This window comes from Phoenix dactylifera, chromosome 11, assembly GCF_009389715.1.
Source record: "Phoenix dactylifera cultivar Barhee BC4 chromosome 11, palm_55x_up_171113_PBpolish2nd_filt_p, whole genome shotgun sequence".
In the NCBI taxonomy this organism is placed as follows: Eukaryota; Viridiplantae; Streptophyta; class Magnoliopsida; order Arecales; family Arecaceae; genus Phoenix; species Phoenix dactylifera.
The window spans coordinates 6,498,494-6,570,008 of record NC_052402.1 but is presented as its reverse complement, the minus strand read 5'-3'; the positions used below and the strand labels follow the sequence as shown (position 1 = coordinate 6,570,008).

Here is a 71,515-nt window from a genome sequence, read left to right as displayed (position 1 = left end):
GTACCTCCACCACCTCCTCCGCCAGCCGCCGCCGCCGCCGCCGCCCTCAACTCACGTCCCGCCGGAGCAGTCCAGGCCCTCCCCGGAGAAGAACATGAAGTCCTCACCCGACGAGGGCGGCGGAGGCGGCGGCGAGCAGCCCTCCACCTCCGCGGCCGCCGAGGTGGGCGGCGGAGGAACGGTCGGCCCCGTCCGCCGCCCCCGCGGTCGGCCGCCGGGGTCGAAGAACAAGCCGAAGCCCCCTATCATCGTGACCCGCGACAACCCCAACGCCCTCCGCTCCCACGTCCTCGAGGTCTCCGGCGGCGCCGACGTCGTCGAGTGCGTCTCCGAGTACGCCCCGCCGCCGGGGGCGCGGGGTGTGCGTCCTCAGCGGCGGCGGCGCCGTCGCCAACGTCGTCCTCCGCCAGCCCGGGGCGTCGCCGCCCGGGAGCGTGGTGGCTACCCTCCGCGGCCGCTTCGAGATCCTCTCCCTCACCGGCACCGTCCTCCCGCCACCGGCGCCGCCGGGGGCCAGCGGACTGACCGTCTTCCTCGCTGGCGGGCAAGGGCAGGTGGTCGGGGGGAGCGTGGTGGGGCCGCTGGTGGCAGCCGGGCCGGTGGTGCTGATGGCGGCGTCCTTCGCCAACGCGGTCTATGAGCGGCTGCCGATCGAGGGGGAGGAGGAGGCAGCGCCCCCACCGGCGGTGCAGGGACAGCAGCCAGCGGCATCTCAGTCTTCCGGTGTTACGGGGGGCGGCGGTGGTGAGGGTGGTGGAAGCGGCGGCGGCGGCGGCGGCGGCGGCAGCGGCGTTTCTTTCTATAATTTGGGTGCAAACATGGGGAGTTATCCGTTTCCTGGTGATGCTTATGGATGGGGTGGTGGTGGAGTTAGACCACCCTTTTGATAATTCCAGGCTCAATTTCTACTAGTACTACTATTAGAATTACTACTTCTACTGCTACTACTACCAGCATACGTTTCTCTCATTGAAAGGAGGAAGCTCTTCTCTCTGGTTGTCTTAAACTCTCATCGAGAAGGAGAAGAAGGTGATGCATATGGGTGGATGGAATGATGTAATCTGGTTGGTGGATTCATACTTCCGTCGGTAATTCGAGCTTGTACTTACTGAAGGTTTCTAAGGCGGTGCCATTAGGCCGCCTTTGTGGTTGCATTGGTGGTTTTGGGAGTGGAAGAGTAACAAAGGGAGCATTTTGATATGGGGTTTGCTAATAAAAAGTGGGATCCTGAGTGGCTGAGCTTGGATCTTGCTTTGAAGGGGAGAAGAGAATTGTAGGTGGTAGAAGAATGGAAGAAGGAAATGGAGCGGTCAGCTTGGAGGAACCGCATATGTCACAGACTCACAGGCTACCAAAGGTCAGTAGATTCAGAATTCATGTACACAAGCATCATTTCGCATTCTTTCTCTCTTCTCCTTTCTTATCTCCTTTGTCCCTATCTCAGCTTTGTGATGTAATGGAGTATGCAGATCTGATGTAGAAAAATGTACTTATCCTCGTTCTCTGTCTTCTGTCTCTCAAATGCATGATTTTTCCTATCAAACACGTTATCTATGTATACAATCCATGCTCGTTTCTCGACCGGCCACTGACTGAAATTACGGTGTTTATTAGCAGAAGGCTCTTCACGAGATTTTATCATTTTCAGTCTTTTGAAGAGAGAGAGTGAGAGAGAGAGATTTCAACTTTCGTCGCATGTGAGTTGGTGGGTGGTCTTTTGCTTGTGTTCCGGTTTTGCTCCAATTTGAGCTCGGAGACAAGTACTAGTTTTGGCAGTGGGGTACCTAAAAAGGCCGCTGGTTTAGCCCCTGGCCGAACCCTAGTTTTTGGATGGGTGGTTGGGGAAAAAAGGTGGCAACTGCAGTGTTCGGACCAGTTCTGTCAAAGTTCCCATTTAGTGACCAGAGGTTCCAGCGGAGGCCAGAGGGGTAAATGAAAAGTAGGGTGCAGTAAACTTGTCATTTACTGAGGCATGGGAGGGGAACTGACCATAAGATATTAACAGCAGGGTGTAAGATTCTCAGCATCTGCTTCAATCTTTTCCAAGTACAATTCTAGAGAGAATGGATTTCTACCTCAGTTCCCAAGTGGCAGTATAGTCGAAACCCACGCTTTCTAAGTCATCATGGTTGTAACTTTGGTGCCTTTAGCCTTTCTCATCACACACACACACAAAAACCTATACTGCTGCTCTCTATCTCTCTCTCTCTCTCTCACACACACACACACACGAACGCACTTTAGTTTAGCTTTTAAACCAAATCATGTACCTAGCTGGGGATGTATTTGTGTTTTAGTACTCCATGACGTATTGCTTTCTGTGAAAATATAATGATTAGTTATAGCCAGAACTGATGTGGCTTATGCTTTTGTTATCGAGTGTTCCATCGGAACTTTTAAGAAAGCGATCATAATCGTAAATATGTCCACACATTGTTTTATGTTTGTGGTTTTCTCGACCTGTCTTCATCTATATTTTGTTCTGTTTTGAAACCCAGTGCTAATAAGCATATTTCATATGCGACAAGGGTTTTTCATTCTGGGAGATGTAGTGCATATACCGCATATGCCGAACTGAAATTTAAATAAAATTTAAGTTAGCAAATAAATCCCCATGCGTGCATTCCACTATTCATGCATGCACCTTGAGTTTATACCGTCTTTGTTGGAATATGTATCTTTACTTTTATGTAGTTATTATTCTTCCAGCACCTTTCAGCTTTTCCACCCAACCACTGAGTTTTCCATCTTCTGAATCTTCTAAGTTAATTTTTTAAACAAAAAATCTTCTCGAGTGTGGTATCTTTGTTTCCTTTTTTTTTAAAGGCAGTAAAAGAGTTGGTATCTTGATAAACAGTTTTTTTTTTAAAGAAGAAAAAAGCACAGTATGTCCTCCATGGCTACTTCCAACACTATGACACTGTTTCATAAGAATATTTCCCGAAGGGAAACACTATAACATTGTGGCAAAAATCTTGGGACAGCAAATCAATTCTCTGAATGCCTTGCCATATTAAAACAGTGTAATATGTTGTCAGATGATCTTCACATTCAAAATCTGGATATGTGGATTATGTGAGTGAAATTTATTTTGTGGCTTTTTGTAGTTTTATATAGAGACTAGAAAGACTTAGGCCTCTTCATAAATATATATTGTTGAGGAAAAGAAACGAAAAATTAAAAGAAGCATTGCTTGTCTTAGATCCAACATAAGCTGACTGTTTCTGTAATCATTTCATATGACTGTGGCCTTTGATGAGAATTTTCTTTTTGGGGAATCCTTTGATAGGAATATCAAGGAGTATGAAAACACACACCAACGTGGAGAAATTCTTAGTACAACAACTTAAATGACTAGATAGCATGACACTCCACCAATATAATGTCAGATAAATTTTCTTTTTGTTTCTATATTTTGTTGCTATTTTCTCTTTAGCAAGTAGACTTACGATTGCAGCTGCCTGAGTCATGGAACTTTATAGAGGATCGACATAGATATCTGATCACTTTGAGTTTTGAAATCGGCCTAACTCATAGTAGAGTTAGTCACTTGTGTAAATTTGTTGATAACTGAAACTTTAAAACCCTTCTCATAAGTTGATAAGAGTTCAATGCTGGGACTGCAATAGCCAGATTCATGCTATCCATGGTAGAATAAAGAGGAAAATTCTTGTAAGTTGTAACACGTCAAGGAAATTACAACTAGCTGTAGGAACAACATGATCATGCTTGAGTTTTGATTTTATAAAATTCATGGTTTATGAATTCTAGGGAATTTTTTGTTCATTTAAATTCTAGGAAATTACATGGATCGTCGAACTACTGAACATATTGAGATACTCTTTAACTTTAGTTTTCTTTGAAGCTAAACCTACATTTGTGGTATTTTTTATTACTTTTTTGAAAGGTCTAGGTGGTGTCAGGATTTGTTCATTTAAATTTTAGGAAATTACATGGATAGTCAAACTACTGAACATATTGAGATACTCTTTAACTTTAGTTTTCTTTGAAGCTAAACCTACATTTGTGGTATTTTTTATTACTTTTTTGAAAGGTCTAGTGGTGTCAGGAGATGTCATGCTTCCCTTCAATACATTGTGCATCCACTGACTGGTTTCTGATCCATAGTTTGCAAACTACGCTTTTCTAGTAATTGTATGAATGCTGTTACGACCTTGTCACTTCAGAAATGGGATAAGCATGGTAGCAGAAGCTTTAATCAGTATGTTAATTGTTTCTCTTTCATCCAGAAGTTCCTATCACTATATTTCATGTTGTTGAGAAGAAAGCCTCCAAACTCCTACTAGATGGTTGTGCTCTTGGGCTGTTTTTTTCAAGCTTGGACTCTGAACTGCACATACTAAAAGGATCATTCATTTGCTTGACATAAACCCATGCAGGATTAACATTTGTAATTTTGTATCATCAATATGCCTATGCTTTTCAAGCCAAGTATCTTAGACTTCCGGAAATCATTGTTGCTAATTCAACTGCAAAGAAGTTTTCTCTCGAAATTTATTTTTGTATGATTTTTTATTTAAGCCTCTGAAGGGATGATCACTTTTCATTTACTAACTACATCAGATGTTGAGAGTAGCTGCTGAGACTATCTGTTACCATACTACCTTTCACAACATATAAAATGCCGTGTAATAACTTGCTGTAGAGGTTACCAACTTAGCGTTCAAGTCAGCACTGGGTAAAAGGAACATTTCTATTACCTTAAGAGTGTACTGCTTCAATCTTTCTTTCCAGCAATGCAAGTAATTTTCTGCCAACCACAACTTGTCTCCTCAATGTTCACCATGGAGGTTGAAAATAATTTGATATGAAGGTTAAGAGGATAAAAGCCCTTCTTCAGAAGGGACGACAATGTTTCTCTACCAGTAAACTGTTACTATCATTCACATTGCATGGGTATGCCAAAATACATGCTCCATTAGAGTTTTTCATGATGCCAAAAGATATCGGTGTTGATTCAGGAAACTTTGCAACAGTTCACATCATATTCACAAAGCTTTGAAAGAAAATTTCATGTGGTGTAATGATAGTTTTCTTATTTTAGTTCTTGTGTTTTTCTTATTCCTTTCTATAATTCTATTGCATAGATCACATATTCAAGTAGATGCACCTTTATTCCAAATTGCTACTGTATAGCATTAAGTATTGATTTTTCTCCACCACATTTTTTTTACTTGTAGATTTGTAAATTTATATATACAGTAAATGCTCTTTCAAACTTTCTAGGAATATCCCGTGCAAGCGGAATGAGCATATAAACTGTGAGAGTGGTTGTTATGACTCATGGTAGATCTTGATTCAAATCCAGGGTTGTCCAAAAGTGAAAAATCACCCATAGTAGCATTCATCATACATGAGAATTATTTGTCGAGTAATTTTATGATATTCCTTTATTCACTTTTGCTTTAATATTATTTGTTATTACATATATGTACATACAAGTATATGTACATGCATGCATGTATACATTCATTTGAGGGAGGGGTGTGGTAAGGTTGTTTTGAATGGAGAAATTATTACGTACACCGTGTATGGCTATGCTGGTGCAGGCCACCAATCACCAAGATGCGCAAGCATAGGTTTCATTCATCGCACGCTCGTCTCTATAATAGCCCACCGCAATACACTGTGGCGATTGGGCCCGTGCACCCAGCGCATGCAATAATTTTTCATTCCGAATGTTCAGAATTTATGCCTCGAACAAGTTGATCCCTACATTTTCAAAGATTTAGAGACGATCAATTAGAAAAGGCAAAAAAAAAAAAAAAAGTATGTTAGAGTTTCCTGTATGCAATTTGTTTTATTCAGTAATGTTGAAACGTGCAAATGATTGTCTTGTGGCAGTTCCCACAAACTTCACTTTCTTTCCCCCTCGTTAAATTCTTTCAACTGCAGTGTCGTGTGGACTACTAATGTGTATGATAAACGATGCAATATGACGATAAATTAAAGAAAAATAAAGGCACGTACATCAATACAAATTAACACCTATACCGCGTCCTTCAGACTATTCCTAAATTATCTCACCCTCCAGTCATTCTTGTAGCTCTTGGTTGTTTTTAGTTTCATGACATTAAATCAATGAACCATGAATAAGCAGGATAAGAGATTTCCAAATGACAAAATGCCCCTGGACTAAGCTCTTCCGAGATGGACTTCTGAAGCCACTACAATGAAAGCATCCAGAGAGCTTGTCGAGCATGCAAGTGAACCAGTTGGAGTTGTGTGCATGCATGACTAAGCTACTTGTTAAGAGAGAGAGAGAGAGGTATGAGGACTAGTTAAGATATTGCAACTTGGTGTAACCACATTAGTTTTATGTTTCCTAAGCTGGAATAGATCTTCGAATTTGCTTCCATAAAGCTTCAGGTTTGAATCTCTTTATTTTACGATGCTCCCAGACTATATGTCAGAAATTAATTGATAATTTTTGAAGCTTACAATTAATATGAGTAAGTTTAAATGTCATGTAATTCTAGTATTTAATATTTTGGAAAGACAGATATCTCAAATAAACTAAGAATCATGTGGAGTTCAAAAAAGTTACTTTTGTATTCATAAGTCGTAGCCTAAGAATCACTTTTGTATTTATAAATAGGTGGAATAGAATCCTAGTATGAACAAGCCATCGAGAGCCTCTTGTACCACTCTAGCATGCACGAATGAAAATCTCCATTGCTTTCCACTAAAAAATTCTCTTTCTTACATTTTGTTTTCTATATTTCTTCTTGGACCCAGCACTATATACCTGTGCTTGATTTAGTTCCGGGGTGATGAGAGCTCTCAAATACCACCAGCGTAGAATCCTGGGAAATCAAATGGAGAGTGATCAGGTAGAAGCAACAAGCCGGTGCAAATCATCTCATTCCTATTGCGTGTGCTGCAGTGAGGGCATCAAATAACAGCACCGTGTCCATGGAGGTGGCGAATTCGGTCTGAGTCCTTCCTCATTTTTAGCATTTTTCATCCATTTACTCCTTATCTGACATTGGGTGCTGAACTCTGTCTGCGAGTCATCATTCATTTATCTCAGCTGACAGCAGACACCAGACCTAACAAAAGTGATGCAATTCACAGGACCGGCATATTTCAGCACCAACCTCCTTTTAGTATGTGGTCTTCAAGCTTTTTCTTGGTACCCATGGCGGCCACAAAATATTTTTGTTATAAAAAAAGGGCGAGCAGAGAACAGGCAAGATTCCATTGGTGTCGTGAGGCAAATCCAGTTGCTGATTTTCTATCAAATCTAGAAGATGGAGGCTGTGGTGCGGCCGGCGGAGGTGCCTTAATCCTCTGTAAATCACCTTGTAATGGCAGATGCAGGAGGGATTTTGCTCGACACGCTTCTAGTGGATCAGCCACTGATGTTATACAAAGGCAAAACCAAATTGGAAATAAGACAGCAACTAATGCAAACGTAGCTACCAGCATAAAGGATAAAAGAATCTTGTCGCCGAGCCTTCACATCGTTGAGAGGACGCATGGATTCTCTTCTGCATCATGGCCACAGCGCAAGTTCTCTCAATAGATTCTGCAGTTTAGTGAAACAACCCAACTTAGCCATGCAATCTTACCTGGCCAAGAAACTTGTTGCCTGAAAAACTAGAGGCCCTTGAGATGGTCTCGGTAAACCCTTCGGTTGATGTAGGCAGCCAACGGTCCTCCTGTCTGTAACACCCTATCAGGAGAACAATGTGCATGAACTTTGCAGCTTTCTCGTTGTTCGTATTAAGGTTTTTGCTCGGAAAGCATTAGCCGAAGCAGAGAGACAACTCGAATAATATTAGGAGAGTCAGAATGCTTAACACAAGGATCATCAACCCAGAAATAACCGGTGCTTGGAATTTAAGCATGCAATTCATGAAGTTTATGCAGTGTATCTATCATCATGAAAAATAGTTTTTGAAAGATACAAGGACCTGCGCTCACAGTAAAATAAATTTCCTAAATTTCTCGGCACCGAGGAAATAGAAAGATGCTTAATCAAATCATTTAAATAAAGATTGAAACAGATGCTCGGTTCATCTTCCATTACTAGGACCTAGTAACAACTGAAGCGATAAATCTGGAGGTAACTGCTGCGCAACTTAAAAAGACTAGCCTTCGTCGCTGCAGGTATCATCTCTGGATGGTTGGCAACATCATCTAAAGACAGTCAATCAGTCTTTCCCTCCTGAGCTCCGATCTCCTGCAGGTAGTGTTCAGCATCCAAAGCCGCCATGCATCCTGCAGCAGTTATCGCAGTTCTACATTAACTTAAAAGCAGAACTGGTTAATGGCAATAGCAGGAAATGATAAATGCAGATTGCAGAGTTTAGAGATTCTTGCAGGTGTTTCAATGAGAAATTTACCAATGACACTTAAATTAACTAAATCAGATTCCCTGAAGTGGGCATTAGCACATAACTTTTTAGTCTATAGATCTTCTCTTTTACATTAGTCTATTTTTGTCATCATACAATGGACAGCAGAACTTAGAAGAACAATGTATATAAAGAACATTAAATAGGGTTTGTAATCTATAAGTGTACACCACAAAAGAAATCCAGCTGTCATGTAAATGCATAGTGGCATATCGCACAAAAAAATTACCATAAGATCAGCCAAGAAGTAAGAGAAACAATACAGCTATCCTTTCATAAGAGAAAGTAAAGAGAATCATTGCTACGATACGCATAATGCAAAAGAGAGAGTGAAGGCTAGTAAAAGAAATCTATAATAAAATTCATAGGATTCTCTCGATAGATTTCTCTTACGAAAAACAATATGCATGGATTCTCTTTCACATCATTGAGAGGATGCATGGATTAGCCTTCACGTCACTGCTACTTTCTCTTTTCACATTATTGATAGGACGCATGGATTCTCTTTTTGTAAGAGAAAGTAAATGTTGGAAAAGAAAAAATGAAATTATTGATAATGTAGACTAGTTTCATGCAATACATGAAGCAATACAGCTATCATATGAAACAAAACTGACTACACTTCCTTGGTTTTGGGGTTATGGTGGTCTTCATACCCTTGGTTTTACAAGCAGTTCTTGTTGACCGGAGAAGTGCTTTGGGAATGAAGAAAATAGTCCAAGAGATGAACTGAAACCAAAATATAGTCATCAATCACAGAGACTAGAGCGCCATCCAGTGTCATTCTACCCAGTACTACAGTTATTACCCTTGCTCCATGAAATACGATTCAAAAAGATAGGTTCTACAACGTTTACTAAGTGCCAAAAATATAGGTTGCAAATGTCACAATTGGTACAGCTGACAATGGAACAATCACAAATCCTCTGATCTCAATCCTCCTAACAAGTGAGTGTCTCGGGCATGATTGTACAAGCTTGGCCCGGAAGACATAGGTATTTTCAGACCCATCAGATATGATTCAACCACCTCTGCATAGTGCAAGCATTACATGTACTTGCAAATATCAAATCGGGCAACAATACCAGGTTGGCAGTGGTCAGTCCATGCATGGATATGCAAGCAGCCTATGGTGTATGAGATATCTCTATCACCATCTCCTCTTTGGAAAAGCTCAAACAGAATAGGGCCGATCACCCAACAAGAGGAAATGAAGAGAGGAGAGTACAAGGGAAATTTTTTTGTTATAAATACATTTTAGGTAATCTTACTAGGCAAAGGTTGAAGCACTGTGCAACACATAGTTTTCAAGTCAAAAAAATGGAGAGGCTGATTTTGTGTTATTTGTTTTGTTTCAGTATCGCATTAGCCAATCGACAGGTGTGGGATTGGGCCATCAGAAAGTCTTAATGGCTATTAAGCTTTCCTCTGTTGATAATCATAGTAAATGTTGATGTAACATAATATGTGAATTAAGAATTCAACTTCTAACAGGGAATGCCTAATTGTTCTATGCTAAAACCAATGGATAAACATACTAGGAGAACACTATATGCGTAATGTCACAAGCAAAACATATTTTTTTTGAAGATTGGAAAAAACTGAGGAAAGAATTTTGTGAAAATATTAAAGCATATTAAATATATCCAATTTTAAATATCAATAAATGATGAAATTAGATATAATATATGGTATCTTTTTCAGATCATCGTGAAAGAACTTCATAGTATGAGGTATCTATAAAACACCATTCCATCACAATCAGGGGATCAACCATAGTTTAGTTATGTATTTTCCATTAAGCTTTCAATAATGAATGCAATTTTCTATATCAAGTATTCTCGATTTAGTTACACCTGGATCTGTCAGACAATTACAAAATGACTCATGGGAAATTAATAACCCATTGTTTGGTAGCCCCGAAATACAAGTTGGATTATGGCTTCTATTATGGGGATTCCAATTAAACAAAAGAAGCTTTGGGTTGTTGGTCATTGCAATTGTAAATGAGAAGATCTCATGACATAAGAAAAATGAGAAGGTGCACAGTACTTGGACCGGAGAGAACGAATTTGGAGGTCTACTTTCAGAATGATATATTTGTGCAAAAGAGGTGGAGAAAAGAAAGCAGCATGAAGTATGTTATCAAGCTGCCCTATCTGGCACACATGAAGTCGATGCTTTACTTCCTTTAATTGATAAATCACGTCCTTTTGAAAAGGCAGAAGATGCAGAAGAGAGGAAGAGGGGAGAGTGGGCGTCTCATCAATTAGGATCTTTCAAATATAAAAGTTTTTAAATTTGGGTTGAGGACTGACCAAGAGATGAAGATATAATCTATTGCCACAACAACTAGATGTAGTTTCATTTCAGAGGAAGTCACCTCCATAAATGATGACTATGTCAGCTTCCCACAGCAGGTATATCTGAACTTCAAATCAGAACTTCATTAATGTGCCAAATATCATTGAGCAGAAGAACTTGGGGACATGAAAAGCCATCAGAAGATAAGCAGGATATCATTCAGCGGAACAACAAAGAGGCACATAATCTAAAACGAGTGCAGAGCAACAGGGAGCAATAACAAGGTTGAATGAGCAGAATGATATAAATTCACTCTATGACTTTAAAACCCTTAATGTAAACTACATAACATGGCTCCAATCACAGGCATAAGAAACAGGACCACCTTATCATTAGCAGCCCTAATATACAGATAAAATTAACTCATTCTCCCCTCATTGCTAAAAATCATTCATTTAATCAAAACCATTTCTTTAAAATTCAATTTTTCATGGCATAAACTAGTACATCCGATCAAAGAACTAATAGATGAGAGATTTTTTTTTTTGATAGAAATAAAGGAGAGATTTTGAAGAACGAACCTGAACCAGCAGCCGTAATCGCCTGCCGATACTTCTTGTCCTGCACATCTCCGGAAGCAAACACTCCCTTCACGCTCGTCTGTGTGCTCCCAGGCTTCGTCACGATATACCCATCGGAGTCCAGCTCCAGCTGCCCCCCGAGAAACTTGGTGGCGGGTTCGTGCCCAATGGCGAAGAAGAGCCCGTTGACCTTGAGATCCGAGATATCGCCAGTGACCACGTTCCTCATCTTGAGCCCCCCCAGGGGCCCATTCTCCCCCTGCCCGTACGCCTCCACCACCTCCGAGTTCCACACAACCTCGATCTTCGGATTCCCGAGCGCCCTCGCCTGCATGATCTTGGACGCCCTGAAGGTGTCCCGACGGTGCACGATGTAAACCCTAGATCCGTACTTGGTGAGGAAGTTGGCCTCCTCCATGGCGGAGTCGCCGCCGCCGACGACCGCGATGGGGCGGTTCCGGAAGATGGGCGCAGCGCCGTCGCAGACGGCGCAGGCGGAGATGCCGCGGTTCCAGAACTCGTCGGCGCCGGGGAAGTGGAGGCGGCGGGCGACGGCGCCGGTGGCGACGACAAGGGCATCGGCCTCGACGGCGGTGGCGGAGGAGCGGACGCAGAAGGGGCGTGCGGCGAGGTCGACGGAGGTGACGGTCTCGGAGAGGATGTGGGTGCCAAAGCGGAGGGATTGGGCGCGGCAGCAGTCCATGAGCTCGAAGCCGAGGATGCCCTCGGGAAAACCGGGGAAATTCTCGACGTCTGTGGTGGTGGTGAGCTGGCCGCCGGCGGCTATGTCGTTGGCCATCCAGCCCTCGAACATGATGGGCTTGAGCTCGGCGCGGGCAGCGTAGATCGCTGCCGTGTGGGCGGCGGGGCCGCTTCCGATGATGCAGAGGCGGGTGCGGAGGGACGTGGGGGCGGCGGCGGTCTCGCCCATAGAGGAGGTCGAGAAAGCGTTGAGTGGAGAACGGGCGGCGGCGGCGGCGACGGGGCGGGCTTGGAGCGGAGGCTCGTGGAAGGATTTCTCGGGGAGGTTTTGCGCGCCTGTTCTTTTTCTTTTTCTTTTTCTTTTTCTTTTTTGTTTTTGGGTCTCCGTCGGGGGTCAAAACGCTTTGGTCCACGTTGTGGGACCAGGGTTGGGGCTTGGGCTTTGAATGAATTTGGATTGAGGAGGTGAGGGCCTGGTGTTGGGCCCAAAATGGCCCAAAATTGAGTTGTAAGGTCTAAAGTGTGAAATATAATTCCAGTACCACCACCCTATTTTCCTATAATATCTTGTTTTGCACCCACCCTTACAGTTCACAGAGCTAGTAATATATGAAATAAACAGTCTTGCATGGCAGTTTAGTGCATGAGTAGGTGGCCTAATTCTAACATTTTGGGAATCACCAACTGCCACATAAAATTGGTGAAATGAATACTGAATAGAGGGGTGAAAACCTTCTTCTTGTTTTTTTTTTTTACATTCATTGCTCTCTCTTAATCAATAAGTTCTTGGCACAGCTTTGCATGGACCAATTGCTTGATGATACAAGTGAAGAAGGCCAAAGCAGATCCAGAATTATAGAATCATGCTGCAACTAGAGATGATGATGATATGCTGAGAGAACAGATTTTGGTGTTAAGATGTGTGCTATACTGCTATTTGCAAGTTTCTTCTGTAAGCATGAAATAAAATCCCCAGCCAACTCTTTTCCTTCTTTCTTTTTTTTTTCCTCCAACTCAAGAGAGCTATAATCTTGTCCCCATATTTCTAGTCAAATAAGAACCACATTTTCTCTATGCTGAGGAAGAAAGCTCGACCCTCTCAAAAATTCAAAAAAATAAGAAAAAAAATCATAGAAAAATTGATCATTCTTAATTATTTTTGAAAGCTATGCAAAAAAAAAAATCATATATTTTCTTCCACTAAAAAATTCCATGGAAAAAAAAATGATTTGATCGTATAAATTAGATTTTTAGTGAGATTCTTTGAAAAAAGAAAAAAATCTTATTTCTTTAGGGAAGTCCATATGCACAAAAAAATAATAATTTGTTCATAATATTTTCTTTACGAGTAAAAAAACGAAATAAATTAGATTTTTAATGTAACTCTTCAAAAAGAAAAAAAAATCAGTTTCTTATTTCTTTTGAGAACTCCACATGCACAAAATAATAATAATAATAATTTATTTGTAATATTTTCTCCACAAATAAACTAGATTTTTAGTGGAACTCTTCGAAAAGGAAAAAAAAAATCATCCTAAAAAAATATCGAAAACGAAAAAATACTATGTATATAAAATATTATGTATGAAAAAATTTATAACTATTACATGCCAAAAAAAACAAGAAAATTCAAAATAAATATGGCATTATGAAGTTGTGTAAAAAAATCAAAAAAAAAAATCCACTTCTTATTTTTTAGAAACTGAAAAAAATTGTTTCTCATTTATTTTATTCTACTTTTAAATTTTTTATTATATAAATCATATTTCCATTTTTGTTATCAGCCGCGTATGCCGCGGTATCCTTGTTGTTGGCTTCCAAATGCCCCGTAAAAGTACAGCTGTAAGATCCTTCGTTTACTGAATGGAAATTTCCGGTGGCTGCGCTCTTCACATAAAATTTCAGCCGCCTGCCCTTCTAGAATTCCGTTTTTCTTTCTTTCCCACTGCCCACCCTAACGTGATTATTAAATAAATGCTCTAAGTTAAGTATGCTCCCTGTAATTAACCTTTGTGTCTTTTCCGGTGGGACCATCTCACTGCCTAAAAAATGAAGCACTTCGAGAAGGGGCTTTGAGCCACAACTTGTTAGATTATTATATTTTTCTGGCTAATTTTTGGAGAAACAACCCTTCTTCTCGCGGATGAGAACTTGCATACGAAACAAAGATGGCTTTCTTCTTCATTCAAATTAATATTACCGTTAAGTTTACCATTAAAAGGTTAACTAGAAGAGCTTGAACGCTACGTTTCATAGATTGCATTTTGTTTTTTTTGTTTGTCCGGATATATAGATGATCTTGACTGGACTAGTTCACAGAATGAATATGGCAACCAAAAAAAAAAATCATGGAGTACAAGGGGGAAGCCAAGAATGAAATGAACAAATTGAGAAGCAAATGAACAAATTTACACTTCCACCAGTGCTTCAACTCTTTCTGATTAACTTCTAAACTAGTTCACAAAACCCAAGAGAGGAAGGGGAAAAAAAAGGAAACATGGCTCTTGACCACCTACCGTTCGCATATATATATATATATATATATATATATATATATATATATATATATATATATATATATACCATATAACCACCGTGTCAACCTTGCTCATCGGCCGGCGCCGGCGGCCGGCGAATTATCGTCCACCGAGACCGAAGACCTCTTGATGAACTCCAAGCAATCAGCTATCGCTTCGGCATAGAAGGAGTTCGATCTCACGCAGGATCGTAGCTTAAATTCCGGCTGGCCTCCACGCCTTCCCTCGGACACCAGACCCCTTGCGCTGCTGCTTCCATCGCAGCGCCGTGGATCGTTTCCCCTGAAGCCTTCCTTCAACAAACGCAGGCATGGATTCAGGAGGCCGAAAAAGGTGAAGAGCCTCGTGAGTCGTGGCCTGAAGACGGCGAATCGGTTGCAGCTCAGCCGGAAACCTTTTGCCCGGCGCCACCTCCGGCTTAGCCTGGTGTAGCTCTGCTGACCCATTTGGTTCCCAGAAGCATTGGAAATGGCTTGTGGGCGACATAGTATATATATAAACATAAGGTCTAGTATGGGAGTCGCTTAGGAAACATCTTTTGTGAGGTTGGTTGTTTGAAAATTGTGGGCGAAGTAACGTAGAAGGTGGGTTGGTTTGAACCGCCCTTTTGGAGGGGATTTGTGATTTGAAGACATGACAGCATTGCCAATAATATAATTAGGCTGGGAAGAGGACGTCAAGGAGATAGTTACGTGGAAGGTCGCGAAATAGTGAAAAGAATGCTCAATGTCCCTTCTTCCTCTTTATAAAGACCCTTGTTAGAAATAGAAATGTCTCTCCTATCTTTCTTTTTCTTTTTTTCTTTTTTTTTTTTTTTATTGATATGGATTGCAGTTTGCTTCTGTCACAACTTATAATTTTATTAAAAAATAGCTAAAAAATATTATTTAAATTTTTTGCTCTTAAGTATTCAAAATTCATCTAATGAATAATCAATATGCAACTAAACACACGTCCGTATATGTCCTCACTGCTTTCGGATGGCATTTTAATAACGCATCATCACCGTCTGACCCTTATTTTTTTTGTATAAACTTGTAGCTGACTTTTCAGGCTCGTAGATAATGTTCCCCTAAAATAAGTTTTATAAATAATTTTAAATATTCAAGGATCAAAAATATTGCCGTTATTGATAAAGGTAGAATGCCATCTCAGAGGACCTCTAATTAATACCAACATAATAAAAAAAAAGCTATGTGAATCATATCCAAGTTTGAAAAACATGTAATTGCTCTATTATTAGTTGAACATTTTTTTTCCAGTTAAGAAAGTTGACTACAATATCACACCATTATCATATTAGGCCACCTGTAGATTTTTTTTTTTTGTTTTTTGCTTGTACTACAATCAAAATGTGATTCCTTTATATTATTAAACTAAGTAAGGGAATAATTGAGTGGTTTGAATGCTGCCCAAAGAACAAAGTTGGCCAGAAAGCTTAATTAAAAGGAGTGTCCTCGTATCAGCCTTGGGTTGTCCATCAACTCCTCCCATCCTTCCTTCCCATACTAAGAACACTTTGCTGAGTTGGTAGACCTGGCAGGCTAGCTAGCAGAACTGTGCTCTCTAAACTTTCCTGTTGCCCCTCGCGTGTCCACCTCCATGGCCGCTCGTCTCCGAGGGTTAGGTCGATGGCTCGAGAACTGTGACATGCGTGACCCATACGCTCGCATTGGTTTTTCCACAGCCTTCATTTTTTTCTTGTCCAACATTAGCAAGTCCCCCGGAAACTTGCCTTGAACTCGGCCTTCTTGTCTCGAGACAGCTAGCTCGCCTATCATGGAGCTTGCATGCTTTTAAAGGTCACACGTGGTTTCCACACGTATGGGAGGAGTTCGGCGATGAGGAGAAATTATATCCTATGCTATGCGCATGGTGGACGCGGATAATGACAACCGCTTGTTTCTATAGCATCATATCGGGTTTAGCGTTTGATCATGAATGAGGTCCATAGGAATGAGTGGCTGTGATTTGCATGTGTGCATGGCCATATGGTGCACACTGTATAGGATATAATTTCTTCCTATAATTTATCTAATTATATGTAGCTAGTATATAATTTCTTTAATTACATGTAGCTCGATCACAATGCAATGAGACCTAGGTTGATGGTGGTTTCTGAGGTTGATGCTGTAAGGACTTGTGCGGGCGTATGTTTAGTTCTATATTAGTTATTCGTTGGGTAAATTTTGGATACTTATATAGAATCAAGGAACTCAAATAATACCTTCCGTCTAGCCATTTTGGGCGAGATCCTGAGGTGTTACAAATGGTATCAGAGCGGACCCGACCCATAATCTATGTGGACTAGGGGACATTGTAGTACAGATCCATTGGGGCAGATCATGACCCGATGTGGTGTTTATGATTAGATTTGAATGGATCTAAATCCTTAGTCTGACGAGGACTTGAACGGAGGGAGTATGTGAGGATCCGTGCGGGCGTTTGTTTAGTCTCACATCGGTTATTCGCTGGCTAGATCTTTGGTACTTATACAGGATTAAGAAATCCAAATAATATTTTCTGACTAGTCATTTGGGTGAGGTCCTACATTATTACACACACTCATATGATACCATTATTTTAACCCCTTGCTTTGTAATTCAACCAGTTGCCTGATGAAAGATTACCATTTACAACTTTAGCAACAGCCAAAAGATTTATGATAAAGTTATACTCCGACAGGATTTGATGGCTGCGCCCACCACCCTCTTTCTCCAACCAATCCTCTTGGCGGACACATTTGAAATTGCACTAATGGACTACTAACCTCTCTATAGTCTATGAAATTGATTAGTCTGAAAAAATGTGTTCCATTCCATCCATTCAAAAAAGAAATTGATTAGTCTGAATTGTTAGTGATGACTTCAAAAAATGTCCAAATTTATTTCCAGCTAGAGCAGATAAATGAAACACTTGAGTTCAAGTTTCTTTCAAACTGGAATCATCGGTTTCATTCAGATTGCTTAATTCTTCATAAAACTCTTCATGAAACATCATAGCTTTGCAGAAGAGAAGAAAACCTTGTATCACATTCTTCTATCTATGATCTTAAAGATTGGGTTATCACATTTCTTAAAAAGATATTTGGATGTTACAATACTCAAAAAAAAAAAGTTGTTGATTTCGTGTCTATGATGTCACATAGGAATCAAAATAATTTGTAATATTTAAGCCAAGCTCAGTAGATGAGACTTATAGGTTATCTTAGATTGTTGCTGTGGAGATGGTGCTGCTGATGTGCTCTCAAACTCTCAATCATGACAAAAGTGAGCTCTGAATCCATTCTTTGATACTTTACAAGTAGGCTAGTTGGCATAAATGCTTGGAGAATGGAAGGAAGACTGAATTGCAGCAAATTTCTTTACTCTCTAACGCTTGTAGTAATTAATCTTTTCCTCTTTTTCGGTACAAGTGAAGAGGTAAGCCTCAGAAAAAAAGAAGAAAAAAAATCCAAGGAAAGAACAAGCATGACTGTCTATATACAAAATAGTTGAAAACAGAGATGGAAGTATAGTCTTGGCAATGTAAACCTTATTATCAACAACACCTTGATTTGCCGACGAGTTCAAAGCTTGATTTTTATTTTCCTGAAAACATGTGTGATTTAGCAAATTATCAGTACCGTCTCTATAAGAAGGGAATTATGTTCAGGATTGGTAGTTAACTTATTCATGATTTTTATAACATAAGATTGATGAAAAATAAGTCAAGCTAGTTTAGCAAACTAAATAATGCTCGAATAACTACAATCACTTATGATTTTGGGCAAGGATCGAACTCAGGACCTCTTCTCTGATACCATGTTGAAATCACCATTTGTCCCAAAAACTTAAGTTGATAGGATGAGGTAGATTTATTTATATATTTTATATTATCTCAGGTACATCACAAAAATATTTGAACATGGATACAAGTGATTTCCCTTCTCTCTCTCTCTCTCTCTCTCTCTCTCTCTCTCTCTCTCTCTCTCTCTCGCACACGCAAAAAAAACTCTCTATTTGGAATAGGTTTCTGGTTCAAAACTTTGGACAGGTGTTTTCCTCTAGCATTTGAAATTGGGGCAACTTGGTATAATTTTAGAGATCATCCAATAATCTGTATCAGCCTATATTATTTTTTTTATTAACAAAATTTTATTAAAGTGATTTTACGGATTGCATGATAACTTATATCAGTCAGTATTATTTTTTTATTAATATACTTCTATATCGTAATTCTTAAAATTATGCTAATAAAAGTCTTCGAACAACAAGAAAGCCAATACACTCTTCGCTATCATATATTGTTTGGAAAGTTTTATATTTAGAACAATTCAAAGCTAGGCGACACCTTGTCAGCGCCAGGAACGAGTCGGCTGTCACGGTATGTTGCTGCTTATTATATGCAGATAAAAATTTGTCTCAGCTTTTTAGATTATATCAGCTTGAGCTCATACATTGTTACAAAATCTCTCTGCTTTGGATAACATGGATTACTCTAATGCCATTCTCTAAAGCTGCTTTGGCTGTCCCTTTCCTCTTCTTCTCATCCAGTTGGACGGCTATTGTTTACATGGCCTGCGACACAGTCGTTAACATCCATTTTTTTCTAATGTTACACCACCTAATTAAGGAAAAGTAACGTTACACCACAAAGTACACCGACCAAGAACCATAGATGCCCATGATTTCCGGGCACCTACTCCACTACGTGTCGAACAATTTGTTTATTAGTTAGATTAGATGCGTGCATCAGCTGGACTGGGCTGGCCATAGACAGTTTTGGACTAAGTATGGTATGTCTTTTATATATATATATATATATATATATATATATATATATATATATATATATATATATATATATATATATATATATATATATATATATATAAAAGATCGCAAGCGTGGTATGCCGTATTAGTTTAAATTGGACGATATAAGACATACCATACCTATTTAGTACCGAAATTCAGTATGATAGAAAAAATCTTATATTCTGTACTAATACTATACTAGTATGGCGCTGGTACAGAATTCGGTATCGAGACAGCAAATCTTGATGTGGAGCCTCCATATATTAAGAGAACTTGCTCTGGTTCCTACACATAGGTTTTTCTTTTTCTTATACTAAACACATGCAATACATTAGAGACGAAGTGTGATGCATAGCTGTGATACGTGGATTCAGAATTATTTCAATTTTTTGTCAAATGATGGAGACGTGCTGCATTTGATCATTAAGCTTCTCTTGTTTTCCGGACAAAGTATGCATGGATGGATGCCATGGTAAAAGAGCAAATCTTAGTAATTGCAATATGAGCCAAGTATTTTTGGGTCTGTGATGGATTGTTTTAACTTTAATGAATTATAAATTGTACCTTGAGTTGCTATATCCATCTTGGATTGAACTCTGAGATGCGTGCGCAGCTTCGATCAACCGAGATGGCTCTGATTTGGACAGAGATTAGCGAGAGATCTTCTGGAGAGAGAGCTCTTAATGCGTGTATTAGAGAAGGGGTCTGACAGGCTATTTATAGCCCTCTTCAGGGACCAAACGCCGTGATTAGTTACACCTGTGAAGAATCACCCCCCATCAAGGCAACCTTTCACTGCCGTGCAATTACCTTAATGCCCTTGTGATTATCAGGATTTACGAAATTCAAGGGACACTTGTCAAATGTGGGTTTTAATTAAACGGGATCAAGGTTTAATTAAAACGAAATCCAACCGTCTGTTCTTGTTGGACTCGAGTTCATTAACCTATACCATTAGCTACTTGTTGGATTGAGAAGCAATCCCATCTTTTGGGCTCCCCCCATAAACAAATTTCTTTAAGTAACTTGAAAAGGGACATCCTTCACCTAATCCATCCTCCGAACCTCATGGGTCGCGAGATGTAGACCTCCTTATTCCACATGATTATGTTGTTGTTGCATACCAACAGCTTGGCATGTATGTGTTTGGAAGTATATTCGTGAAATGACTGCTTTGTAGATTTCTAGTATTTTTTTTATAGTGGATGCCCTGTTATCCTCTCATTCTTCTATTTATTCTACATAAAAATATGACATGCGGACAAGAGACCTATTCACCTCTAACTATTAAAAAGAAAAATAGGATATGGGAGCTTCCTGAGACACAAGTGTTGGAGAGTTTTGGCTTTCATAGGATCTGGATTGATTGAGTATTGGGGTGTATTCAGGAGCCTAAGTTTTCCATCTTCGTCAACGATACGCCATCATCTTTCTTCGAGTCCACCATGGAGATTCGTCTGGAATGTCCTTTATCTTCGTGCTTGTTCATTATTTATTTTAATGCTTTGTCTCGTGCTTTGCAGGCTGCGTGTGCAAATCGAGAATCAGAGGCCTATGTTCCAGCCCCAAATGCTCGACCCATCTCTCATTTACTTTTTGTTGATGATTAACTTCTTTTGGCCAGGGCGCGGGTTGCTGATATATCGGTTCTTAGTAGTGTGTTGGTGGACTACTGTACAACGTCTGGGCAAAGCGTGAACTTTCTGAAGTCAGCTATCTATTTCAACTCTAGCACGAAGCGCAGAGTCAGACGAGAGATCCAAGAGATATTGCAGATGCCATAGTAGGAGGAGACCTTGAGCTACCTGGGCATTCCCATCTCAGTCAATAGGCTGCGGGTGGCTGAGTGCTCTGGTATGGTGTAGCGAGTCCAGAGTAGGTTGGAGGGATGGAGGGTGGCCTCTCTCTCTCCATGATGTGCATATCGACACTAGTCAGATCGGTGCAGGGCTTTATGCCAGTCTATCTCATGACAAATGCTGTGGTGCCAAAGACAGTCCTATTGAGGATCGAGCAGTTGCTTCGAAGCTTCCTATGGGGTTACATAAAGGGGGCCACAGGATGCACTTGGTAGCTTGGTAGAGTGACTGCCTTCCTCTCAGTGAGGGTGGTCTTAGGGTGCAGTCTCTTCTAAAGAGGTGTGGGGCTTTAATTGCTCGTCATGTGGTCCAATTTATGCTAGAGCCACAAAAGTTCTGGAGTCAGGTGATGGCAGCCAGATACGACCGAGTGGGCACCAGATGCTCTTTCTTGTGGCGAGAGATCAAGAGATACCTGCTCATCGCTTCGAAAAACACCAAGTGGCTGATAGGTGATGGGCGGAGCATCGATGTGGCTGGAGATCCGTGAATGGATGCCTTCCCCCTGAGGCTTTGGCCGACTACGGTTGATGCTATAGCAGCAGAGGGTCTGCGGGTGTGCGACCTCCTTATCCCAGGAGGGGTTGATTGGGACGAGGCCAGGCTACGACAGTTGTTCGAAAAGCATCTTGCTGAGAAGGTCCGGTCCCTCTCGGTCCTGGTCTGTGCGGGACTGGATATCCGGGTGTGGAGCATCTCGTGCAGGACTAGTGTTGAGGTGGGGAATCTCTTCCGAGTCATCCGGCAGGAGCAAGAGCCAGGGCCGGACTACGCTTGGATCTGGTGGTTTGGGCTTCACCCGAGGATAGCGCTCTTCTTATGGAAGGTGATTTGGGAATGCCTTTCGACGAGATCGATGCTTAGCATACGTGGTTTGAGGATTCTCCCTAAGTACGAGAGGTGTGGAGTCGATGAGACGGTGGACCACGTATTATGCCAGTGTGCATGAACGAGGATAACCTGACAGTGGGTAGGGACTCCACTGGAGGCCAGGAGTTAGAGGGTGTAGTTCTTACAAGCGATTTGCCGATGGTCGGGCAGCCCATAGATATGCTAGGAGGCCGTTAGTGCGACTTGCACAGCATACCGGATTTGACTGGCAAGAAATGCTCATACTTTTGGTGAGCTCAAGATGTCTCCAAGATTTGTGGCAGAGTATGCCCGGGCGTAGGCGGCGGAGATCAGTCACCCTACCTTTTCTGACGGACCCTTGATAGCTCGAGATATCTGGGTCTCCCACTCTGCTCAGGCAGCCTCCCATTTGGTGTTCTTTACCTGGAAGCCCCTACTCCCAAGCTTCCTCAAAGTCAACTTTGACGGGTTTGTTTTGGACGGAGGCACGAGGGGAGGTACGGGGTTTGTCATCCAAGACCTAAACTCCAGGGTGGTGGCAGCGGGCCGCTGCCAGTTATTCGTCATTTCGGTCTCCGAGGTGGAGTTGAGGGCAGCCTGGGCGAGGCTTCGACATGCGCAACGAGTGCTACAGGCTAGCTTGGTTATCTTAGAAGGTGACTCGGCCACGATGATCAGTTGAATCCAAGAGGGTTCGAGGGGTGTGGGCTTGGACCACCCTTTGCTCCGAGACATCTGGATGATGGCAAGGGATAGTGGGTTTTTCAAGCCAAGCATGATTTCAGAGAGGCCAACAGTGCTGCGGATTGGGTGGCCGCTTATGTGGCTAGTCATTCTGGGAGCACCTTATGGGCTGGTGAGAGGGAGTTGTCTCGGGCACTCCGTAGTCTTTTGTTTTCTAATTTTATTGGGTGTATTCGTACATGTACTATATGAAAAGCCCGCAAAAGTTTTTTTAAAAAAAAGAAAAATAGAAATTTTTACAAACCCTTGTAGACTTTTCATTTCAAACCATCCATGTTTCTATCCTCTCTAACTTTTGCTACCTTAAGAAATTCTAACCATAAATGAAGCACCTTTGTTGCTTCACCTACCTATGTTCACCATTTATTTTGCTTTATAAAATATATGTCCATCATTTCTCATATTTCTCAATAATTTTTTTCTCCTTTTTTTTCTACAATATAGCTTTTTTTCTTTTTTCTTTTTGTATTGATTGCCATACACAATTCTTGAATAAATATATCAGCTCGCATGACTCATCAACAAATCTTAAAAATAACTAGGTAATGTAAATGAGACTTTCTATGACTCGGATCCACTATGATGAAATCTATCTTTAGATCTCTAGCTCGAAGTCCACTAATATCTTTGTGTGCCGCGATGGTTACATCTCTCAGGGATCAAAAGAAATTTCTAATCTTGACGTCAATCTCTTAACCACTTGACCCGGCAGCACCATAAATTTTTATTTTTCTTGATTAAAAAAATTTGTTGCTGGGGAAATAACATAAATTTCTATTGATTGATTTTAATTTTAATTAACCAAGGCGATTGCCGCATGCATCTGCCCTGGATCTTCCCAAGATTCAAACACGAAACCCTAGTTTTCTTTTCATCAGCTCCATATCTTCTGACACGAACTCCCAATCCCTCCTCTCCATCTCCCCCGCCTCCAAACCCCCTCCCTACCCCGTCCATGTCCGCGAAGGAAATTTCGAATCCCGATCTCTCGTCCTCGGCAACCGAAGCCACGACCCCATCTCCTGCCTCCACCCCGGAGATCGCCCTCTCCTGGCCTTCCGATGGAATCCTGACCGTCGAGTGGATCCGGGCCCTCACCGCCGCCCTCGACTGGGCCTCCCGCCACCTCCCGCCCTCCGGTCTCCCCTCCGTCCTCCCCTTCCCCGTCTTCCACCGCCTCGTACTCGCCGCCTCCAACCTCCTCCACAAGGAGCGCAACTGCGTAACCGTCGACGTCGGCGACGAACCCTGCAGCGTCGTCGTTGTCGGCGACGTTCATGGTCAGCTTCATGATGTGATCTTCTTGCTGGAGGATGCTGGATTTCCCTCGGAAGATCGCTTCTTTGTGTTTAATGGAGACTATGTGGATCGGGGTGCCTGGGGCTTGGAGACTTTCGTCCTCTTGCTGGCTTGGAAGGTCTTCTCTTTGCTTCTTTCTCTCCTTGCTCTTTGTAGATACCTCCAAACATTGAATTTTGCTTCCAAAGATCGAAGTTTTGACGTCTCGTTCTCTCCTCCTGTTCAGTTTGAAAAAACTAGTGATTTTAAGGTGATTTACTTGTTGGAAATGTTTACTTAGTATGCTTGGATGGACACCGATCTGAAAAATATGTCAGGAGGGTTGATTTGAGTCTGTGCTCGAAATTTCTTTTAAATGGGTTTTACTTCTTTGCTTCAAAGAAAAGGTTTTAATTTGTAGGCGGCTGAACTATATGTAAACTGACGTTCATACTCAAGACGACACCAAAAAGATCGCTCTCGAGTGCTCTTCATATAATATACTAGATCTTGGCAAGTTGTAGAATCTGAACCTTAAGAGCTAGAAATGTTCGTGCTATCCTTGATAACTCAAACACAACCTCTAAGACATAAAAAGCTTAGTGCTGAGTGAGCCAGGTGTTGACAAGCTAAAGCATTGAATATCTTTCCCTGTTTCAGACCCTGAAGTATGTGAACTGTGAATCCAAGATCTTTCACCCAAATGGCTTCTTATTACCTAATATTTGGAATCTGAAATTAGCAAAATTTAGGGCACACTAGATCCAGCAATGCAGCAAAACATGCACTAGTCCTAAACACTGTGAACTCCAATTTGCATAACCGAAACTCTGTGAGCAAACTTCAATTAACCAATCGGCCACAAATTTTGTTAAGCAACTTTTAAAACTGTCTAAATTGATCATGACATAAGAACCTATCTGATAATATCTGTGGCACTTGAAACTAGAACTAGATAGGTATTTCCAGCTGTTTTTGAAGAAATATGTTGGAAATGTCACTTTTTGGATTCAAAACCAGAACCTCTCCACAAAGCATACAATGAGAAGAGGTGTTCAAACTATTAGAACCAAGCCCAATGGCTTAATTAATACTCCAGTTCTCTGCATTTAAATCTTAAACTCCATTCATTATATTGATGAAACAACTCAGAAGTGCAAGAATGGCATGACAATTTTTTTGTATGAGTCCAAGTGAGCAATAGTAAGCATGCACATCGGAAGGTGGGTGTTTTTATTGTGTTCGTGTGTGTGTGCATGTTTGTTGATTGCGGGGCCAGGTGGGGGTGGGAGTGCATTTGAGCTCAGACATCAGCCTAAAAGTTAAGGTAGCTAATTTTTTCTATATGGAATATATTCGTATACACACGTGCTCGCACACACATATAACTCTCTACTCAGTTGGATTAATATTATCCAACGTAGTTCACGACCTTACACATATGCAATGGGTAATTATACACTATGTTTTCATTTATATTATCAATTTGTACATCATTAAGAATAGTTATTACCTGTTACTAGTTAGCTTTGTACTGTACATTGACATGTTTCTTCCTGACTTCTAGATTTTTTTACCACATCGAGTATTTCTCCTCCGTGGTAATCACGAATCCAAGTACTGCACATCTGTTTATGGATTTGAGAAAGAGGTAATGGTTAAATATGGAGATCAAGGCCAACAAGTCTATCGAAAGTGTTTAAGATGTTTTGAAGGTCTTCCTTTGGCATCCATTATAGCAGGATGTGTATATACTGCTCATGGAGGACTTTTTCGCAGCATGAATATTGCTTCATCAAAGAGATCAAAAGGAAAAAAGGGCCGTAAGATAGTCACCAATGTTAACACAAACTTGCTAAAGCTTGGTTCCTTGGAGGAGTTACAAAATGCAAGGCGAACAGTTCTTGATCCTCCATGGGAGGGTTCGAACTTGATACCTGGTGATGTACTGTGGTCTGATCCTTCACTAAAGCCAGGGATTTCTCCAAATGAAGAGAGAGGAATTGGTTTGTTATGGGGACCTGATTGCACTGAAGAGTTCCTTAAAAAATATAATCTAAAGGTTTGCATTACCTTTTTCAGATATGTTTTGTTTTCCTTTCTTTACGATCATGTGCATCTTATGATATATTTGGGGATTCCCCCCAATTTTTATTAGATGATGAATCACAAACTTTAAATGAGTTTTACATTGATTTTTGACACAAATATTCTCAATGATAGAGTAAAACTTTTCATTTGACAGCATATGTTATATAGTGTTTTTGTCTTCTTCTTTTTTTGTTTTGGGGGGGTGGGGGGTGGGGGCGGGTTGTAATATGCCACCTTGTCTGTTATCAATCTTAGATCCTCATATGTTACGAAGCACATAACCTGCAGTGAAATTTCAAAGTTAGAAGCTGTCTGCTTTTGTTAATTTCTATTGCTTTGTGCTTCAAGAAGTTTGCTTGGAGTAGCATCTCATATTTGCTTGCAAAATTCTTCTTTGATCCTAGTAAGTCTTTATTAGTTCAGGATATGCATATTAACATTGATATTGGGGCAGAAGTGAGGCCAAAAATGACTTGTCCTAAGCTTGTGGGAGTGATTGGTGCCTGCAGTGCACGTGGGAGCATATATGAAAAATTCACATCAATTGTATCTCATATAATATGTGAGGGGGTGTGGCTTGATCTTGGAATATTTATATGCGTTCTTGCCTGAAATGCTATCATCTTTGCATTATTGCAACCAGCGAAAGCTTTCCTTTTGAGTTACACCAAGTAGTTAACCATGTGGACACATTTCTGCAAACATCAGATTGTTATGTCTTATCATTAAATGAAACACAAGTATAGACTACATAAACTGAGGCAACCTTGTATTTTGATACCCTTACCTAGTTAAAGTACAATTGTATTTTAATTCTAGTTCCCTATGGGAATAATTAGAATAGAGCCCAAAAACTTCTTCAGATATGTTTCTATCTTTTCATATTCTTTTTTTTCTTAAAATAATAATCTACCAATGATATAAGGTTGAGACATTGTTTTCATTAATTAGAAAAATGCCAACAACTATGATCAGATTTCTCTTGGAAAAATTATCGTCAGGATTTTTGTTATGGTTGGATTGCTTCTTTGGTTTTGCATCATCCCATATTTTGGAGTTTTAATTTATAAAGATATGTTATATTTGCAAGTGGAATTTTCTGAGATCTTGTCTGTTTTGGAACTATAGTTGATTATCAGGTCACATGAAGGCCCTGATGCAAGGGATAAACGGCATGATCTTACTGCAATGAATGATGGCTATACAATAGATCATACAGTGGAATCAGGAAAGCTTATTACCCTTTTTAGTGCTCCTGACTACCCCCAATTTCAGGTTTCTTTTTACCCTTTACATTTAATTAATCTTTTATTTAAACACTTAAACATGTAATGCGAAGGATTATCTTCTAGACTTTGTAACTTACCATGCTTGTCCCTACAGCTGTTATTAAATTATCGCTTCCCCCCTCCCCCAAGGGCACCCCAGCACACACGTGCGCGCGTGCGCAAAAAGAGAGAGAAAAAGAAAAAAGGAAGGTCTTATTGACTCTTTTTTCAATTAGGGTCGTCTGGTCTAATCCTTTTTTGAGAAAGTTCTGTAGTGACTCATTTATAGACTAGGCAACAGACAGACATGTTACAGAATTCTTTGCACTTGCTTTAAGAACACTGATCTGCTTATTGCCATGTCCATGGAGATGACTGCCTATAAAGAGAACCCATGCATAAATAATTAAACTTGCATCAACAATATCCATACTCTAGCAATTGTGTTATGATTTTCTAATGTTGAGTTTATCTGTCGACTTTCTGTTTCTGGTGAGGAATTAATGGTGACATAGTGTATTACTTTTTTTCGATAATTGGAACTTCACTAAAACCCACTTCATTTTTGTATGTATACCTTTGCGTTAGCCCTATGTAATGTTGTTTGAGTTATAGCCTCTTATCCACTCATTTATGCGGAGACTTACATTAAATGGGTACAGAAGGCCTCACACATGCCCGCTTCATCCCCAAATAATAACTGGCAAATCCCAGACATGTAGATCAAATAAGTTAGGCTTTTGATGATTTCTTTGTGCTGCCACATTCGAGATTTTCTCCTTCCCTGTGGAGGAGCCAGCTTTAACTACGACTATGTTCCCAGGGATGCAGTGTCTTAATTATTGTATAATTCAATGCCAATATTCAACCTCTAATAACAAGGAAACTTGTCAGCCACGCTCAATCATCTTCATCAAATCCAATTCCTTGATATTGTGGAAGATTAGCTAGTGTCTATAATTAATCTGTACTAATATATATTTTTCATTCCTAGTCAAATATATTTTGTTGTTTTATTATTTTATTTGTTAAACTTGAATTATTGTCAAAAGATATCTTAATACAATTTAAACAGGATTTTAACACCATGAGCTGCAGAAATGCTGTAGTTCTTTCTGTGGTGATCTTTTATTGCTACGGAGTAGTTTATAATTAATACTTGCCTTCAGTAATGCATCTTTTACTACTTTCATGACCTTCTATATCTATATACCTAACATCTGAACTATTGATTTCATCTTGGTGTTGTGAAATCCAACTCTGCAGCATCTGTTAACTAAACTCATCAACAGAAACCACCTTTCTTTTTTAATGTAAGAGCATATGATCTGCATGAGACACTTGATTATAATCCTCAGTGTCGACCTCTTGTGATATATATTTCTTATGGTTTCTGAAATGTGCTATATATCATCACTAATGCAGGCTACGGAAGAACGATTCAACAATCGTGGTGCATATATTGTGCTACAAGCACCCGATTTTACTTCTCCTGAATTCCATACTTTTGAAGCCATAAAACCGAGGCCACAGGTAAATCACTGCTTCTTTCAAGGTCAGTACGTAATCCAGTGAAAAACAGAATATTAGGTTTTCATTTTTTTTTTGTAGTGCTTCTAGTTTGTTCTATGTATTGCATTTATTTGGGGATTTATTATACTAACAGGAGGGTATTTGTTACCTAACTACAAGATAAAAGCATTTACTTTGTTTTTATTCATCATAGCTCCATATTGTTGGCTGAAATTCTATGCTCTCATCATAAAAGCAGTGAGTTGTGCCGAACTTGATTCTTTAGGGATGAAAAACAACATAGGGAAGCCTTGCTTGGTAAAACTTCTGTTTGTCTAATGCTATTGTCAAATAAATTTTTGCGGGCTGTAGCAAGAGAAAATTGTTTCATTCTTGTGTGATTTCTCATTTCGAAACCAATGTACTACATCCCTTCTTTTACTCCACCTTGCATATAATTTGTTTTCCTTCAAGAAGTTTAAAACAATGGGATGTTATGCAGGCAAATGCCTACTATGACTTTGAAGAAGTGATCGATTCTGATGAAGAGTTGGATTTGCAATCCATGGACCATGGCTCCGCTCTTGAGGGCATAACTGCTATTCAGACGGAGTAGTTATCTTGTGATACTGATGTGCTTTATTTATTTATTTACTTTCTTGTGTGTTATGAAGTTTACTGCTGCAAAAGTTTTTAATGTCATCTCCAAGTGTAGAAGATAGATCGATATGTTAATGTATGTTGTATAATCTCTTGGGAAGATTTATACAACCGGAGCCCTAGCATTTTTTGTTGTAAGTACAAGATTCCCATTTATTCCATACAATGTTAAATAACATTTTTTCATTTTTGTTTTTAAAATCCTGTTTATTCCTATATGATTCTACATTATTGACTGCATACAGGTTGAGGATGCTCAAACTATAACTGACCCACTACAATAACAGCAATCAAGTGCCGATTTTTCTCATAGATGACCTACAATGATCTGTTGTTGGCCGTCATGGATCGGAATCAGACCCCTTTTTTGTCTCTCTGAATATTTTGGAGCGACTATCTTTATGGACTGGTAATCTGCTTTGTCTTTTTCTAATGACTCCATCTGCGTTCCATTATCTTGTCTGATTTCATGACCCATTTTTTAATAAAAAAGAAATCTAGAACCTGGAAACCTTGGGACACCAAGCACTTTTGCAAGCTGAAGCCTCATTTAGAGCACCATTTTGGTCGAGTCAAGAACCTGGCATGACTTAGAAGTTGAGTTTGCAAGTGGATAGACCATTTCCATTCTGACCTGAAACCAATATGATATAACCTGGCGTGATCCATGCAAAGTCATTTAAGTCAGGCTTATATATATTTTTCTAAAAAAATTGACCGCTTCTGAATCTGAATTTGATATGAATTATATGAGGCCTGATAATCAAGTAGACCTGAGACTAGGACTCCAGTCTATTCAAATTTAAGTTGGTTGACTAATCTTATGGAGAGTAAGTTGTTGATAATACTAACGTGTTATAAATGTGTATATCTAGGATACAGTCCGCTACTACAAAGCTATTCATGCTTTTTAATGATTTGTATTCTGCATAGGCTATTCTTTTTAACCTTATTTCTTTTGAAAAAGTGAAGAACTTACAGATGGTAATAATATAAGTCTTCTACCTGATCCAATCCAACAATGGAAATGAGTCGGGCTTAGATTGATTTTGGACTCCATTATTGAGGTTGCACCGGTTCTGGATTTTCTCTTTTTTTTTTGCTCTTTTAGAGGTTGGAAAAGTGATCCAAATCATAAACTCGGCGAGTCCATTAAAGTTTTCGAAGTTATCTTATGAAAGTATTTTGTGATTGAATAACCTTCGCTTGATGTTATTGTCTGATTTTATTTGTGTTTCTTAATATTTTCTAGAACTTTGACTTTTTTTTATATATATTTTGTGGATTATTTAAAAATATTTTTAGTAATCAAAATATTTTATAAAAAAGCTTTACCATTTCCTTCTATTCCATCAGTGCAGCAGTAATTGGTGGGTTGGTACATGGACCCGCTATCATCCTAGTGCTCTTAGCAAATAGATGAGTGGTTTGGGAAGCAGCACTGTGTTTTATTAATCTTATATTTTGTAAAACAGAAATATGCAAGTTAAAAAAAAAATAAACTTAATAAAATAGTTATAAATAACAAATTGTTCTTGTGGGTTATGGTGCAGCCCTTAATCTTTTCCTGTTTGTCTTGTTGCCTAAATCACAAAAATAAACCACTAGGTTTATTGTTTTCCCAACAATTGCAACCTTGCAAACAAGTTCTTGTAATCTCCATTAAAAATTTAAATGATTAAGATAAGAAATGATTGAAGATATATGGGGAAGATGATTGGACCTTAGCTCCACATGGCTGTCCTCCTTGATTAATTCCCAGCTTCCTTAGGTAAATCTGCATCCACTAGTCAACTTAATCTCATCACCATTTCCCTTTCTTTTTCAATATCTTCTTGCCTGGGTTTCCAAGAGCAATAGCAGCCATGAATTGGCCACAAGCAGCTTGTCGTTTTTGGTACATCGTTTCTTGAGGGTGTTAAGGTTTATGTGCTACCTCGACAACATAATAATGCAACCTTCTTTTATTATATTCGTCATGAAATCAGATGGATTCAATGAGTGGCGTGCATCCCGTAAATTATAAACTATCAATTGTTAATTGGTTTTCTACCTCATAACATGATGCCGGAGGAGCTCGCCGGAGGCAAGATGAGCTGCCTCTTTTTTTTTTTTTTTAAGGTCTCTGAGCCACTGTTCTTCTTGAATCGGAATGGTGATACTAGACTCAGGATGTTACTATGCATCCCAACCATGGCCTCAAAAGAAACATCCATGCCGTGTGGCACTTGGCAAAAGCTCTGCACAACTAGAATGTTGTCTCATTTCTTTCTTTTTTCTTTTTTCAACTTTTGGTACGGAGGTTTGGCCTCAAACAATTTTTCTTAAATTTAATGTAAATATACATTTTTATACTGCAAACTGTGTGCTACATGGAAAAATAAACTCACTTCATAAAAATGAATAGAATTTAAGCTCCATATCTGATTTAGCTCTACTTTAAACATACCTAAAACTAAAAAATTAATTTTATTCTTATAATAAAAATTAAATCATCAAGAAATCCAATACACTTTCTCTCTCTCTCTCTAAAATTGAATGTACTGGAGAAAAAAAAAAAAAGTAGCCACCAAGATGGTAGCACTGATGGAACGGGTGTTGGCTTCCATTGGGATGGTCCAGGTTCAAAACGCGCAGGTGTCGATTAAATTTAGAAACCGAAAGCCTCATACTTGGATGCTGCCAGTGAGAGCGCTACTGGTCTGCTGGTATCGAGAGGGCGCTGGAGTGACGTACTCACATATGGATGATGAGTCCAATAAGAGGAGCCCACGAGTCGGAGAGGGTATGCGGAAACTTGCAGCCTGCATCGAGCATTTTCTGGTAGAAGGGGGGCCTAGTGAAGGCTACTACGCGGGTGAGGTTCGTCTCTCCCCCCTCCCCTCCTATTTTTCACCTAAAAAAGAAAAAAAAAGAAAAAAGGGGTATCGCATGAAACGGCGACATCTCCAAAATCTATCGACACCACCACACGCAATCTTAGGAAATTGAGATATGTATTTAGTTTAAGATGAGTAAAAATTCCGGTATCTATTATTATAATGACATGACCCCCAGGTGAAGTTACGAGTCTCTCCTCCGCTCTCTGGATAACTCCAGAGTCCAAACAAAGCCCACGAAAGAACAAGAAAGAAAGAGGGGAAGGGGATTGCGATAGCGACTCCCCCCTCGAGAAAAATAAATACCTTCCGCTCTTCCTCTGGGGTTTGTTTGCCCGGATCTCGATCCAATCAATGGCGTCCTCGTCCTCTCTCTCGCTCTCCTCGCTCCCCCTTCCTTCTTCGAGCGGCCTCCGATCGCGATCCCATCGAGATCCGGTGGCGGCGATCGTCTCGATTCCGGCGAGTCGGTGGTGGCAGGGGAGGAGGGGATCGGCGGTGGCGGTGGCGGCGTCGGCGGCGAGGAAGAAATACAAGGGGACGGTGATGCGGGAGGAGAAGCTGGCGGGGATGATAGAGAGGAAGGTGGAGGAGGCGAAGGCGGCGTGCGAGGGGGAGGAGGGGAAGGGTTCGGATGGGTGCAAGGTGGCGTGGGACGAGGTGGAGGAGGTCAGCCAGGCCATGGCCCACCTCCGCCGCCGGCTGGCGGAGAGCGATCGGGACCCCCTCGAGTCCTTCTGCCAGGACAACCCGGAGACCGACGAGTGCCGCGTCTACGAGGACTGATCATGATCAGATCAGATCTCTTCCATCGATCGCCTCCTCCTCCTCCATCCATCCCCTACCGTCCGTCTATAAAACGAAATTAATGATCTCTGTTTCTTCTTATTGTATGTTATCTTTGACAAGAAGCTGATCTATAAATATTAGCAGTTGGTTTGCCGATTTTTTGGCGTGTTAACTCTCTTTAGATGATTAATATCAATAATTTCGTACATGATTAAGCTATAATTATGCGAAGGCGGTGATGGAAAGGGGCGAGAAAGGGGGCTTCTCACTTTAATTCATAAAAATTAGATTATTTATTTATTTGTTTATTAAATTAAAATAATTATTTATTTAGATCGAGATGAAATGATGGATAGGGTTTGCCAATCTAGGAAGAGAAAAACTTTGTATTTTTTATATATTTTTTATTTTATTTATTTACATTTTTTTTTGTTTTGGAGTGGAATTAGATTATTGCCTCGATTGCTAAATGATGCTACTTCCTAGTTTTGAGAAGCAGCAGAGTCCTTTAATGGTTCTAGCCAAGGTTAGCAACCTTGATTACAATAAAAGTCTAGAATGCAGCCAGGCTTGGTATTGTCTCTCTTTTTTCCCAGAAAGAGCTCTCTGGCTTTAATAACAACAAGAGGAGAGCTGAAAATAGGTTCAGCATTAGAAGACTAGGATTGCAAGTCTTGAGTTCAACTACTAGTGTGGAATCTCTGAATCATATTCTTTGCCCATAGCATTAGATCTTTGGTTGTGATGCCAATGAAGATATACTTGTATTATAATTTCTTTGCTCCCTTTCATTGAATCTTGTCATCGTCGTCGATTTGGGCATGTGGACTCCGATAAATCAGCCAATTTCTTGCTCAGCATCATGTAATTGTTGCGAAGCCAATTCGGTGGATTAAGGAGCTGATGATTTTTTTGGTTGGTGCATTGTGGAGATGATGATTGATATTAGGTTATGCTGCAATGCATGGAAGTATTGGCGTTGCTTGCGGATATTAGTGTGATCCATGGTGGATGATAGAATGCTAAGTTGCCAAGCCAAAGAACTTTTTGTGACGGATTTTCCTTCACATTTTATCATTATTTATTATGCTTCAGATTAATATAAGATTGATTGATTAATCTAGCTCTCACTTGGTACACAAAATCTCTATTGTCAAATCTTCAATTCCAGCTTGAATCCTAAACATGTACTCATGTAGCATGTGGGTTGGAGTCATAGCGTCTATGAAGGATTTTTGAAAGGATTTATAAGAAAAAAAAAGGGAAAAATACATCAAGCTGGAACTCCTATGCCTAATGAAAGGATTTTTCAATATAATTTAGAACACCAAACGTCTTACGTCTCCCGAGGTATGGAATTAAACATCATTTAGGATCAGTTAACTACCTAAACTGGCCTGGACTTGATTATAAGCACCAAAACATAATAAAATGTTGACATTTTATGATTTGCAATATTAACAGGCGTTTTAAATCCTCTAATTCCTTTCTCAATGTATTCTCCTTATTTTTCAAGAAAAGAACTCATCTCTGCTGTTTAACTTGTTATGATGCAATATGAGGTTCCATCACCTCCATTGTTCACCATGGCCACCTGCTTACACATCCGCACTTGGCATCCCTTCTCTCTCTCTCTCTCATATCTTTCTTCCAAACACTTCATGCATGCTCCTATCTTTCATAGTGACCAAAAAGTAGTATGTCTATTTTAAAGTTACATAGCAGCAAAAAAGTTCAAAAAAAAAAAAAAAACCCTAGCAGCCAAAAAGGTTTTAGTAATTAATAAGAAAATCATAGTTATTCATGCTTCCTCAATCATGAGCTTTATGTGTTGAATACTAGTAGTTAGAGCTATTTATGTGTGAATATAGCATTTTACTTCATTGAGCTATTTATCCCACTCCTGTATGTCCCAGTGATTGAAGCCTCTATTGTGGATGTGATATATGCATGCAGTTGGTGTGTCACACCCTCTGTAATTAGACCTTCCACCTATGAAACACCGCAGCAGGAGTAAAGGGACTAAATATTATACATAATATGGACAAAACAGCAACAACAACTCCTATGCCATTGCTTTCACTCTTGACACAAGAAAACTTCAGTCTCTCAGCACCTTTCATAACCAGATCAGACGAAAAAATCACTAGTACTAATAATTACTTTATGTCCCCTTAGGTAGCTTATGCCACAATCTTATCGATCTATCATTGAGAAATCTCAAGCATGAATGCTATGTTTTATCTTTGATAGGTTATGTTATAATTTCATCATTTTTTTTTATTATAGAATAATATTGGAAATACCATCAACTGTTTCAAAAGTAATGCTATATAGAGTGCCTACTTAGTACATAGGAAAGGATTGGTGTGATACACAGAAATGGTTGTATGGAGCTGCCATGTCAGCATTTGATGGGCTTAAGAATTTTTTGGTGCACACTTATGGGTATCCCAAGATATTTTTTATTATTCTACAAAAGTAATAAAATAATCTGTTAAAATATTCATAGAAAAAGAGAAAAACAAGAGAAAAAAGAAAGAAAAAAATGATTTTATTTCTCTGCCCTGTTACATTCGATACATCTCGAAAGTTATATATATATAAATTTTATATAAAAAAATAATATATCATGATATATAATCATGCTAAAAAAAATATTATAGATAATATAAGTTGTTATATAATTTTTAAAATTACGCTGATAATAATTATTTATTTTGGATGGTCTTTCGGTCTGTCATTCTCTTTTTGTCTGATAATATATATGGGGTCCTCGGGACTACTCTTTCTCGGACTCCACTCATAATTGAAGAAGGTAACAAAATCTTTGGCAGCTGAAATGCTCCGCTGCTTTCTTGGAATTCATCTACTCTTTTGGAACCGCACGCGAAAACTACTAAGCACTCGGCCAACTCTCTATCGAGCAGCTGAAATGCTTTAAATTTCTCGACCCAGGAATTATCAAATCTCTAACAAAATCTCAACCATCATTTATGCAAACATATATAGAAGAACCGACGCAGAGAGTAATATATTTAGCCATCACTTGAGCCAAAAAGAAGAGAAAAAAGGGGGAAAAGAACAAAGATCAATTTAACTTCAGTTTGTCTTTGTGCTGTCCTAAAAGTATATGGCATGGGGAGTGTGATCCACCACAGAATGCCACACTCCCAACTCCATGGAAGCAGAGCTTGCCAAGGCATGCTTTGAGCATAAGCTCTCGGTGCCTGATGAAACTCATGGCGGCGACGAGAAGGGAGCACGAGCGCAGCGAGCTCAGTGGCTCCGAGCTGCAATCTTAGGGGCCAGTGATGGCCTACTGTCCACAGCTTCTCTCATGCTTGGAGTTGGATCAGCCAAGGAAGATCGCTGGTCTATGATCATCTCTGGGGTCGCCGGCGCCGTCGCTGGTGCATTCAGCATGGCCGTCGGCGAGTTCGTGTCGGTGTCGATGCAAAGGGACATGGAAATGGAAGGAAGAAAAACGAAGACAGTCGAGCAGCCTACGATAACTTCAGTTACTAAAAACTTCATTCCACCACCGCCACCGCCACCGCCACCGTCGCCGGCCATACTAGCAGCTGCATCACCGTCGCTGGGGAGGTCGCCAATGATGAGAGCAATTGCAGCAGCTGGAAACAAGGAAGCAGTAGGCAAAGATGATGGTGGAGAGTCGCTGCCAAACCCGGCCAAGGCGGCGGCGGCGTCCGGGGTTGCGTTCATGGCTGGTTCGCTGGTGCCGCTCCTGTCGAGCGCTTTCATCAGCCATTATTCGACAAGGGTTTTGGTGCTTGTTATCGCGACATCGGTTGCTCTGGCCGGGTCTGGAGGACTAGGGGCTTATCTGGGTGGGTCTCAGGTGAGGTCGTCGGCGACGAGGGTGCTGATCGGAGGGTGGCTCTCAATGGGGGTCACGTATTTGTTGCTTAAGCCCCTAGACAAAGATGACGGATAGATGATTTAGGTGCATGCCTTCTTCTCGCTCGGTAATACTACTATATATATATATATATATATATATATACACACACACACAAATATATGATGAAATGGTACGTGACAAGGAAAAAAAAAAAGAAGAAAATGTTGGGATCGTCATTCTACGTCCTTCTTTAGCTTAAATTAGTATGTCATGTATTATTACAAGTTGATGTATCCAGTCTTCTCTTCCTCCATTTTAATTGTACACTTTTGATTCAAGGGAACAGAGGAAGAGGACTAGATCATGCTTGCATGAATACGGGCTATACGAGCAATAAGGTAGGTGGTTCTTTCTATTGATGTTCTTTCGAGTTTAGAGTCAGATTACTCATGCTTGAAGTTGCCCTAGCTAAGAATAAAGCGTATCAGAAAAAGGCTGGACGACGCAAATTTTGGTACATCTAATTTTAAATTGAGAGTTAGCCCAATAAGCAAGGTAGATGTAGATGTAGCCTCATTTTCATTCTCTCTTGTAAGCAGGATGCAATCAGAGAAGCAAACCCATCAAAGTTGGACATATCAATAAATATATATATAGACAACTACAAGTAAAGATGGAAGTCCTTACATACTCTCTTCGTTTAAGTCCTGATATTTTAATTAGACTAAGGGTCCAAGTCGATTCAAATCTAATTGCAAGCACCATGATCTGTTCCTAGCTGGTCTCAATAGACACGTACTGCAATGTATCCACTCTGATACCATTTGTAATAACCTAAGATCTTATCTAAAAGGTATTACTTAGATTTCTGGGTGCTATATAAATATCCAAAATCTATTCTTTACATAGCTGATGTGAGATTAAACACATGTTTGCATGAGTCCACATGAGTCCTCACGACTGGCATTCTGCTTGCATGTAGTAATGCAGATTTTCCATTTAAATGTAGAAGTGCTAACCGTGGTGCAGAGAAGGCATTTCTGCGATCCTTAACTGAATGGAAGAGCAAAGACACTTTATTCATTCAAATGATGGCACCTAAGAACAAAATATGGCAAAGCCAGAAAAGGAAATAAAAAAAATAAATTACCACAGTGATACAAGTCAAGCCCTGCTTTCTGAAACAGAGAACATCTTGGACGCTACGTGCTGAGAGCAAGGCTATTGTAGACAAACAACACCATCACAACCTGGTTCCCAACATATCTACAAGAACCTATACTAATCTATGAAGCATCCAGACTTCCAGTGCAAGATTATAGTTTTCCTATGAACCAATCTGCTCATCAACTTGACAGAATTTTTTTTTCTTTTTTTTGTTTCCTGAAGGCAGTAGGCACCAACTTGATAGATTTCTTTTTCTAAAAGCAGTAAATACCTGTGTAGAGAGAAACAAAAACCAATCAAACACTTGTTTCTTCCACGTCATTGTTTCTTATATTCCATGCAACAGGGGAACGCCAGCGAAATCAGATGCCTGATTATTGCTGTTACTTTCCTCAAGTTCTCTTAGAAATAAATAACAAGCAAAAATTTGTAATTGATTTGAGGTCAGCTTTATGGGTGCTACTTGAAATCGATCTCATTACGCACATAGATTTCAGTTAAAGATCTTGTTGCATCAGAAAGCAAAAAAAAGGAATGCCAGACATACATTTATAAATTGCATTAAAAAAAAAACTCAGAGGAACCAGAACAGCATATGGAGATCTCTTGAAGGACTAACCTTTTAAGATCATTCATCACCAATGTTGCTGATCAGAGGAAGTACAGAATGACAAAAAATGTTTGTCATGCAATCATTCCTTCTTCGATGAGATGATCAACATCATCTCAAGGAAGGTTTCTGACTTGAGGATCAAATGAATCAAGGCTAAGAGCCTGATGTTGTAGAACATTTCCATCTCAGTCTCCACCGTTGCATGAAAACTATTGGCGAACTATTAAGTTGATGTCCAGCAGCCTAATCTTGAGAGAAATTCGAACAATGGAAGCAAGTTCACATGAATTTATTTAATATGAGCATAGAATTAGTATTTTGCATGAATATATCTAACCATAACTACAGCCACAAGAAAGGCTATAAAGGATTTAAGTCGGGTGACTCAGGTCCAGGTCTGGCTTATCCTAGATTCAAACAGATATTTAAACTCAAATCCGATCAATTTCCATCATGATTCATGTCAGGTCAAATCCCTTTTCATGTCCTCCCTGTGGAGGGCATAGATTTAAGAGAACCGACATCCCAGACTTCTGAAAAGTATCTATTAGTAACACCATGTCCACCAATAATTTCTAATGTTTAAAATAATCTTTTTGAGGAACCAAATTTATTTGATAAGTAATATCTAGCACTACTAAGTACTAACTAATGTTAATCTGTAATTCTTTATCATGAATATCTGTGACAATAGAGTCTTCTGTATGAGTTTCATTATATCAGCTACAAAAGCCCAATTCTTAACAAACTTCTATTTTCTGTCATAAAGAAGGTATGAAGAATGAGTGCTAGTATTAGAGCACAAGGGTGAAATTGAAATGGTTTAGTAAACGGTGCCAACTGAAATTTTTAATTTGGTTAACTCATATCTATATATATATAATTTGGTTGCTAAGGGGTGTAACCACTGCAGCAAGCCCTAGTTCAATATGGTTCACTATATTCCAGTTTGAACTAGGACAACCAGTTCACTTATTATCATGACTGAAAATCCTCTAGAGCCCTTGTTGTAACATTCCTAAAACCATTTTCTTGTTGTACTCTAATGCACATTATTCACATGTACCTGCTGTCTTTCTGGTGTCCCTGAAGTGGAAACACTAGCTTCGATCGCCTGCTAATCTAACACAGTGTTTGGTAATTCTTCTGTATATTTATCTTTTTCTGGCCAAAGACCTGTCGGCGTTGGTTGTCATGCTAGTGTTTTAGCATACCACAGGAGTAGATGATTACTAATTAAACAGAGGCTTGCTTTCATGCTACTTTACAGATGCTTCGACAAAGCTGAGCCTAATCTTATTTGATCAGATTTGACTGATGGGTAACTATTATTTTTTTTCCCCACTGAGAAAAGGTGTTAATATGTATTGCAATTCCTGGTCTTTTTCTCCAACTGATCTGATCCATCTTTGTCATAAAATCTATTTCAATGCAAGCAAAAAATTCCCCACTTCACTCATTGTTGTATCACCTGTCAGAATAGCAGTTTCTTTCATATATTACCTGAACAAACAGCTATCAAGTATGTATGTTGTTTCATATTATTGATATGTAAGAAATTCCTTTTCATAGATCCTAAGCTAATTTAAGTATCAGGTGAAGGTACTTTGAGCTGAACCAAATTGGGTCCAGATGGCATAAATTTTGTATGTCGAGATCGCATAGGCATGAACACATCAACAAAGAGTGATTTAGTCCCAGTTCTTACGATGCAGACGATTCCACCAAATTTAGTTTGCTCATGCAAGTTTGATTATCTGAAAGTTACATATGTTCTAGTAATTAAGCTTGCCTAACCTTTCCTTAGGATAAAACAAAATGAAGAGTTATGTACCTTCTGTTTCCTTTGTTAATGTCCATGTCAAGCCACAGTCAAGCACATATGAGAGGGCTTAACAAGGAGTGGCTACAAACATTAGTTCTCACAGGAGGAGCATATTCTTTGGTATATATCTTTCACAAGCAACATTCACAGGTCACATACATTGGCAGTTGTGATATACTAAATAGATCCAACACTGAGAGACTGCCAATATGATGTTGTCATCTTTTCCCTGCTTCATTGCATCTAGTTGTTGGATCCAAGACCAGGCAACATAAGATAATTAAACCATTAAGTTCCTCAGCCATTCCCATCTCAAGGAAAATAAAAGAAAGCATCACGAGATCACATGCTGCCTTTCAAAGGTCCTAGCAAGCATTGTCTTTTATCTCAAGGAAAATAAAAGAGGTGATATCTAATGGTAAGCCAATCATATGGCAGGTTTGCTGGTTATTACACTTAATTCACATGGTCTTATGTCTAACATAGAAATTCCCACTATTTCCACAGCTCTTTGTCCCATCTTTGATGCAGAAAATATGGACTAAGTTGATGAAATGTCAACCTCATTATCTGTCAATAAATCCACACCATACAAGGAAGTGGAGCCCCATTTATATGCATGCTTGTGCTGTCTATATATGGCTGTATACTTAATTTTTATGATGTTTGACTTGGTTTGTAGTGTTGCTTATGTCTGGTATTCTCTGTATTACTATTAATTAACTCCTTTTTTGGAGTATGGACACAGAAATTTTTACCCATATGCAGCTTAGCTCCATCAGTCATTCATTTTATGTGGGGAACTCTTCATTTGTCACGGCGACATGGCTAGTTTTTCAGAAGTAATTTGGTGAGGCAGATTTACTGAATTTGGCAAAATGCAGAAATTTTGGCGATAAATTTGAAAAGTCTATTTTAACTCAGAGGTGATTTTCTAAAAAATTCACTTTATAATCAATTTTGCAACACAAAAAAAATGCGAAGTGGAATTTTTTACAAAATCCACTACTCGAATAGAGAGGGAGCAGGGGGAGATTTTAGGAGCATTATGCTATTCGATTAATTGAAGAATGCGAAAAAACTTTTATATCTAGCAGAAACATGCAAAAAGAACAAGCAGAAGTGTCGAAAAAAGAAAGAAAACTAGCAAGGACAAATATGATGAGCAGCATCATTTATAAAAACTGGCAAGGACAAACATGATGTCTGGCATCATTTATTCAGCACCACAAAAGTTTCATGAGTAAGCCATGGATAATTTATGATAAGGTTGAGACTCATTAAGTACTTGATGAACATTTCAACTATTCAGGCATAACAAGCTAATTATTGAAGAATTTTATTAACATGGCAAGTATTTTTCTTTTGAAGGAATAATAACAGGGCAAATATTGAGTAAGCATTTAAGAAACACCTCAGCTCTGGTAATACAACTCATACTAAGTGCCTCCATCTGAGTCCATACCTACAGTCACCCTTGAACCATGACAACACATCTTTGTCTTCTGCCTTCTATCTGGGGTCCTATATCTAGACTATGAGAATTGTATCATTCGCCACACCGGCCGAGCCTCATGTGCTTATTTATGTAGGGACATGGATTGATTCTGAAAACATAGTATGTCACCATTTTAAATATGTTGGTCACTTTCGCAACCATCATATTTAATTTTATTGGCAATATGCATATTACTGCATTAATTATTTTTCTTTGATCCAAACAAATAGAGGGACCACAATCCTTAAAGAAAAGAATATAGGGACCCCAAATGCCAGGACTTCTGCTGCAGCAGGCTCGCCAGTTGCCGACGCAGAGAGACAAATGACTTGCCTTCTCTGCCTATGGTGAGGATTGAACAAGATATTTCTTCTTGTTAATGACTGATTGCCTACTTAGTTTATAGCGAAGTTTGGTTTAGAATTGGCCGGCAATAACAGTTAAGGCCAACTTAATCTGCTTTACATGCTGATAAGAGGAGGCCTCCCTTTTATATATCACTGGCAACCTGAACTTTTCTTGAAAGGCATAGCAATCATCACATTTCTAGAAGCTCATGCTTTAAGGGACACCAGAAGTTCCAAGTCATTGTAGGGCTCTTGTACTGAATAGTGATTTGTTATCTGCAGACATTTCAACATGCTTGTTGCCATCAAAATTTGGATGGCCTAGTAATTTTAATGAGGTCAAGTTTTAAAAGATAGAAAGCCTCTAATTTCATCCTATTAGTCATGACCAGAATTCTCTGACACATTTTCAGTAATATGCAAATAATTTCTTGCATAAGTCTGACGAAACCATGATCATCTTGGGAGGGTTGTTTCCAAATGCAAGGCCGCTTCTAAAGAAGGTTCATTATGATTATTGTCGCAATATTTTCCAAGTTAGTGTAAAAGATTTTACTTACAGTTTCATCATGGAAAGACTATTACTAGAATTATTCTCTCTGTTCTCAGATAATAGAACTATATTCTGAATTTTCAGATTTTTTTTCTCAAATTTGATGATTTACAATGAAATTTTTATGGATCATTAGGCAGTTATATTAATTGGAGATGTTGCTGTCTTCTGTTGGTCTTGTGTGGGATGACTTTTCATGCATTTATCTAGATAGAAATGTTATAGTTTTTCTTTTATAATTCCAAACATCAACCCCTTGTTAGTTTTAGATGCCAAACTTGTGACTCCGCAATCAACTTGGATGATGAAAAGGAAACTTGAGGCCAGCACAACTGTGATGACCGGCACCCGGTTCTTGAGGACATACGCAGACTCGTGAGAGAGTTTGGCTCCTTCTGTGTGGCAGACCGGATAGCCTCATATGCTGCACATCATTCTGAAGAGATGCTCTAAGAGAGTCATGAGTCTATTTCTTCCCTCTCCGTCAACTTCTCTTTTTTGATTTTATTGGTTGCACTCATGCTCGACTAGTGTGAGTTGTCGATATATCAGGAAAAAAAAAGGTCGGCTACCTAAGTTTAATCATGAAAAGGATTTTCGAAATTGGAAGGAGATGGAGTAGGTGAAAGGTAAAACTTTTTGAGTTTGCTTAGGCAGAGGCTGTGCATGCTCCATTTGTTCTTCTCAAGTATAATTTGTCAAAGCTGAACTGGTCTCTATTGGAGATGAAACAGAGCACTTTTTGAAAACAAAGCAACCAAGGCTTCCATTTGCTGAAAATTCCTACAATCAAGGTTGTGGAGGATCATGACCAACCTCATCGATGTGAATATCAGACGGTGAGCCGGTTTGATGACTTAGAAATGCTCATCCTGTCAAGATTTCATCATTCAGCGGTGCTTGGATTTTTCCAACGAGACATGGAAAACTATGCTATAAAGATAGCCAAACAAACCTTTAAAGGTCAAAGACATCCTTTGCAAGGGAAAAATTCCTCAAACCATCTCCTTATGGTAGTGTGAAAGAGCTAATAGAATACGACAAATTTATTTATATATCATATATTTTTTTACACCCACCGCCATCGCAAAGGAAGTGCAACCCTCCAAGCCATTCCTGCCTCTTCCAGAAGCTGACACCAGATCCGACAAGCGAGTATAACAAAAGGCAACATGTACTCCTCAACGCGCTCGGTTTGGATCCCGGAAAACCGAGTTGTCTCCCGGTCCAGCCGCAATACATTTCAGGCTTTGGGCTCGTTTGGTTCGCGAGAAAAAAAGCGAAAAAAGTATGGTCAACAAAAAAAATAATGAGAACCGCGTGCTGCCCCTCCCCTTTGTTAATCTTTTGATCTTTATTTACCATAAAAGGCATTTCGACGTATCTGAAAAACTGATTTTATTTAAAATAGCTCTTTTGAAAAGAAAAGGAATAAAATTAAATTTCTTTAACTATTCATTCCATTCAAAACAATAACAGCTCCAGCTCTTAAAGTCTCTCCCCCACTCTCTCTCCCTCTGTCCGTCTCGATCTCGATCTCTTTCTATCCAAACCCTAATCATAAATCACTAGAAGAGAAGGGAATAAGAGGAGGGACGGATCGGATCGCCTTCCGATCCGGCGACCGGGGCTCCAGATCCGGCCATCGGATCTCGAATTCGGAGTCTCCGGACTTCGCGGGAGGCGGCGCCGCTGGCCCCGGCCGGGAACCGTAAGTATACTCCGATCTCGAAAAAAATCTGATATTTTTTTACTCGTTTTGCTGCAGTTTCTATCCGCGATCTGTGTGTGTTTCGGGTTTTTTTTTTGGTGATTTTGGTGTTCTTTCGTCTGGGTCTGAGCAATGACGGCGGATGCGAAGGAGTGTAATGGTGGATGCGAGGGGCAGAAGGTGGAATTCCAGGGGAAGGTGGGGTTGGGAGCGGTCTTGGAGGGAGATCGGAAGCGGAAAGAAGATTATAACGGCATTGCGTGCCGGGAGGGGGAGGAGAGCGGAGGAAGTGGGAGCGAGGGTTCGGATGATCCGGCCGAGAGGGATCTCGATCCGGGGGAGAAAGTGTTTCCCGTGGACGCCGAGGAGAGCGGTGGCCCGCCGGCGAATGTGGGTTCCTTGTTGGAGGATGTGGCCTTCGGAGATCGGGAAGCGAGTGGAGAGAAGGGAGGTGATCGCAAGGAGGGTGTTGATTCTGTTGTGAATTCTGAGAACGGGGTGGAAGATCGGAAAGATGAGACGGCGGTGAGTGATTCGGCTGAGGAGGAAACGATGGAATCCAAGACAAATACTGTGGCGGTGGCGGAGGCGGAGGAGAGCAAGGGGAAGGAAATTATGTGCCGGGGTGTCTTGGAGGACAATAATGGTGTGGCCAACAATGAATTGGAATTAGAAGAACGGAAGGAGGAGATTGTCGCTATAGAGACCGAGCTCCGGGTAGAACCAGAATATCTTGCTGAAGTACAAGAGAAGTCGGAGACCACAATGACTGAGACTGATGACCAAATTAGAACAGAATTTACTGTTAAAGTTGAGGAAGGGCAAGAGCCTGAGACAGTGGTTACAGAGACTGACCATCAAGGTAAATTGGACGTGGGTGCAGAGACCAAAGACCAACTGGAATCAGGATCACTTGAAGTAGAAGAAAAGCTGGAGTACATGGCTGCCAGTATAGAGACTGACCACCAAGCAGAATCGAAGTCAGAGGCGGAGAATGTGGTTGCAGAGAGCAAGCACCAATTGAAATTAACATCATCTGTTGAAGTGCACAAGCAGGATGCTTTGACTGCCAACAGAAGCACTCATGATCAAGTGGAAGCCAAATTATCTGTTGTGGTGGAGACACAGGAGCCCCAGATTGTGTTGAGGGAGAGGAATGACCAAGAGCAATCAGAAGTACTTGTTCGGAAGGAAGACAAACAGGAGCCCATGACTCTGGTTTCAGAGACAAAGGACCAAGCAGAATTACAATCTGCCGAAGTAGAGTTGAAAGAGGTGACTGAGGTTGCCGGTGACCAAGATGAACCAGAAGCAGTAGTGAGAGTAGGAGAAGAACAGAAACCTGAGAGTGTGGTCACAGAGACTCCGGCATCCGAATCTCTTCCTCTTGAGCATGAGAAGGCGAGGCTGTCAAATGAGGCTGAAGAAGGTCCACCTGATGAATGCTCAGCTGAAAATGCAGCGTCTTCTGAACCCCAATGCGAAACCAGCTTCCAAAAAGCAGATAGCAGTGAATCTGCTGAGAGTCATGAAGCCAGCATTACCTCTCGCCTTGATGGCATGGTGAAGGAAGCTGAATCAAGTGGCGACCAGGAATTTCTGAAAGAAGTCAAAGTCAGCACTAAATCTGCTGAGAATGGTGAAACCAGCCCCACAGAAACTGAAACAGACATTCACAGTGCAGATGGGCCTGGACCATCTGGTCCTGTTGGTGGTGCAGATGTAGAATCAGAAATAATAAATGCTTCTATTAATAGTGTGGTCGAGGTTGAAAATGTTCTGGTTCAAAGTAAAGAAAGCATGGCCGTTTGTTCAAATAATTATACAGGGTTAGATAGTAAAGTTTGCAATGAAGTGGAAATTGAGAATCATGCTGTTGCAATGGAATCAGACTCCAGGATTAGAAATGACTCTGCAGAAAGTGGTGAATATTTGGCCAGCTCTGTTGAAGGTGACCAAGCTACAAGGAAGGATGATGATGAAGAACCTATTAGCGAGGAAGTTGAAGCAGTCAAAGTGATCCAGGCCCCACCAGAGGATCCTAGTGGCTCAGCTCTTGATGGGGAGAGGGTGGATATACAGGGGGTGAAAAGGCAGCCATGTTACATAATTAGAGTCCCTAGATTCACTAATGATGAGCTATGGGCGCAAATACAGCATGCTAAATTGGAACTAGAAGAGAAGACGCGAAGCAGGGATTCTACTAGAGTTTCAGTTCAAAAGAAAAAGGTAGTGAATGCTTACAGATGGCATACTAGTCTTTTGAATTTTTTTATTTCATTTTTGTCCACTTATGCTTGAACTGTAACATTTCTTTCAGGCAACTTGTAATGACTTCCGGGAAAAGTTAGAAACTGCAAAGGGAAAAGAGAAAGCTGTAAGGGCTGCATATAATGCTAAGCGACAAGAAATAGAATCTGTCCAGTCAATGCTTAACAAGATAAAGAATGCAACCTCAATTGAAGAAATTGATAATAAGGTAAAGTCTTGTTCCCCTTCAGAAACATTAATTATTGTTTTTGCATCTTCTAATTTCTTCATTGTTTTGTTGCTTATGTATGTAGATAGAAGCAATGGACCGTGAATTTCAGCATTCGACGATGGGTTTGAAAGAAGAAAAACAACATCTGCTTAATATTAAGCAACTGAGACAACGTCGTGAACAGTTATCTTCCAACATGGGCCCAAAATCAGAGATTGATATGGCATTTGACCAAAGAGACCAGATTGAAGAGCGCTTCAAGGTATATATTATTTTCAAATGTGATTTTCTCATGACCTACTATATTTGATGTACTTAGTTTTTAAATTGGTTGCTTGCAGACTTTGAAGAAGGAACTGGATTCCCTTAAAGCTGATTTATCAGAAGCTGAAATAAAGGGAAAAGAGGCATGGAAAGACTATGACGATGAAGTCCGGCATTTGAAGGATCTACAAGAACAATTTAGAACAGCTGATGAGATTCGTCAAAAAGCATATGGACATTGGAGGAACCTCAAAGATGAGTCATTTAAAAAGGTGTGTTACCTTCTTACTTTAAGAATTCTCAATGGTCTTTGTCTGATTGTAGAGATTGTAGAGAATACAATTGCTAGCATGATCAGATGGTCTAGCTCTGTTACTGAAGTTCTAATTTTTTTCCTTTTCCAACTTCTGGCATGCTAGTTGTGATTCTAATGGGTATGATGGAGATTTCAATTATGAGTCTTGACTTTCATGCTAGATAGACTGGATAAGAGACACCTATAATATCCTCATCTTCATTCTGTTTACAATTTTGAATTCCATCTTTGTTTCCCAAAAGCAAACATGTAAACTTCAAATCTGGCATGATGTCAAATAAAACAGTCCTCTGCATGGGTATAATTGAGCACTTCAGGGTTGCTTTGTAAGATGAATAGAGATACTAAGGGGTTGTTTGGGTACCGAGTTTTGCTATAATGGGTTTATACAAAAACTGAAGTGATGGGTTTTGTGAAAATGCTTGCTTCGGGTATTCTCCACAAATCTGGTTTTGTAGGAACGGCCAGATCATTAAGCCTGAAAAATGGGTGTCCCTCTATTTCTTTTTCTGTTAAAAACCTGCTTTACAGAATATCAGGTTTTATGATTATCTGTTGTAAGAAACGAGGCAACCAAACAGCCCTTAAGATGGGGAATACTATAAATTCAAGCCAAAAGAAAGTCATAGATGGTGGATCTAAGAAGTGCATCATTCTCTAATCAACTCTACTTAACTATATTATATCTTATTATCCTATTTGGTCTTGTACTTAGTCTGAAAATGAATTTCTATTATTTTGCTTTGTACCTCAAATCAATCTTTGATGGAGTAGGATTCCCTGTACGTGCAGCAACATTGAGCATCTCAAGCCCTTGATCATGTTCATATTATATGTAAATAGATCATGATCTTTCATCCTATATTAATTTTTTACTAGCATGGCATACTGGTAAACTTAGGTTTCAGTCAAATCAATAATAGAATGGTAATAAATTTGAACTTGGTTGAACCATGTGAGAGATTGATCCTATTAATAAACCTCATGGGAATAGCTGTTGTCAATTCTTCATTACTGATGATTTTAATGTTGCCTCTAATGAGACCTTGAAAACGAAGTTTGAGGCTCATGAATGATGTTTATTGGGGTCTTAATTTTGGTTCCAGATGTGTAATCAGTAGATGCTAGCAACAAACACAAACAATTTTATTTCAGATTTGAATGTCTAATATTAATTGTAAATTAGCATACCATATCACAAATAGCATAGGCTATCATAATTGGAACACTGGAGTAGTAGACAAGTCTTCAGTCAAGAGAGATTTGAGGATAGTTTTTTTTTCCTGTTATTATCAAGGATAAGGATGTTAGTGTTGGATTTTTGACAAAGTTTGGAAGAATGATCCATGAAATAAAAATAATATATATTGAGTTAACCCCAATAGGGAAAAAATAGGTATAACTGATTGAAATTGTTGTTCAATGTTATGCACTGCACAAGTCTTCCAAGCAAGAGATTACAATATTTCTTTTACTTCCCAACAAATGGAGGACTATAGTGCCTGATGAACAGCATGAGAGGGAATTTGCGTCGCAATGACTGGCGGGATTTTTGCAAGAGATAATTTATAAAGCTGACTTCTGAAACAATGTTGAAGCTTGTTTAGTTGGTGGCAAGGTTTTTGACCTTAAACAGGAAATAGTTGGACCAAGAGACAATTTATGGAGTTGGTCCTTAAGAAATAGAGATGAGGGAATTTTAGATCCATTCGACATTGCTGCACTATTCTGTTTTTGAAAAAAGGAGAACCGAAATAGAGTTTTTGTTCTTTGCTGAGTTTCTGTCAAAAATAACTTGTTTGGTGGGGTCTTGTATCAGGGTTTTCTTTTCCCCCCTTTTTCTTTGAGAATAAAGAGTTGGCATGAGGTTAAAGCCCAGATGTTTTAGCAATCTATCATGGAAAGAAGGAAAGGGAACGAGAAGCAGGACTACTGGGGCTTGGATTGGATTAGAGCCCAGCATTGCCAGCAACTGGCCAAGATTGGAGGAGAAGGGCAAAAAGGGAAAGGAATGATTAGAAGAAGAGGATTAAGTTAGAGCCAAAATCTAACAGCAACTAGCCATGAATGAAAGGAGAAGCGAAGGAGAAAATGAAGAAGGGGAGGAGAAGAATTAGAGGAAGGAGGGAGATATGGTCTGGTAATTGAAGAGGAGAGAAAGCTGGCTGGATCTCTTCTGGAGACCGGGAATAAATGCTTGGAGATGGTAGAAAGTGGACGGGAGTGGAGATCTGGAGAAAGAGTAATCGGGCACTTGAAAGCAAGAGCACGGATCTCTTGCTTTCACTTTTTTCTACATAAGAGAAACTGGTGAAGCAAACATTTCTTAGTCATCTAAGGAATTTTGTCCTGATTATAATTCGAGTTTGTTTTCCCTGATTATACTTGAGCTTGAACATGTATCCGGGTCATTCTAAATGTCCAAGTGAAATTATTCTTTATAAAATGATTATCTTCCCATGAAAATGTGTGGCCTTAATCATCTCCTATATTTTACATTTTTTCCCTCATGGCTTTCCTCAGCATCTCAACAAATGTTACTAAATATGCAAAATAGGGTTGGAGGACATCTAGCTAATATTTTTTCTGACACTCTAGCAAGCTTGAACAAAATTTACACATGAAAACATTATTAAGAAGGATTGCTTAGATGGCTACATTTACTGCCTAAGCATATCATGGCCATTGAGTCCATGTAAATGCTTTAACACTCATTTAAACACTTAAGCAGTAATGTGGTCTATGTCGTCATTTAATGAACATGGAAATGATAGAAATATGATGGTCATATGTGCCATCTGCAATTGGTAAGCTTTCGAATCCAGTGGAGTGTATACAATAACACTCTAGATTTGGCATGCAGCCCATTTAAATGCTCTAACCCTTATTTAAACAGTTAAGCAGCAATCCAATCCATGTTGTCATTTAATGAGCATGAACATGATAGAAATGTAATAGTCTTATGTGCGATCTGCAATAAATGCATAATCAACCTTATCCACATCAACTTAGCAACTATATTATTTGCTTTAAATATTGACTGTCAAATTTTTGGGTGCAATATAACAGATATGTAGACTTCTGCATTGAATTCCTCATTCCCTGCAGCTGACTTTCACCTTTGTTTTTCCTTTTCTCCGCGCCACGCCCCCCCCCCCCCCCCCCCCCCCCCCCTTCTTTTTCTTTCTATCCAGCAACCCCATCCTTTTTTTTTTTCGTTTCCTCATGCTGTCTTTATTTTTCTTCATCTTCATATTCTTAATTTGTTAATTTTTAACTTTTTTTCACAATGTTGTGTTCAACCAATGCTGTGTTCATTGCTTATACCCTTTGTCGTCAATTATGCTATTCCTTGTGATTGCAAAGTGTGATAGAGCAAATCGGGAAGATTTCTGGATGAATTCCATCTCTAATTTGACATTCGAGCTTTATAGATGACCATGATTGGTTGAACAGCTTTGTAGGTGTTCAGAAGAAAACCAGCTAGCCTAGGCCAACGGCCAATAACAAGGTTACGTATTATTGATAACAACATTCCAGCTAGTATTAGAATTGATAGCTTATCATCTATCGTTAACTGTTGTTTAATGCCCATCTATTTGCATCAATCTGCTTAAGGATGGTAGGCCATTTTATACTCTGTTTCTGTTTTGACAGCCTATCTTGAAAATAGACTTTTTGAGTCTAATTAAATCCATGAACAAGAACCTTCTAATTTACAGTAAATTTTACTCTATATGTCAGTGGTCTAACACTCTTTGGTTCCATATAGCCTTTTCCACTCATTGTTCCTAGAGATGGTGAATACTATTTGATGACCGAAGCCCCTTTCGACATTTGATGATCATGTTTAGTCCTGCTGATATCTAGATGCAAGTTGCTGTTTTAATGCAAATGTTTCTCGTCTATTAGTTCCCTTGCAACTTTTATGAGTCCATGATCTTAGGGTATGTTGAGCGGGCAAGAAAAATTATAAAGTATGATTACCTGAATTGCATATCATACCAGGCCTGAAAAAATTTAGTGGCTTATGTAATTGAGAGGTGTTGGTTATGGTATCCCTCATTTGACCTCAAGCTACATCACACACAGAGCCCGAAGAGAAACTTTGTGTGGTTACATATGAAGCACGCAGAAATGCAAATGGAGATGACTGAATTAGCGCAGCCAGCCCACCTCCTTGTGTATGTTTGTAGGCAAACTTCTGCATGCTTATGACTTGATACCCTTTGTTACCTGTTGATAACACTGCAACCCAATCTGCTAGCTTGGGTTCGATGATTATGAGAATCATGAAATTCTGAATGCATTTGCAACTTCTTATTTGATATTTCCTCTAATTTTATCACTATCAGCTCAACTTTCTTTTTTTTTTTTCTCTGAATTTTGTTATAGGCTTGTAGCTCGCATCTCAGTTCAAAATCAACCGTGTATTTTGTTTCTGTCTTTTCTTTTTGATTTTTTCCTTTATATCTTGTTTGTCATCATATTTCTTTATTTTGTTTAGATCTCTATCAGTCGAAGCAACTCTCTTGTTCTGAATTTGAGATTTTTAGCTTTAAGTTCCAGAAGTCACAGTTGTGTTCTTTATGCTGTCATGAATTTGGTGCAGTTTGGTTCTCCTATATGGTGAAAGCTTTAACTGTTGTTAACAAAGCATACTTTTTTCATCTGTGTAGGCTTGGCTTTCAACTGCAGGAGAACTTACTCTAGTAGAAAATGCAACCTCATGTTTTCTTGGAATACTATATGATAAATAACCATTTAAAATAAAAAGGACTACAATCGGTTTCCATGTTACTATTGTCAAGTGATTGTGATTTATTGCGTCTGTGTGCAGAGCAAATATTTTTACATGTACAAGAGTGACCAGGAAGCTGCAGCAAAATATTTATCTTCCGGGGACAGAAAGGGCCTTTGGTTGCATTGCAGCAAACAGGTGAATGCCTATTTTAACTTCGGATCCGCAAGTAGCAATGTAGCAGTTTCTAATATTCTTCGCCTTACAGGTGGAAAAAATTATGGAGCTGTGGAACAACAATGATGAATTCCGCATGCAGTATGTCAAATCAAACAAGAACAGCACATTGAGGAGATTGAAGACATTGGATGGAAGATCGCTTGGCCCAGATGAGGAGCCACCTGCACCACGTGCTACTGTAGACAAAAGCTCAAGCTCTGTTTCAAACTCATCCAATGCTAACCCGCCTGTAACGGTTATAGCTTCAGAAGCGAAACCAGAGAAGTTGGATTTACTGTCTGCTCCTAAAGAAAAGGAGTCATTTCCTCCCTTGCAAACAGCCCAAACAATTCAGTCTTCTAAATCCAAAAAATCTACCAAGCCTACTTCAAAAGAAACCGTCATGGCTCCAGTTTCTGACAGAGAAGAGGTAGAAGCTGCTCCAAAAGAGAATAGTCGGACAAAAGAGGAAGAGGAACAGGCAAGGAAGATGGAAGAGTTGGCTAGGAAGGAAGAGGAATTGAGAAAGGAAAAGGCTGAAGCTGAGATGAAGGAACAGTTGCGGTTGGAACAGAAGGCCAAAGCCAAGGAGGCTGAGGAAAGAAAGAGGCGGAAAGCTGAGAAGGCCCAAGCCCGTGCTGAATGCCGAGCGCAGAAAGAATTTGAGCTCAGAGAAAAGGTATTTCCTTTTCTAGATTTTAGCTGCTGAGATTTAAAATTTTCACATGGTATCTTTATCTTCAAATGTATCCCTCTTTTGAGATAGCTCTCACATCGTTGTCACTAAAATAAGTAACGTGGATGGTTGTGCAGAAGAAATTAAAGAAGGAGAAAAAGAAAGCAGCAGCAACATCGAATACAACAAATGGAGGTGCCGGAGATCATGCTCCTACTCCTGCTACAGACAGTTGTCCGCCTGAAAATGCTCGGGAACCAGACAACCAATCAGCAACTGCTTCAAAAAGGCCCTCAAGGCCATTGGTAGCTGCAAAGCAATATAATAAGATATCACCTGTTCCCTTGCCCCTTCGTAACAGGGGTAAGAGAAAGATGCGTACATGGATGTGGTTGGCTCTGGCTACTCTACCGGTACTGGCATGGTTTTTCTCCAGAAACTACAGGGCTTTCAGTTTCAGCCTCTAACTATCTGGCTTTCGAGCATATTTATGTATTTACACATATCTTTGTTAGTTACAGTCTATAGAGTTTAGGAGACGTGTTACCAATAGATGAGTGGCAGCCATTCTTTTTTGTGCACTATTCATTAAGCCTTTTTCATTTGGATTGTTTTTATTTCTATAGTTTGCTCTTTTTCATTTGCAATTGAGATTCAGGAGGACGTTGATAGCTGTCATTGTTTGATTTGGACAGATGCTTAATTTATATGTTGCTTAAGTCCATAATAACAGCAGTGATATAGTTTCAGATATCTCCGGTGAATCTTTCAAATAAGTCATATATTGTTCCTCTGTTACCTTTCTTTTTTTTGTTTTTTCCAGAGAGCCCATTGTGTGGTTATAGGATGGACGGTTCGTAATGGACTGGTGTTTGCGGCTTTTAGATTGTGATGTATGTGTATCACAGTCTGTTTATATCAAATAATTGAAACAGTGAGGCTTGTTGATGGGGATCAAGCCTTTACTTTCCTTTGAATGCTATTGAGATTTTCTGTTCAAACTATTTCTGATTCAGACTTTAAAACATATGTATGGAGCCCCTGCACCTTATCGAAACTTGCAAGCGTTGGTCTTGATCCATGTCAGTTCTGAAAAATTGTAGGGTTCTCTAGATCTGAAGTAAATCAGAATTTTTTCCCGTGCAGATTTTTTGTACATTAATCCCTAAAATCTTTTATAATCTTAATACTTTTATTTTTGCCATATTCCTCTTGTGCACGTTTTTTCGACTTTGTCTAACAAACCATACTACAAAACATAGCTGATCATATGGGTATTTAATAGAAACTTCTCTTTAACTTGGTAGGTATCCTAAGATTAATTCAGGGCAAAATAAGAGAAGGATGACTTAAATGATTTGCGCTAATAAGAAAAAATAATTTGCTATATAAAAGGAAAGAAGGATGGAAGTAAATTGACAATCATATGAGATGAAATACTAATAATTTAATATATCAACCTCTCTTAAAAAGTACACTCCGGAGCTGAGTGTAGCGAAGGAAAAGAAACCATATATCCCACGTTGACCGGTTTGAGATTAAGGCTTAGTTGAGTCGAGCTGAGTCATATGAGTGGTTTTTGGTCATTTGAAATCCAACAAAGCATAAGAAATGGTTATCACATAATTCAGTTCAAATGAATCTCTGAAAGTATTACCTGAGCAATGCTTTTCTTTGAATTTTGAAACTATCCTAAAGCCGAAGTGTTGTCTCGCAAAGGCAGGCTATTTGATCCCTGATCTAGGGAGTATATGCAAACCGAACTAGGCCATCACAACAATCAACACTAGGGGACACCCACTTTGTCACGAGAAAAGTTCATCTTGCCATATGGGACAAGAGGTTTGATGCGACTCATGAGGATTGGTGTGTCATGCGTGGATTGGTTGAACATAAGTCATTGATAAAGAAAGAGATTTAAGGTGTCCCATGAAGATTAATATAATACGCACGTATTGGTTGGATCATGAGTTGCCATCCGAGCATTATTGGGCCTAAAAATATTTGCAACACACCTATGCGCTCATGTATTCTTCAAGATAAATATAGTATGCAATCGTTTAAAGAATTCTGGAGGGTGATATAATGATTCGAACATTTCACTTTCTCTCTCTTGCCACATATAGTAAATAAAAATACTTCTAATTTCGTTCTCTGTTAATATCTGAACTGGAGAGATCCTGTTTTGACATTACACCCATCTACTAATCACACATGATGGCCTGTGATTTCATAGATGTAGTGATGTACATGAAACAGCATGCTGCATGCTGGTGCAAGATCCCATGGTGATTTTAAGATAGAGAGGAGGATCCAGACTACCTCCCCTTACCATAATATGCAGGAAGAAAGATGTGCATGCATGGGTTTGCACTTCTCTTATGATACAAATGCCCCCTGCAGCATATATGAAGCTATTCTATTTCAATTATCAGCGTTGTAAATCACAGTCATTAGAGGATTAGAATGGGGGAAAAATTAGCATATCATATGCTATAGTTTTCAACCTTTTTTCCATAAAAACAACATAGCATTCAGCATTTACTGGTTATTTATCAGCAAAGCAGCCATGCAGGTCCATTGTATGTCCTGGTGGGTGCTCCATGCAGGTCTAGCTTTCCTCCATTTAACATCTCAAAATGAACATTAGAATGTCCAAACCAAAGGGTTTGGTTTATTTGTTTTACTCTGTGTATTCTCTTAGCATTAAGTGCACTATTTAGATAACATTTGAATGGATCATAATAACACCAACCAGGTTAAATCCAGCTAACCTTGAAGCATCATAAAAAGGATTTTGCCCATTCACTTGGAATTGGCTTAACATTTCCCCAGCATTCCTCTCTATGTTGCGCGTATATTTGTCAGAATAAACCATTCTCAAATCTTCAGCATGAACCTTATCTATTCTTGCATTGCATACATTGTAGTCTCTTTGTTTCCACCAATTTATAGTCCCTTTCTTCCATCAAGAAGTTAGTCCCCTTACAACCAGTATTCACGCTGTGAACTATGATTTAGATTGCTATGCAACTATCATGGATTAAATACAGTTCTTCAAATTCCAACTTATATTGCACTTTCTAGGGTTAGAAAATTGAAAGTAGGCTGCAAATGATCCGAGCTGCTCGTAAGCAGTTCGGGATTGGCTCGGCAACAACTAAGATAGCAAATAAGCCAAGCTCAAACAGCTTTTAAGAGCTCAACTAAAAATGAGCAGAGCCTGAAGATGAGCTGGTTGCTAAGACAGGGAAAGCTTACAAAGCAGGATAAAAGCTTGGCTCAGAGCCTTCAAGAGCAGAGCTCGGCTCATTTGCACCCTATTGAAAGGCGGGACAAGCACAGGTTTCAGCGTGGCACGTCAACATGTTTAAGATATTCATAATTTCTACCTGAGAAAATCACAATTGCATTAGACCAACCATCTAAATTTTGATACTCCTAATAAAACATTGGCTTCCAACTAAAACCATTTAAAACCTGAACAGTTTTTGTGCAATTCACAGTAAGTATGCATTGATTTTCCTTGGTCCTGGTCATTTTTTCAGTAATAGTTCTCCTATAATCCTTGTATATATAAACACAAAGCGCACCTTCATAATTAAATCCCAAAGCAAATGAAAATGATGAGATTCATTTAGGAATAGGCTTCAGTTTATCTCACAACTAGCAAATTGTCATTTATGAAACCTCGGTGACAGAACCAAGAAATTTTGTTAAGTATTCCATGTATAAGCAAAGTTTCATTCACAAGAAACCTTGGACTCTTGAAAAATGAACTATATTTGCAGGTATCTTATTAGAAGACACCAACTGTCATCAAGAGATCAGCAATGGAGAAGAAAGACCATGAACAACTAAATTCTTTATTGCTCAAATTAATAAAGGGATTTTGATGGAATGATCCTTTAAACTGTCTTGAATTCCAACTTAATCCCTTATTTTGTAAATAATACATCCAACCCCGAGGGTTCATTTTGGTTGATGGGGAGACCCCTAAGACCCAACTCCTCAACCTTAGGAAGCTAAATATTTTTAATATACTCCAGAGGAGTCCCAATCCATCTATGAGAATGAGACCCAACTACTTCCCCTCATACCCTCTTTTCTCGACATGCCTTCTGTGAGGACCCGTGCGGGCGTGAATTTAGTCCCACATTGGTTATTTGCCGAAGAAATTTTGGATACTTATACAGGATCAAGAAACCCAAATAATACCTTCCGGCTAGCCTTTTTGGGTGAGGTCCTGGATTGTTACAGACTGTATCAGAACGAACTCGGCTCATAGCCTATGTGGACTGGGGGACACTGCAGTCGTATTCGTTGAGACTGACCACGGGTCTATCGTGGTGTTTGTGATTAGATTTAAATGGATTTGAACCCTTAGCCTGACAAGAATATCAGGGCTTGAACGGAGGGAGTATGTGAGGACCTGTGCGGGCGTGTGTTTAGTCCCACATAGGTTATTCGCCGAGAAGATCTTGAGTACTTATACAAGATCAAGAAACCCAAATAATACCCCATTTTGGATGAGATCCGGGGTTGTTACACCTCCACTTTCCCTCCAACCCAGCCTCCTATCCTCCCCTCGTCCATGCAAGAATCCATGCACTCCATTACCCGTGCTGCCTGCCAGATATGAATGTAAGGAGGCTTCACTCGCGGGGCTTATCCTTTCCCTCCCTCGTTTTCCTCTATGAAACCCTCTTCTTTCAATGCCTCCACACCATTGCCTGTCTCTTCCACCTCCTTCCTTTCTCCTTTAAAACCTTTAAATATCAATTTTGGATGAATTATTTTCATTTCAAGACAATGTTTCCATGAAAGTAGACTTGAGATGTTCTTCTACGAAACCAGATTACTAATTCATTCATCATTCTTCTATCCATGCTTATCTTTGTGCTGTTTGTTCCCATCGGTACGTCCCCTTGTTTATATCTGTATCTGTACTTTCGCAGAGTAAAGATGTTGCTTAAAATCAGGTCTTGATTGGAAGAAAAAAAAAAATTGCACCTTGTCTAGGGGAAAAGAAAAGAAGACATACTTGCTTATGCAAAACTTTATATTGTATAATGCTTATGTCGGATTGGACAACTACATAATAGTTAAAATAATAGAGAAGGTAGAAGCTTCAAGGTAATGATGTAAGGTACGGCTGTTAGTTTCAGTTGGCTGATTGCCAAAGCTCAAACTGATATCTGATATTCTGGTTTTAGTAAACCTATCTGAAAGCCTATGTTGCATATAAGCTGCAGGTTTCATGAATCTGCTTGATCTCTGCCTATCAGAAACTAAAGTAGAAAAAATATTTCAATCTTTGTCCTAGCTGCAACTTCAACATCCTTGGCTTTGAATCTGATTCTCTCTTGGAACTCACTGCTTTGCATCAGCTGTTCTGACTATATATTGGACTCTCGATAGGATAGGTTATCGCCGCATGTTCGGGATTCTCTGAGTGAGCGACTTGTCGTGTACTTGGGCTTTTATGAGTGTCTTGTTGTGTATTTACTTCCCTAGGAATTACATATGTTGATGACTTTGAACTATGTGTAGGATTATGAAATGCCTTCCCATCTTCAGTAAGAGAAAGGGTGAGGCAGGTGGGGAAAGATGGTAAGAGGTGGACAGAGTGATCATTGACAGGGAGTTTAGTTCGTAAAGGCCCCTTCAAAGGAGTAGAAGGAGAGAATGATACAGGAGTGAAGAAGGGATTGAGAGAAACATGAAGCTCTTCTTGTGATGGGATTCGCCGGTGGACCTTCATGTCGCACTCTCGGCGCCGTGGAGGACAGGAGGTGATGGAGAGCACTCCAGGTGAAGGAGTGGGTGGGTTGAGTTGCATATACCTGTCTCAATTGATACGTGAGGGGAAAAAAAAACATTGGAGATTTGGTTCGTTAAAATCCCCTCAAAGGTAATACATGTGGTTAGCGTATCAACAAAAACAAACTTGCTGCAATAAAGTGGGGGTCTGAGAGCGGCCTGGTCTGACCTGTATTATATTCGGCGTGCCTTGCAGGGGAGAGTCATCATCCTAGAGAGCGACTCGGCGACGGTGATTGGGTGGATCCTGCAGGTTTTGGATAGTATCGGCGACTACCACCCACTTTTGAGAGATATCCGGACTATAGTTCGTATGGATTGGTGCTCTAGGCAAAGCACATGTTTCGAGAGGTCAATAGGGCGGCCGATTGAGTAGCATTTTTTATTACTAGCCATTCAGGAGACCACCTATAGGAGCGTGAGACGGAGCTGTCTACGGCTCTCTGTGATGTGACTCATCTGTCCACTAAACCAAACCCCTGTGAACTTGACATATTTTTCATTAAAAAGGGAGCTTTTTCTCCCTTTTTAAAGACCATCATGCCGAACACCATGGCTTTGATAATAAATACAAGATACAAGATAGCCATGCTTAAGTGCATATAAATTACAATTACATAGAAATAACAGGATAACATAAGACGGACAGGAATTAAAATGAAAAGCACATAAAATGTGAAAAGATTACAAAGAATATAGAAGTAGCGAGATGGCATCCAAATATGCGGATAGGTTATGCGAAAAGGAAAGCAATATATGATGTAAGCAAAATTCATTGGTCTAAAAGTGTAAATTCATAGTGCAGATCAAGATTCGTAATTTCAATACCGAATCTTGCACCAATACCATTCTGGCATAATGTTGGTATGCCTGGTATAGAAGTTAGTTTGGTATACCAAGTCTCGTTACACCCTCCGTACCAAATATCGATTGGTACCAATACAGTATTGTGAACTCGATACGAGATGGTAGGTACTAGTATTGCAAACCTTAGTGCAGATGGACAACAAGTATCCAAGTAACAGGTTGGCATTCAAATATACTGGCAGCTTACTAGTACAAAACATACAAATAGACGTAATACCATAAAGGGTAAGCTGCAACCAAGTTCTACCTCCATTGCACATCTAGATTAACCTCATGCAAGATCATCAGTTTTTCTCTGTATTTTGCAAATTAGATCATTCCTCTAATCTCCATCTAAAATGCAAAATCTTACCATGCCTACATATCGCAGAGCTTACTTAGATGGTATCACCTACCATTTGGGCAACGGGACAAATATCAAGTATCGATCGATAGGGTGAGTATAGAATAAGGTGGGGATTAGCCTCTCCGGATCTCAAAAGGCAAAAACAAAAAAAGAGAAAAAAAAAAATAAACATCTCTCTAGCTCACATGCCTAGATATGTTGAGTGCACGCCCAAGCAATCCAAACCATAATTAATTTTTGATAACCTCTTCCTCTCTCTCTCTCTCTCTTTGATTTAGGATTTACCTACCATCTTTATAGCTGTAACTACAACCATGAGATTTTTTTTTCCAACAATAAATAAAGTTATTAATTCTCATGGTGGATTTCATCTAGTGTTTGATGATTGCATTAATTAAGGACAGGCTTCAGTGGCATACCAATAAACAACGTAAATCACACATGAACAAATGGACAAATGTGCCATAAACTAAGATGCATCCACCCTCCTATCAAACCTTTGTCTCCTACCCGCATCCATGAGGGCCATTTTATATGTCCATGCGGTTTCTTCAAAGAATCCGAGAGATGGGTTCCTTCAGCAAAGTCTAGGGAAGGCCATGAACCCAATGTTGCAGTACAAAGGCTGCAACCAAAAGCAACCAGAAGCCCACATGGTAGTAATCAAGGGAGTGGGGTCTCCTAAAATTACAAATGCGATGCATCTGAGATTCTGGCTCACAAGAAGGGGGGAAGAATCTGGCCTTCTCAGTGCCAAGAAATTGAACTTTGACACGGTTACTGGGAGAAGTACATGCAACGCACGCTAATATACTATAAAGCCCCAGTGATGGCCTAGGCTTCTGCTGGCTATGGGCACTAATGCCTTGTGGTGTGGGTAAGTGATGCTGTCCAAAGTGCCTCGGCTGGACTAACTTCTGACCGATTTCGGTCTATGGATGGGTCCCTGAAATGGGTCATGGTCTGACTCAATCCATGGGAACCGGTTCGTCTAGCCTCTCGATCGATGGGCACTACGCGGCTCGGCTGGCATCCACTGACCCTGCTAGATTCCCCTAATTCGACGGCATCAAAGGGCAAGCTGAACTTTTTTGACTACCATTCCAAAATGTTGAATGTGTCTCGCACACGTATGGCATTTCTACGTTAGGTAGATTGTGCAGTAAGTATCAAAAATTTCTCCAATGCGCGTACAATCGCTGCGAGATTAAATGCATGCCTTCATACGTCGTTGCATACTTTGACGTCCTCGCTCAGCCAAAAATTAAAATTCAGTCAAATCCAATCATAAATATCATGATTGATGTACGATCAATTCAAAAGAATCTGTGGTGCAGCGTCTCCTATAAGTCGGATCTGCTTTGTTATCATTTGTAATGATCTAGTATCTCATCCACATAATACATTAACATATGTTGCTTAAAAATAAGATAGTTGTTACCACCAACCAAAGGTTAGAATGATTGCACTTTTGGTGGATGTAAAACAAGGTCTAATTGTTGGTGTTTTGGTTTGCAAGTCAAATCTATATGTGGAACCAGAAGTTTTCATCGCTTTTTATCTCTGTGGGAGTTTCGGAACCGGTGGAAATCTTACCCCCTTAGGCTTTCTTTTGAGAGAAAGAATACGTGGTAAACGCGTTCTTCTTTCTATTCCACTCTCTCCTATTCTTTTTCCCTTGTTTTCTTTCTTTTCTTTTGGGACAAGGCTTCGAGATCACAGAGTAGGACCGAATCCATCATTGCGTGTACAGCAAGGAGGGGGCCATTGATGAGATTGTTCCTTACAACCATCAGAGGTGGAAGTCCATCCCTGCAGTATATGAGCAACGTGACTCGGATTCCCTTCTTGCTTAGTTTCTTTTATCATTTAATTTTATACTTGTTTGCTTTAGAATTTTTCATAGTTTTCTAACAATAACTACGAAGTATTGTAATTGGACTGCACCATCTCTCGTTGCCTGGGCAACGGGTAGGAGTTCAATTCTAGTTGGAGCCATCTCTCGAAAGATGAAGTACAAAATAGAAGATGGAGATTAGCCTCTTCTAATATCATGTTCGAATACCTAATAACATATGCCGATAAAGGAGTTGGTTGATCAAGCAAATCTTTCTTTTCTTTTTTTTTGGATTAGGCAGCGTAAGCCAACAGCTTAATGATCACCACACTGGGACATCTACCAAAGTACAAATAGAAAGATTAATCAGTGATGACGACGCTCACTGGTTTAGCAAAGAAGATTGCACATTATTACAGATACTAGCAATAAAATAGTACTTTATGATATGTTAATACAATTGGTTTGTAAAAGAAGTAGAAGATTAAAAATTATGGTTGACTTCCAATTTTGGGCCATGATGTATCTTAGTTATTTTTAATGGCAGTATATGCAGTGGAACAAATGGCCGGCAGTTGCATATAAAGATAAAAACGCATGACAAAGGCTCCATATCTTGCTGATGCATCAATTGCATAGGATAGTTAAATATTTTTTAGACTTTGGAGAGCAGGGGGAGCAAAAAAACTATATATATATTTATCTCTTTCTTCTTTCTTCTGTATTTATGTAGCATGCATGGTAGGTCAAAGGTAATGCAAAATGCGAACTAAGCATTGAGAATTTACCCTAGGAAGGAATGTGAAGAGATAAATCCATTTGGGGTTGTTGATGACCGAAACCTAAGAACTTGAGACCTAACTATGCCCTGTGGTTTATACTGGTGATGGCTCTTCTACGGTTGCGTACCCTTCCAGACTTTGGGGAGAAAATGAAGAGATAAATCCATGCAAAGATAAGCAACTTAGATGAGATGAAGGGTATGAAGAAGGCAAATAGATAAATACAAGAGAAATGACAACATTTTTAGGTAGATAAGAGGACCAGATTTTTGATAATGAATTTGGTTGATTGATTTAAGTGAAGAAAAGCAAGTGTTTGTTTTCAACTTGACGTTTTATAATTTGACCCAGTGCATGACTTCTCATACTTAACTCATGGCTGCTACCATATGTGTGTGTATATATAAAGTACGGCAATAAAGACTAGGAGAACAATGACTAGAAAAGGACGATAGGAAGGGAAAAGGGATATAGGCATTCTTGAGGTTGATGCGTGTGTGAACGAGTATTCCAGTCAAGTCAAGGATAACTACGAAGAATGGACCGAGATATATAGAGTACAAAGTTTTCAAATAAAGGGAACCCAAAGTTAGGCCGTGAAGCAGCATATTAAATAATAATTTATGTTTGGCTGCATATTTGTTTTTTTAAAAAAAATATGTAAAATATTTATTATATTTTTAATTAAGAAAAGATCTTATTCTATTCCATCTGATAGCTTAAAGTTACTTTTAAAAAAAATTATTCTAATTTTCGGTTTTTTTTTATAAAATATGGAAATTTTATTCTTATAGGAAAAATTATTTTTTTTCTTTCTTTTGAGAACTCCAACCAAATATAAAGAATTTTTTTGTTGACCACACTTTTAGTCTTCAACCATCAAGGAAATGAAAGATAGTTCATTGCAACTCAAACAACATGCTTGATAGAGTTATTGTAAGTCAAACACCATTGCAATGTATGAATAAGTTTTCCCCTTTATTGGCGGCGGTTGCTCCCGACCAAGGGATGCTATGTTAAAATGGAAAACTTAATGGAAATGGATCTGTTGGGGGAAAAATGGATTGCCCAGGACACGTGGGTACATCGCTGGCACATGATGATAGGCGCAGTGGCAACAACCCTCAAGGCGCCCGACCTCGAAGCATCCGACTCCAGAGCTCACGGCCTTGCGGCCTTGGTCTCGGCTAAGCTGAACCTGATCGACCTCAAGTCCGAAGAAGACCCAGTCAAAGGATGAAGCAGACTTCTCCACCTCACCGGAAATCAAGCCTCTCTCCTCCTCATCCGGGATCCAATCTCGCGATCTCCGCCTGAGCGACTGTCAACAATTAAATGCGCACGATCTCCACGGACCTCCGGCCAGCCCAAAGTCTCAAACCATCCACGGCAACCCATTGACTCACTCAGTCACGTCCAGTCATCCACGGTAACTCATTAATTCACACGATCACGCCCAATCATGACGGTAACTCATTAATTCGCACAGTCACATCACAGGTAACCCTGACACCCCTTCTATAAAAGAGGGATTTTTTTTGACTTCTACATGCAATCTCTCTCTTTCTCCACAAGTGCCCTCCTCAGACTTAAGCATCGGAGGGCCGGCGCCCGAAATCCCGGCCACCGGCTTCTTGCAGGTCCCTCAGAGGATGCAGCCTGCCGATGCACCACCTGCCGGAGCTCCTCCTTCTCAGCCAGTGGTCGCCTCCGGGTCCAGTTTCCAGCAACAGAATCCTTTCACGTTAGCCTCCTTCTAACGATTCTTGAATGCTAGGGGTATCAAGTGCTCTCTCTTGCTTTGGAAACAAAGTATGCCTCTGAAGATCAAGTGTTTCTGATTGCTTTATCAGAAAAAGGAATTAAATAACAGAGATGGCCTTACAAAAAAGATGGAAAAGAAGCCTCGAAGGTTGCGTTCTTTGCTAAAATTCAATTGAATCAGTAGAGCATCTCTTCTCCACATTCCATCTCTTCTCTTCTATTTGGAAGGCAATGCATTCTTCTCTTGGGGTTCTGCATCCACAATTTACCTTCAAAAACCTCCGCTTGGATTGGAGAAAAAGAATTGCAAATCCTCTCAACCTGTAATCCTAATGCTCCTTGCGGCAATGACTTGGGTCTGCTGGAGAGAACGAAAGGCAAGAGTTTTCCTCAACACACACTCCTCTATAGGATCGATTGCCTCAGAAGGTCTCTCACTGTCATGACCCGTGCGGGCATGTATTTAGTCCCACATCGGTTATTCGCTAGGTAGATCTTGGGTACTTATACACGATCAAGAAACCCAAATAATACCTTCTGACTAACCATTTTGGATGAGGTCCTGAAATGTTACATCACTATTTAATAAATGGACCTCCCTATGGGACCACAAACATCGAGCTGATTTTAGAAGGATTTGGGCTAGAGTGAAGAACATCAAAGAGGTGCTTTCAAATTCCTGATGGACATGTCCAAGCCCAAGAAAAACAAAAAGGTGTATAGTGCGTCTAATCCCCTTTGCGGCTGGGAGGTGGAGAAGCATAGTGTGATGACTCATGCAGGCATATGTTTAGCCCAACATCGATTATTCCCTAGGTAAATATTAGGTACATATACAAAATTAAGAGATCCAAATAATACTTTCCAACTAACCTTTTTGGGCGAGGTCTTAAATTGTTACAAATGGTATCAAAGCGAATTCGACTTATAGCCTATGTGGACTAAAAGACACAATAACACGGGTTCATAGAGGCTGACCACAGGCCAATCGTAGTGCTTGTGATTAGATTTGAATGGATTTGAACTCTTAGCCTAACGAGAACGTCAGGGCTTGAATGGGGAGAGTATGTGAGGATCAGTGCGAGCATATGTTTAGTCTCACATCAGTTATTCGTCGAAGAAATTTTGATACTTATACAAAATCGAGGAACCCAAAAACGTATCTTCCGACTAGCCTTCTTGGATGAGATTCTGGGTTGTTATATATGGAGTGCGTCACCATGAGTTCTAATGAATGCATTTAGCATCAGATGTACTCTGTTGTTTTGGAAATTGTCAGCATTTGATCCCTTGGGCTTCCATTTCATGCACCTCCTCTTCTTCCCTTTTTCAATTTTTATTGTGCTGTCTCCCCTCCAAGAGCAACAGAAGTCTTCTGGTCAGTGCTCTTGACTTCTTCCCCTTGTAAATAATATCATCTTTTAGATTCAATAGAAAATGGGTGGCAGCTTAGCCTCCCTTTCCCTTAAAAAAAATTAATTGTAGCAACACAACAACAACAGTAGTAGTAATAAGGTGGTTGAGACCCTTATATACTTCTTAAGTCCTCATCAGTATTACTAGACCTAAATATATATATATATATATATATATATATATATATATATATATATATATATATATATATATATATATATATATATATATAGGTAAGTATTTCAAGCTTATTTGGTGAAAAAAGATCATACATATTATATATAAGATGCTAAGCCTTTTTGTACAAGCCCAACCTAATTATTAATGTGCTACGGACCACACAAACCTCAGTGCATAAATACTTTCACATGCAACCACATGCAAATCTAGCATTATTGTCCCCTATCTGTGCAAAGTGAGGGCCAAGTTACAAAGATTCAGTGTTGCAATACAATGGAATTTAGTTTTACCTTTCTCTTTTGCAATTAGAGAATCATTTTAAGTATTTTCAATAATACAAAGTCATTTTTAGGAATCATTTTTTGTTCTTTTTCCCTTCTTTTTTTTTTGAAGAACCATCCATTTAGTAATCAAATGATACATGATAAACATATCGCTATGAATGTACCCCGAAAAAAAAAAAAACAAATCATTTTGATGATTATTTTAAATTTTGATCTGAAATATTTTTGACATTATAAATATGATGAAAAGTGCAGCCATCTATTTGAATGTTGAATTTTTAGATGTCATGAATTAACCATGAAGAGAAAAATTTAAATCATCAAATATCTCATGAAATTGCAACTGAGCAGAGAGAAATGACAAGAAATAAATGTCATTATGGTTGACTTCTCACCAAACTTCTATCATGAAACAGATCACTTGCATTATATTCCTACAGCCAAGCTATATATCATGTAATTTTCTTGACAAAGGAAGAAGATATCATATTATGATTTTCATTATAATATCATTACTCAATAAGAAATAATCTTGATCAGATACAAATAAATATATTTGATACGGAACCATTAAGCAATGAACGAAAATGATTAACAGATTTCTCATTAATCTTCAACAACTATCTTTTTCTTTTAACAAAAAGTAGAGAATCACCCCTCATTTTATTTATTTATTTTTAAATAGCTCCAATGTTTACCTCAAAATTGCAATGTTGTCCTTGAGGTCAGGTGCCCATTCAGCATCTTAAATGAAGATATAACGACTCGGAAACCTAAACGATGTGAACTTTATCAAAATCTCTACTCATTGACGAATTCCAAATCCCTTGTCCTCTCTCTCTCTCTCTCTCTCTCTCTAATAGCTAATGTTGAGTTTGGTTCTTTTATTAGGTAAAAAAAAGAATGTCAAGCACCATGTTGTCTCCAGCACAACAGTTAGGCAGCTGTTATGAGAATATCAACAAGTATTCCAGCTAATTCACAACTTTAGCGTTCACATTTAAATAACCTAACGAACCTTTTGTTCACTAAATTTTGCATGAAGCCACCAACGACTCAATCTTTAGCTCCCCTTTCTTACTTCAAATCAAGAGGCTCGAACATGCACCTAATTCCCGTTCCAACATTCCACCCAAATCCGTTCCATCATCTTTAGGTCTACAGTCGAACGAACATCCTCTTGTGCACTCATCAAAGAATATCATATGGGCGTAACTTCCTATCTTGCCATATTTGCCCATCTTAAAAAGAAAACCTAAGGGCTCGTTTGGTTCGCGGGAAGCATTTTTCCTCCTAAGAATATGCTTCCTGGGGATGCCTCAAAAAATACTTTTGGCATGTTTTGTTGACCATAGAAAAGTGACAGATTTAATTATATAGTTCTTATGTTTGATTGACCATTCACTTTTATAAGAAAGTTATGTATAATTTTTATTATACTCTTAATAAAAATTAGGTCTTTAATACCTCTTTAATGCTGAAGAGCCTTTTTGGAAAAAAAACTAAAAATAGAGTGATTCCTGCCTCATAGGAAAGTAAATTTCCCATGTTTCTCATGGAAAAGACTTTCCCATGAAATGTGGGAATCATATTCCCATGGGAATACAACTTTTCTATCTCTCTCCTTTGAAAACTCCAACCAAACAAGAGGCATCTCATTACGTTTCCGTTGACCACACTTTTCCCGCGAACCAAACGAGCCCTAAAAGTCAAATCGGGTTAAAACTCCTACTACTAATGGAGTCCGTCAATCTTGCAACTTTATAAAAACTAACAAAAAAGGAAAGGTAATCATGCGCAAAAAGAGACGCAATATGCCCGCATCCTCTTTTGTCCTTTTCAAACCTCTCTCCATCGGTTCTCTCCCTTATCAAGCTATCTCTTTTCTTTATGAGGCCTTCATTCTCCTCCCTGAGTCTCTTTTTCCTCCTCCAAATCTCTCTCTTCTAGAATCAAAAAAGCTTATAGTATATGTTAAGAAGCCAATAAGTGTGTATCACCTGACCATATACTGTATACCGGTGAACACCATGCTTTGAAAATGTTGTATCATTTACCTACATATGTGTATTAGGATACTAGATGACTATTTTGCTAGGTGTCATCACTTAGCTATATAGTGTGCACTGGTGAAATTCATGTTCTGAAAACTGTATATCGATTTACCTAAAGATGTATGTTGAAATTCTGGATGAGTATTTTACTAGGTATGTATCACCTAATTATGTACTATGTAATGACGAACACCATGTTCTAAAAACTGCATATCAATTATTTACCTAAAGGTGTATATCGGGTCGCTACTAGATGTATATCAAAGAAGCTTGCTGAATGATCGAGAAGGCGATGAGTGTGTATGACATGGCCATGTACTATATACTGGTCAACACCATATTTTGAAAACTATATATCGATTTACCTAGATGCACATATTGAAATGCTAGAGACTATTTTGCTAGTACGTATCACCTGACCATGTAGTGTGTGTTGATGAACATTATATTCTGTAAACTATATATTAGGACTAAAACCTTATCGATTATTAGTATATTTGTATCCATATTTATTTTATTTGACAAATGCAGATATAGATATGGATGTTAATCAATGCAAAAAAATTTATCTATATTTATTTTAAACGGATACGAATACAAATCGGATTCTAACAGTATGAATATAAATACAGATATAGGTAAAATAATTAAACTTTATGTTCATAAAATCAGAAATATTACTAAGTAAAAAATAAATCAAGGTTAATAGCATATTAATATGGTCATTTATTTTTTAAAAAAATTTATAACTATTATATAAAATTAAATATTAATATAAATAAAATCGAATATTCAGACACGAATCAGGTAGTTGTCTGTGCATATTTATATTTATTTTTTTTAAATAATATATATATAGATATAAATATTAGTTGCATGTTTAAATTTTATCTATATTAGTTATGGTTCAGACAAACATAAGCACATATGGAACCATCTACTTTCACTTTTATTGTGTACTGATTTTTACGGGCAACAGCGGTCCTCGTGATCTGGTACCGTCTCCATCGTGACCCCTCGAAGCCACCCCTTCCCTCCAACTGCCCCACGTGAGTCGTCACCGAAACCATTCTCCCAGTGCGATCGTAAATTCCGCTAAAGAGTAGGGGCATTTATGTCATTTGGGGTGCAAACGGAGTACGTGGGGCGGTAAGAAGAAACGGCGCCTGGGTGCGCACCAGGTGTCGGGCGGTCCAATTGTGTGGTCAAAGTCTCGCCACGTCGGCGTCAGAGTAAGAGTCGGTGGCGGGTCACGTGTCGCGCACCGGGGCTCTCGTTCCTCGACGCGCCCGGCGTCAAAGAGGACCGGGCTCTCGGGGGTAATTGCCGTATGGGGATAGTGGGGCCCAGGACCGGCGCAGAGATGACGGCACCGTACGGTCGGAGATGGACGGCTACGATCTCGGTAAACGCGGCACTCCGTACGGGCCGGGTAATTGGATAGAGACGTCGCCCCTCGGGAACCGTTTTATAATAATATCTCCTCTTTCTCTTATTAATTTATTTCTCTTTTTGAGTGAATTACAGCTGTCGTGCCTGTATCTATCGAGAGAACCGGAAGGAAGGAGACAGAGACTAGTGGGCGACTGCCACATGTCGGTCGGGTTCTAGGGTTTGGTCTACCGAGAGATCCCGGGGGATAAGAGGCGCCGTCCAGCTTTCCAACCATGACGGCCGGAATATTCTTCTGTATGTCTTTTTACAGTGGAATCTCATCGGACGTGGAACTGGGATCCGGACACTTGCGGTGGGGCTTACCTGCTTCTTCTTCTTCTTCTTCTTTTTTCTTTTTTTCTTTTTCTTTTGCCAAAAAAAAAAAAAAAAAAGGAAAGAAGTGAGGTAGAATCCCACCCACGTAGCAGCCCTCACTGAACCCCCCTTTCATCAGAAAATGTTCGATACATGTCGCAAGTTTCCGCGTGCCCTTTCCAACCCGTGAAAAATTCTACCTCAGTACTGATGGAAGGAAAGCATATCCACACAAAACCATCCGAACGTGAGATATGCGGTCCCTGATTTAATTGATATCTACGTATTTCGAATTCAGAAAGCTCGGATGGAGTTTAAGCCTCTTTACCATCAGATTGCCACCTTGGTGGCAGACTTACTTGCTTTATCCTAATGGTTGATTGCTATTTACTCCAAGACAAGAACAATTGGCCAGCCAGAACGCCGAACCACTTATTTTAATATCTCAGGAATTCTGTCTGAAGCTTCACTCTCTGATTCTAGAGCTTGATTTCCACTGTTGAGTTCCAATTTTAAACTCCCCAAGTCCTTTCACCTTTCACAAAAATACATGTATATTTATTTTTCTATCAATCGATTCAAAGGTGATAAACAAGTGTCCTTTCTTGAGGTCATTCTTTCTCACCTTCTTCGTTTCATTTCATGTTCCACCCCACGTCAATGGCGCACAAATTTTTTTTCTTAATAAAAGTGGGCCTCGTTTCCTCCTTTGATCTGCGAATCAAGGACGGTGCCCTTGAACAAATTAGTTGGCGAGCTGGAAAAGTAATGCATGGAAGAACGAAATTAGCAGCCTTATTTGGCATTTTTGTCGGGTTAGGTGGAGTCTAATAACTCCCCTTCATTGGTTGGAAATAAGGTACACCCGAGTCAGTAGATGAACTATTTACTTTTCCAG

The 71,515-nt window shown here is 39.6% G+C and overlaps 6 protein-coding genes across 6 annotated transcripts in view; 5 read left to right on the top strand and 1 right to left on the bottom strand.

Annotated features, from left to right (window-relative positions):
• The window catches only part of LOC103713868 (AT-hook motif nuclear-localized protein 25-like), a 2,682-nt gene extending 1,139 nt beyond the window's left edge, over positions 1 to 1,543 (top strand). The window contains 2 exon segments of the mRNA XM_008800916.4: positions 1 to 340; positions 342 to 1,543. The exon segment at positions 1 to 340 is cut by the window's left edge and continues 280 nt beyond it. Of these exon segments, the coding sequence (XP_008799138.2) occupies positions 1 to 340; positions 342 to 887 (886 nt within the window). The 3' untranslated portion in view covers positions 888 to 1,543.
• A 6,294-nt stretch (positions 1,544 to 7,837) lies between these two features.
• LOC103713869 (thioredoxin reductase NTRB-like) lies at positions 7,838 to 12,331 on the bottom strand. The gene is made up of 2 exons (XM_008800917.4): positions 11,270 to 12,331; positions 7,838 to 8,247 (listed from the first exon to the last, which is right to left on the bottom strand). Exons 1-2 carry the CDS (start codon positions 12,198 to 12,200, stop codon positions 8,177 to 8,179), a joined length of 1,002 nt encoding a protein of 333 aa, XP_008799139.2. The 5' UTR covers positions 12,201 to 12,331; the 3' UTR covers positions 7,838 to 8,176.
• Positions 12,332 to 23,507: 11,176 nt separating this feature from the next.
• LOC103713870 (serine/threonine-protein phosphatase 7) lies at positions 23,508 to 29,771 on the top strand. The gene is made up of 5 exons (XM_008800918.4): positions 23,508 to 24,178; positions 25,607 to 26,101; positions 27,259 to 27,405; positions 28,824 to 28,931; positions 29,413 to 29,771. Exons 1-5 carry the CDS (start codon positions 23,579 to 23,581, stop codon positions 29,524 to 29,526), a joined length of 1,464 nt encoding a protein of 487 aa, XP_008799140.1. The 5' UTR covers positions 23,508 to 23,578; the 3' UTR covers positions 29,527 to 29,771.
• Positions 29,772 to 32,688: 2,917 nt separating this feature from the next.
• Positions 32,689 to 33,435, top strand: LOC103713871 (calvin cycle protein CP12-3, chloroplastic). Its single transcript, XM_008800919.4, has one exon. The coding sequence runs from the start codon at positions 32,804 to 32,806 to the stop codon at positions 33,233 to 33,235; it is 432 nt and encodes a 143-aa protein (XP_008799141.1). The 5' UTR covers positions 32,689 to 32,803; the 3' UTR covers positions 33,236 to 33,435.
• Positions 33,436 to 36,419: 2,984 nt separating this feature from the next.
• On the top strand, positions 36,420 to 37,196 carry LOC103713889 (vacuolar iron transporter homolog 2-like). The gene has a single exon (XM_008800941.2). The coding sequence runs from the start codon at positions 36,420 to 36,422 to the stop codon at positions 37,194 to 37,196; it is 777 nt and encodes a 258-aa protein (XP_008799163.2).
• A 7,382-nt stretch (positions 37,197 to 44,578) lies between these two features.
• Positions 44,579 to 54,268, top strand: LOC103713872 (cingulin). The gene is made up of 7 exons (XM_008800920.4): positions 44,579 to 47,046; positions 47,138 to 47,296; positions 47,382 to 47,561; positions 47,641 to 47,835; positions 52,720 to 52,818; positions 52,889 to 53,518; positions 53,653 to 54,268. Exons 1-7 carry the CDS (start codon positions 44,950 to 44,952, stop codon positions 53,980 to 53,982), a joined length of 3,690 nt encoding a protein of 1,229 aa, XP_008799142.2. The 5' UTR covers positions 44,579 to 44,949; the 3' UTR covers positions 53,983 to 54,268.
• Positions 54,269 to 71,515: the final 17,247 nt, after the last annotated feature.

What these genes read in the sequence shown, in the direction of transcription:
- LOC103713889 (XM_008800941.2), top strand. Translation starts at nt 36,420, where the DNA reads ATGGAAGCAGAGCTTGCCAAGGCATGCTTTGAGCATAAGCTCTCGGTG.
- LOC103713869 (XM_008800917.4), bottom strand. Translation starts at nt 12,200, where the DNA reads ATGGGCGAGACCGCCGCCGCCCCCACGTCCCTCCGCACCCGCCTCTGC. An exon ending in GATTACGGCTGCTGGTTCAG is followed by an intron (nt 8,248 to 11,269) that starts GTTCGTTCTTCA and finishes TAACTGCTGCAG; the next exon opens with GATGCATGGCGGCTTTGGAT.
- LOC103713872 (XM_008800920.4), top strand. Translation starts at nt 44,950, where the DNA reads ATGACGGCGGATGCGAAGGAGTGTAATGGTGGATGCGAGGGGCAGAAG. An exon ending in AGATTGAAGAGCGCTTCAAG is followed by an intron (nt 47,562 to 47,640) that starts GTATATATTATT and finishes GGTTGCTTGCAG; the next exon opens with ACTTTGAAGAAGGAACTGGA. An exon ending in GGTTGCATTGCAGCAAACAG is followed by an intron (nt 52,819 to 52,888) that starts GTGAATGCCTAT and finishes TTCGCCTTACAG; the next exon opens with GTGGAAAAAATTATGGAGCT.
- LOC103713871 (XM_008800919.4), top strand. Translation starts at nt 32,804, where the DNA reads ATGGCGTCCTCGTCCTCTCTCTCGCTCTCCTCGCTCCCCCTTCCTTCT.
- LOC103713870 (XM_008800918.4), top strand. Translation starts at nt 23,579, where the DNA reads ATGCATCTGCCCTGGATCTTCCCAAGATTCAAACACGAAACCCTAGTT. An exon ending in TTAAAAAATATAATCTAAAG is followed by an intron (nt 26,102 to 27,258) that starts GTTTGCATTACC and finishes TTGGAACTATAG; the next exon opens with TTGATTATCAGGTCACATGA. An exon ending in CCATAAAACCGAGGCCACAG is followed by an intron (nt 28,932 to 29,412) that starts GTAAATCACTGC and finishes GATGTTATGCAG; the next exon opens with GCAAATGCCTACTATGACTT.